The 64,941-nt window shown below is 41.3% G+C and overlaps 1 protein-coding gene across 1 annotated transcript; it reads left to right on the plus strand.

Moving 5' to 3' along the window:
* Window positions 1–478: 478 nt before the first annotated feature.
* On the plus strand, window positions 479–53,575 carry kiaa1549lb (KIAA1549-like b; the record flags this gene model as incomplete). The annotated part of the gene is made up of 22 exons (XM_079172342.1): window positions 479–698; window positions 21,199–21,567; window positions 24,922–25,419; window positions 25,533–25,648; window positions 29,025–29,244; window positions 29,594–29,727; window positions 30,521–30,689; window positions 35,934–35,993; window positions 37,219–37,370; window positions 37,880–38,051; window positions 38,551–38,714; window positions 39,936–39,971; window positions 41,479–41,669; window positions 44,654–44,784; window positions 45,707–45,831; window positions 46,755–46,984; window positions 47,989–48,121; window positions 50,356–50,730; window positions 50,813–50,907; window positions 51,242–51,390; window positions 51,949–52,100; window positions 53,312–53,575. The coding sequence occupies 22 exons, from the start codon at window positions 479–481 to the stop codon at window positions 53,573–53,575; spliced, it is 4,155 nt and encodes a 1,384-aa protein (XP_079028468.1).
* Window positions 53,576–64,941: the final 11,366 nt, after the last annotated feature.

A 64,941-nucleotide genomic window follows, 5' to 3' on the forward strand; every position in this document is an offset into this window, starting at 1 on the left:
GCCTCCACTTTCTCCCGACAATTAACAGCAGAGAGGCTAATTCGCTCCGTTTGACCGGATGGGGGGTGTTTGACTGTAAATCAAAGACCCAGCAGCTTCCATAGCCTTAAATCTGCGGCTAGTCGTCGCCCGAGCAAAACCCCAAATGCCTGTCATCCATCTTGAGCAGGTCTGTACGAGGCGGGTTACCGCCAGCAGCTAAATGTCAAACCTTTGGCAAAGTGTGCGCGCCTCCCTGCGCCACTCGGTGATGATGGGTGGACCGAGCGGAGCGGAGCGATAGGGCGGATTTCTAAATTTCCCTTCAACGCCGCTTTCCCCCCCACCCACCCCCACCACCACCACCACCCCGCCTCCTCCAGCCCTGGACACCACGACGAGACCGCGGGAACCGCTGTGTGTTTTCCCCCCGTTCACGCACGAGGATTGATCCAATGTATTATTTACGACCGAAACTTCAGCAACTTATCCACTGGATATGGCTCCCGGTTTGAAGGGTGGGCGGGCAGGTCACCCCGTAGTGGCCGGAGCCGGACGAGCGGACCCCGGCGGGCGCTCGGCGCGGAGGACGGATGCCGGAGGAGAAGTGAGGTGTGCGAGGACCAGGCGGCGAGCCGGAGCAGCGGGGATGCTCGCGAACTGTCTGCTGTCCGCGGGGATGCTTTCACTTCTTGTCCGGTGCGCTGTGTCCGCAGAGGGTAAGCACACCGCCGAGGTGTCTGCCGCAACGAGACACATGCTGATGTGTTGCATTAGCCTCTGTCACAACTACGTTGCGAGTGATATGAGTTAGGAACATGCATATCATATCGGGGGGGGGGGGGGGGGGGGAATGGGTCTTTTGTTTCAAACAGACAGCGTTTTGTAATCCGCACATTTCGTGCTGCTGGGTGCAGGATTCACGTACAGGCTTTTATTGATGGCTCAATAGGTTGCTTCATCTTAGGAAGAACAGAAAAAAAAACGTGGTCCATGCATCTTTAAGCTCTGTGCATACGCTGTGACATGCAGAGAGAAGGCTGTTATTGCATTGGAATTTGCGCAGTCGGGGAGAATGTCCAAACGTCTATTATTCAGGATCCCCTTTACTGACCGCGCTGGATGATCTGTGGTGTTGATGCTGGACGGGGCAGGTTTTTGCTTGTATGTGATGTGACTCTGTTACCCACTAATCTTTCCACCTGAGCCTGACGCTAGTCAACTCTTTTGTCTCTCTGGTCACATTGCACTGCACATACCTTGCACCTCTGCTTCTCCTCCGCAGCTGGACTCACGACGAGCTGTCTCGACCCTCAACTTTGTCTCTCATCTAAACTTCACTTCCCATTTGTTCTGCAATGGGCTTTTTTTTTTTTGATTTTGTTTGCATTTCTATGAGAGAGGTTACTAAACGTTCTCGTTCTGTGTAATAAGCTTAGGGGAGTTTTATTCAGGGACTGTAATGCAGTCACAGGACAGTCAGTGTTTCAGAGCATCTGGGTCAGCACTAATGACACACACACGCACACACACACACACACACACTGGAGCCCACTGGAGGTCCGTGTGTCTCTGGCGGTGTGAGAGGCAGCTGGGGTAAGATTGGCCGACATAGCTGCCCTTCAACCATGAACGCTCGGAGAGAAGGCTTGACTTCAAAAGACAATTAGTCTCTGCCTGTACACTGCTGTGGCCTCCCCCCCCCCCCCACCCACCATGTGACTATTTACACCACCGCAGCATGGATGGCTTTAAAACCACTCTAGCACTGGTAACAACAGAACAAAACAAAAACAAGAGGTTTAGTGCTATAAGTGTTAAGTGTGTGTATCTAACAGTATGCCCCATCACCTCCCTCCCAGTCTGCAAACTGTGATGTAGTGGCTGAAGTCTCACCTCTGCTGATGCACTGCTACAGCAGCAGCGTCTCCTCCTCCCACCTCCCCCCTTCTCACAGTCAGCACATCCATCCTTAAACACATGAGCCCAGCAGCAACGGCAGGGCAGCACCTGTGCTATACATTACATATTTGGCGAGAGAGGCATAGGAGTACTTTTAGTATTCACCCAGGACAGAGGCGAGACACGATGACCCGTGCACTTAGTATGTTGTCTTTTGTGTAGAGATACTGAGAGGGAGATTCTGTGGCCTTTTCAACTGGTTGTCTGGATGTATGTACTATAGTCGAGTACTATATATTGTTCAGTAATGATTTGAATGTAATTTCTAATCTTTGGCTTATGCCAAATCTTCTCCTTCCATGGTTCCTTATGGATCTTTAATGGGGATGCATTATTTATTGAATTATGTATGCAACCAGTCCGATGCACTGGATCGGTATATTGCCGCAGATACTGACCTTATTAAGCGCATAAAGTATTGATTATGATGTGACTGATGCAGATTAAAGACTGTTTCTCTATCCACACTTATGTGCCTCCTCCACACCAGGTACATTCATTCAGTGACGGTGGGCCACTGATTCAGTTTTTAGGGTATTTTGCAGTGAGTTTATACATACAGTGTTTAAAATGTGGGGAAGAAGAGAGTAGGAGTATTGGATTGATACTTAGGGATAACAATAAATATAATGATGACCAGAAGGCCTTCTTCTAATATTGACCATACATCAAAATATGCCTTTGGGTGGGGAAAATCACATTTCAGCGCTGTCCAGTTGATGTCCATCATGTTGGACTTTAGGGTGGCTTCAGGCTTAACCAAATGAATCACGATAGACAATAAATCAGAAATGATGAATAATACATTACAAAGTTGAAGTTTACACTGCTCCTCCATGTCTCTTCACAAAGTTATTAAAATACAGTCAGGCATTGACTTTCAATCTCATGTTGGCCGCTCCTGAACTAAATACTAGTACCGGCCTCAAAACATTCAGTATCATTCGGGCTATACTGCTGTGCGTGTGTGCGTGTGTGTGTGTGCGTGCGTGCGTGTGTAAGGTTTTAGTGAATGAAAAACATCCTCAGTCACTGTGAACTGGTAACATCCTGACTCTCAGCTTCCTCTCCTTAATGTGTGAAGCCCGTACAACATGTGGTTACTATGGGAACGCCAATTTGAGTCCAACAATAACCATTTCCCGCTCTTAAACCCTTCATCGGTCGGCAGAGTCGAGGGCGGTGCAGTGGGAGTGTTTTGAGCAATGTGGCTGCAAAGATGAGGCTTTTTCATGCAGTTAGATTGATCATTAATGCACTTGCAGGATTTCTGGTCTTGTTTATGGCTTTCTTACTAACGGAGCTGATTAAATTATGCTCAGCAGCAGCATGAGGACACACCAGACGAGCGACCCAAGCAAAGGCACCTTTGGTCCTTCCACAACCAAACGAATTTCTTCTGACGTCGGCTGTGTTTACTCCTGCTACCACAGCCCGTCCACTGCTTACGAGTGCCGGCGGGGCTTAACGACACAGACCTCTTGCTGTAAGAGATGCAATCCCTGAGCTGTTGTCAGTCATCACTTTCTGCTCAGAAATTCATTGAAAAAGAGACACAACAGTAAGATTCAAAGCCATTTCCTATTTGCAATGCATTCTGGGGCTTTTAGCCATAAAATGACATGTTAACAATTGAACAAGGAGCTGCACACATCACAACATTCTCTGTGGTTTGCCTCTGTTTCTTGTTTGGGGGGGGGGGTTCAGTATCTTGCCGTTTTTCTGTCCCTCTGCCTAGATTAGCCCTTTTAATGTTAAAAAGACTTCCAGAAATTGGGTTAAAACAACAACAATGACTCACCATTGGTCTGATGACCGGTCTGCGTGAGCTCTGGGTTTCCAGAAGCAAACTGAGGACACGATTTCCCTGTTTATTTCTCCCGCTTCACTTCAGTGCAGTGATTTAATGGACAGCAGGTAATTTATGTTGTGGTTGAAGCACGTCAGGAGGGCTTAAGATGTATGGGCATGTGCGTGTGGTGTGTGTGCGTGGCACAGTCGAGATAGACGGTGTGTCCTCAGGTGAAGCTTCAGCTGAGTCTTCCAGTTGATTTGCATTCAGGTGTGATGCAAACATTTGTCTTTGTAAACAAACAGACTGAGATATCAAATTGAGAAGTACATTTACAAATGAGAATTGTTTATATTCCACTCGCTGACAGCCATCTGTTTTCTTTTGAATGTTACGCTGACGTTTTGACAGGGAAACCGCGTGAGTTCCGTTCAACATTATATTATAGTGTCATATATAGATATATATGTGTTTGTATTGGCAGAGGAAAAGAACATTAATTGTTATCCGTCTCAACTATAATTTTCTCGCAGGGCTCTTTTGTTTCTGCTCCTGTCAGATCTTGAAGAAGTCAAAAGGTTTGCAGTCTTTTCTCCTTCACTGCTGTAAACAAAGCAGGAAGCACTAATAAAACACATAGATGTAATGAAATGACAGCACTGAACTATGCAAGGGATACTGCTAGGCAGATGGTCCAAGATGCTAATTAGAAGCCTGTTTGGCAATCAGGGAATATTGTGTGTGTGTGTTTGTGTGTGTGTGTCCCTCCAGTATCTCTCTGTACCTTTGCGCCTCTCTGTTTTCTTTCGTCTGTCTCTGTCTCTCTGTGTGTGTTTTGGCTGTTTGGTGCAGGTTGATGGTAGACAAAGGCTTGGCTCTGCTGCTGCTTGAGAAGGGACAGCAGGCGATTTATGGGGACACACTGTATAATACACCACGCTGCTCCTCACAAGGCCGCCGTTCATCACGCCACAGCACGCGGTACCACGGCAGAAGACAGCATTGAAGGCCCGATTCTCTGCGGAATTTAGGAATGTACAATACGAATGACCCAATCTTTTAGAATTAATACATTTTTTAATGCTTTTTTTGCATCTAATCAATCCCTCAAAAAGGCTGATCGAAATAACCGATATGTAAAGGCAGTAATTGGCAGAAGTTGTAAGATTGTTATCTGTCGGTTTGAAAGTGTAAATCCACTGAAATAAAACTATCAAAATGGAGACCCGATAACCAACCTTAGAATAAATTGTGAAATGCTCGAACAGGGATGTGTAGCGCATTTAAAAGTTCTTTAACATTGTATTTAAAGTGTAATTCATAGGACATGGCTTTATAAGCTTTAAGGGCCTTGACTCTGGTGGTTTTTGTCATGTTTGATCTAGTGTCATTCTCTGTAACTTTGAGTGATTTCATGGGAAAAGCGAAAGATGTGGATGTTAAAAATTGAAGAACATTTTAATGAAAAGTGGATGAGTTAGGATCAGACCAGGAATTAGGTCTATGGTGTGCATAGATGAGCGTGACAGAAGAATGGCGCGAGAGAGAGAGAGCGATATTCGCCTCTTCACAAACAGTGTTATCAATAACATTTAATGGTGGACTGTCATTGTATCATATTTAGTTTTTGTTTACTATTGTTATAGACAGAAATGCTAAGTGTAATGTAGCTGTAGGCTTTGCATTTTCATACAGCTGCCTCTGTGGACTGTGGCATTTCAGCTAATCCCTTTGAACCGCTGGAGGAGGGAATTTGAGATCACTGACACATACAAACTCATTTATTACTAACTTATTATTTATAACTGAGCCTGCAAAATGTGACATGCGTAGCAGCAATATGTGCACGCGAGCACTCACACAACACAACACATACAAGCAATAAACACTAGCTCCTCTGTAAATTTTGTTGATTTTGACTGCAATACATTTCTGACCACTAGAGGGCAGAAAAACGCCACAACAAGCTGATCGCGGTTTCCTGAGAGAGTATTACTTTACTAAAGCGCAATGGCTGACGTGCTAGCAAACAGTTGCCTACTTACAAATGTAACGTTAGCTGACACGAAACAACACAATTTTCACAGTGGAGTCATGTTTCTGTCCTTCTGAGAAACGTAACTCAAACAGTCACTCTTCTTTTTTCCCTGTTATGGGCTGCACCTACTTAGCGCTAAAGGAAAAGTAGCCCGCTCTGTCGTTGCTAGCGCTTCATCTTTCTTCACTAGCTAACGCTAAACTATGTCTGCCATTTGGGTCTGAGCAAGTGGTGTAACTTTACAGTGCAGGAACATGGTTTTCTTGAGTGGAGCATTCTAGAGACTTTTTTAACACATACCAATGAATGGTACATTGTTAGTCTGTGACCTCTTTTTTCAGTGTGAGAATTCTCATGACCACAACTATCGGAGCATTTTTATATTGTCATGCAAATGTGAGTATGACCCTCTTTTGTGGGCTCTAATTGGATTGTATAGAAATAGGGACTTGTCGGCAAAATTAATTATCTATCGACCTACAATAGAATCGCAACGTGATGATATGTTGAGTTTGTGTGTAACATGCAAGAAGTTGTTTTCTTCTGATTTAATGCATCTGTTGCATTGCACCGACCATCCACTTTATCATTACAGTTTGTATGCAATATTACATGCAATTTCCTGCCATATAGTTATACCAAATTCTCAATACCAGATAAATGTTCAACATTGTAAATTTAGTTTCAGAAAGTATTCATAACAACCAACAGCATCAGTCTTAGACACAACTTATTCAGCAGATAAAGTGACCCCATGTAGTGTCCCCCAGCTCCAGGCAGAGAGAGGTAGTATGTCGTATCTTATGTCTCTGAAACATCAGCGTTCCACCCACAGTCTAGAGAGAAGCCTCTGATTCTAAATCCCAGGGACATCACAGATTCAGGGACTCGCTCTGTGATTTCTAGCTTTAGTGAAGCAAGTTTAGAGTCGAGGCAAAGATGACAGCGTCAGTGAAGCATCAAGAGTAGTGGGGAGGGCTCAGCTGAACTCGGAGAGCATTAAAGGAAATGATCAACCGTTTTAGAAGCCTATCTTATTAATCAGTAATCGAGCTGTCTTAAGAATTTAAAGATGGTCTACTGTACTGACAGAGGATAGAAGTGGTTTTAGTGCTTATACTTACTTTTATTACATTTAGAGGTAATTTGAATGACTTGCACAAACTAATTAAGGTTATGTTGTCAAACTGATATTTTAATACAGATAATTCCTTATAATGTGTCATATACTTTCAATCATGCACAGTACGCACACACACACACGCACACACACACACACACACACACACACACAAAAACACTCAATAATGCACTCACCTTTCTGCACATTTCTAAATCTATATGAAGCATTTGGTTGATTTATGTCCTGTAGTGCGCTGAAGTCACCCCTCTTGAAATAAGACTGGCTGTTCCCCACAGGCTAATTCATTACTGGGATAATCCAAGTTTGTGGTTCCACTACCGCTGGAGAGCCAACCCTTTGCATTCACAAAAACAAGTCCTTTACACATGCTCCTGCTCGTAGCCATTTGTAGCAAATGTCTATAAAAGCCTTTGAGTTTGGATACCTTATCTGTCCTCAGAGACTGTCCCCGCAAGTGCAAATTCATGTGTTTGTAGGATTTGTGTCACACTTTGTCACTTTATAAACTGCTGCAGAGAGGGAGCCTAACGTTTGTTGTAATATTAAACAGTTTTAAATGATTGCGCTACAATTCGTCTCTTTCCCATGTTCTTGTGTCTAAGTGAGTATTGGAGACAACAATTTTTGAAATTGGTCCAGTATTGAGGGAGTACAATGCAGAAGGCAGCCGCTCTCCCTCAATACCGTCCAATTTTAAAAATAGTTGTCCCGATTACTCACATAGACACTTGGGAAAATAGGGTCCAGGTTGAAAAATACCAAAGTTACCCTTTAACATGAAGTGTATTGCGTCAATATATTTGAAGTTGAAACACAGTACGGCACAAGACCTGATATATTGCACAGGAGCCCTAAAAATCAATAGTTAAATTATAACAATGAATGTTTCTCATCTAGCAAGCAAACCAAATTAACAATTTGTTCTGTACAATATCAGTGAAATGCAATTTAGAGACTGTGTGTGTCTCTAAATCAGTGTCACTATGTGCACCGGGAAAGTCAACAGCTTGTCCGTAGGATTGGATCACGGCACCTCATGGTCGTATGTTCATCTCATTCATGAATTGATTATTCATTTGGGAGACGGGCCTCTGCTTAACAGTGGTCATCATTCCGAGTCATGGATGGCACCCATTAATAAGTTGTGTGTGCTAAACATTGTCGTAGCAGGGGTAGGGAGATGCAGATGTTTGAATTGCAAGAATGACAGAATATCCAATTAAAGAAGTAAATCTGTAAGGACAGAGGACAACGTATGGAGCTGAGGGTGGATACAAACAGACAGACACTCTTTGGAGTAAGAGGCAGACTTCCACTCACTAGTAAAACATTTAGAAGAGTTTTAATATCTAAAACTGTGCATCTAAAATCTAAAAATCAAGGCATTGTTTCTTGTTTTCTTGTTTTTTATCTTATAAATATTAATCACACAAGACAAAAAATAGATTGAGAGCACAGGGAAAATGTTCAATTCTTTATAGTTATTTCCATTTTCTATGTCAGTTTCCAGAAAAGGAACACTGAAAAATGCATCTTACCTTTTTATGCATCCACTTTAATTCATATGAGACATGAGAAACATGTCCCCATTTTGATATGTACTGATCTGTCCTATTTCTCATTCTGAAAGAAGCCCGCTCAAAGGAGGCTTTCTTGCCTTGCCGGGTAAACCATTGCTGAAAAGGTGGCTCCCGTGTGGGCGTCCATCCTCTTAATAGTGTCTTTCTGCTGGCCATTAAACTTGTCTGGCATAAATCTGCAGCACTACAGCCAGCTATAGTGAGTGGATATTTAATCAAATCAAAAGTCTAGATGAGGTAATCGTATTTCATTTTGAATTTTCTGCCAAAGAAAGAAAGAATTTGAAGGCATTCTCAGAGCAGATGGCATAATCTGAACTCTTGACTCTTCCAACTGTTTGCGTTATTTGTTTGTTCGCCCACATCTTGACTGGTGTCCAGGAGAATCACTTCAGTACCTTGAAGTAGACACGTTTTTTTGTATTTTGAAAAAGAAAATGTCCTCTGCAATAAGCACTTTCAGTAATAGTCTCTGAGAGCTACACTTTCTGAGAAAGTTAGGAAAAAAAAATCATTAAATAATATATTGAATTCATTATAGGTACTTGTGAACTTTGAGACTCAGCCCAAGTGTGTGACATGGAGTTCTGCTTAACCTCACACAACCTGCGGAGCACAGAGACGGTGTCTTAGCTATAGGGAAGTTATCTCTTTACCTATTACAAGATTTACCTTTTCCACTTGCAACAAAGGTTTTCAGTCCATATAAATCCTCGTACAAAAAGGGAGGACTCCCTTTTCAACCCCAGACTTCAAAGGAAGTGGAGCTTTGACTGTATTTTTGTGGGGAGGCCTCCTTCTGATAAGCACTAGTCTGAATCAAGATATGTATTCCTACCTTCTAAAGAGTCCACGCAGCCCAATGAAGCTCTTGTGCTTTGTCTGTTTGACCAGTTTGACCGGCTGCATAGTGTTATGTCACTTGACGCTCGCTACATACACAGGATGTGTCATATGGACAGAAGAAGTGCAGTAGTTGGAATGTGATTATTATTTGCCTTTACCCACTTAGTCATTATATCCACATAAAAGATGATAATTTATATAAAAATTTATTGTTTGAATATTTAGTAAACGTAGATAACCCTACAATAACGTTGCAATATCGATGTTGCAGTATTTGGTAAAAAGATATTGTGACCTCGGGTGCTACTTTCTAAAGAAACCTCCTCTCTCTTATCTAAATCCTTAATTCTCTTATATAAGCCATGCCTTTGCAAAGCCAGGTTTTATGGTTTTAAATCCTACATATCTGGTAACTTTGAATATGCCCTCTAAGTACTCTTTGTTTTCTCAACTGTCATAATTAACTTGCTTAATGAGATGTTTGTCTTTTTACTCCGCTGAAGGAGGGTTGCATAATTGCAGAGTTCCCACGCGACCAGAAAACCTGGAAAACAATTTGTCAAGTTTCCTGTCATGGAAAATGAGAGAAAAAGTCAAATGCCTGAGTATAAACTTCTATCTATCAGAGCTCCCCAGATGGATAACAAAGCCATATGAAAGGGCTAATATGTTCAGGATAATGTTAATGTTCCAATGATAGTTTATGGACAAGAGCGTTATGACTAGGCTGCTATATTTTGGACACACCCCTAAGTCACGACAAAGGGTAGCACATGTTGGATGACATTACAACTTCAGTGACTGAAACTCTGAATAATGAAAGTTAGATTATCATTAAAATGCAAATATTAGTCACTGCTGGTTGTGTGGTAGTTATTATTGTTATGTTATTTCCTGATCAATTTGTCATCATTTCTAAGCATGTAAGAGATGATATTATAGATACTCACATATCACTGCCCCGCTGTAAACACATGCAAATGAGCACAGACTCAATAAAAACACGGCCGTAGGATCTTATGTGGAAACCGTCAGAGCTGTAGCTGCAGTGTGACACAGCCGTCTGCCCGGTGCTGTTGTGGTGTGCTGAGGATATAGGCGAGGCCTTTGTTTGAGAGCTCATCAATCATCTCGGAGTCGGTGGTGATCTCTGTGTTTGCTTTGACGCTGTGGAGTGTCAAGGTCAGAGGTATGATTGCTGTGATGTGAAGCATGAACAACAGTGTTGTAGCTGCTCAAAAAATGTTCCTGCAGCTCTATCTGTACGACTTCTCCCTCTGTGTCTCCAAATGTGTTGCGTAAACTTGTTATATGGCGTTTATTTATTGTTCACAAGAGAAGCAGCTGTATTCTCTAAGTCCTGGATATAATTCAGTGATATGTCTTTGGTTATTGACAATATAATATTTCTCTCTGACTCACTGATACAAAAAATAACCAGTGGCCATATTATTGGATAGTGGCTTAGTGTGGACAGAGCTGTATGAGCTAGGGCTGCACCGTACGATTATTTTCATGATCGGACAATTGTTTTCTAGAATCATTGATTCGTTGTTTGGTCTATAAAATATCATACAACTGTGTGGAATGCCGATCACTATTTCCGAGTGCCCAAGTAGACTAATAGTTTATTTTGTCAAAGACATTCAGTTTACAACAGAAAGAAAATCAGCAAATCTACACATTTTATTCTGCCGATTAGCCCTATTATTGGTTTGTTTATGCTATAGGAGTAGCTGTCTAAAGAAACTTATCACATTGCTTATTTATGATACAGTACAAAGTAATAGTCCTTCTAAAAATCCTTTTCAAAAAGTGTCACCTGTTAGAACGCGAGCAACTTAATTTGTGGCCTGCTGCTTGTTGTGACCCAGATTATAGGGCGTTGTGATTGTATTACATACATTTTGACATTCTTGTGCTTGACTCAAGTGTGGATTTCAGAGGGGATCCTGGAAGCGTAACGGGCTTATCCCACCTTGTTATCCCTCATTGTCCTCCTCTCTCTGCCCTGCTCATGCCTCTGCTAACCTCTGCTGCACTGGAGCCAGTGTACGGTCAGACTTAGTGCATCTGCTCAGTATCACATCGGTTTCCATGTGGTTTCTGGTTGGTTGAGCTCCTCGCCCCTATGCATGTACGATCAAGTGATGGTTTCATTGCAACTGCAGCAATATGTCTTTGTTAGGTCACTTAAGAGCCTTTTTTTTTTTTTGCATCATGTTTATGTTAATACACTCGAATAGCAATTTGGTTTGACATGGAAGGCATGAATTATGTATCGCTGTGACAGAATCAGAGTCACTTTATAGTAAATGCAGAGATTTGTTGCCTTGATAGCATTGCTATCAAAAACTAAAGGTGCAGGAAGTTAAACATGAATGACCAAAGAGTAGAATATGTTTGGTTAGTTAGTAATATTACTATAAAGAAATGAGACTATTAGGAGGTTTGTGGCTGCCTTCATTTTTAAAGATGTTCTTTAAGATTAGACTTTTGCAAGAAATCTGAGCAAAACAGGAAGCAAACTATTATGCCTTCAGGCTCATAAGCTGTTGATGTTATTCTTACTGTTTGTGTGTTGTTAGTATGTTTATTGTTTATTAGGGCCCGAGCACCGACGTAGTCGGAGCGGAAGACATATTGTTATTCTAATGTTCATTATTATTATTATCGTACGTGTTTCGTCGCAAAAAGGAGGTGCTTGGGATACTGGTAAGATTTCGAAATTTGGCACGCATGCCAGTCGTGGTGAAAATTGCAGTCTGATTGGGGTGATTGGGGTGATTGGGGTGTACAGGAAAATATGATTGAATTTTGATGAATAGCAGTTGAATTATATTAAAATACAACAAATATTTTGACAATAATATAGAAAATTGAAAAATGCTACATTTAAGTATATTGCTTTGGGAAAAGTAAGACCTCACTTTTGTGCTGGAGGTTAGCAATGGACATATAATACATAGCAGACCCATTCAACGCTCTGTCAACGAGCTTTGGCATCCTTTAAAGTCTCTCTGAGGGCTCAATTTAGAAAGTCAGAGGCAAAGCCATGTGATTTTAAGTGCTTTTGTGGAGTCTATTTTTTTCACAGGTGACCAAACCGTTCCTTCACCTGACCTACCTGTGATGCACAGTATTGGTCTTTGACCCTCCGAGGTTCACTCTACAGGAAAAACACATTTCTATTCTTGACTCGTGATCTTTAGTTTGTAGTATTATATTATGTGAGGCTTGCATGTAGTTAAATCTGGACATCCCATCTTGTCCATATCCTTTTTCAGCATTTCTCCAATTATTTTCCACACTGACTATTCCAGTCAAGTAAAGACCCAGAATAAATCTAAACAAGATCAGCAATGCTTGTTCATGAAACAAGCTGGCTACTGATCAGGCCCCAATTTGTGAAAATAGGCCCTCGACTTTCTATTCCTATACTTTTCTAATTTAGGTTGAGTATAATCATACATCATGAGCCCATACTGAAACAGCTGCAGCATATAACATTCATATTAGGCTTGGTCACTGAGCAAACAGCATTAAACCTCATTGTGGTAAATGCACAGATACTATTTTCTTTCTTACAGAACTAGAGGAGATGTGTTGTCTCTAGATGTCAACATTTGTCACTTTTAAAGTTGCCCTTTTGAGTTTTCTGTTAGTCACCAAATTTCATTGTGGGTATCCTTGAGATCTAAAGAAAATGTGTCGAATGAATTTTATTTCTCATCAAACATTTGCAAAGCGTTTTAAATCCTGTAATGTTTACATCCATGTTTAGGTTACAGTCTTTCCCTTTGCTGCTTGGAGTATTACTGCCACCTGTATATCAGTTGAATAGTGTGAAACCCATGGCAGGGCTGTGTATAATGTCACATGCGTGCACGTGCATGTGTGTCCTTGTGACACGCAACAGGGACCCACTCATGGAAAAACACCTCCATTATGCTATACTAGAGGTCAAAAACTCCACAGGGAACCGTTGCTTCCGTTTGTCATTCAACCTTTATGTGGACAAATGCCCTCTTCATTTGAGCTTCATGTTTAAGCAGAGCAAATACATAACTCAGGATGAGACCTTCATGTTAACCCAGTACACAGCTGCCACGTCACTATCTGATTCCCACCGTTGACCACTACCTGTCATTTCACACCCACAGCCTGCCATGTCAAATGGCCTTTGTAGTCCCCCAAGCCCACCAGAGCTCCAGCATGCAGCTAAACTCCTACAGTCGTCCCCTGCCTGCTCTCATATGCACGACCCCAGGAGACAACCAGGAGCTCTGGTTTGATGCAGTCTCTCTTCTCTCTGTGCATGTGTATGAGGTCATACCAGGACAAGAGGGCCATACTTGAAGAGGAAGTGATTAAATGTGTGAGTCACTGAAATATGTGTTGTGCAACAAAATCAGGAATCGCATGTTTTTTTTTACACCGTACTGTAATTGTACAACCTGAGTGATAAAACATTTTCGTAAAGAAACATAAATCTAATCATTGTATTTTGCTTATATGATCCCTCCATGGCAAGACAGTACATGTATTTACCGTTGCATTTGTCTCTGCCACGGGCACATGCTCTTTGTGCTTTCAACCTGACAGTTGACAGTCCACTGTTTTGCCTCTGGGCTCGATGCTGCAGTGAAAGATGACTTACTTTTTGGACTTTTTAATGGGACTGCGATTGCCTGCAGAGCCCTAACTGAGCTCTCTGACTTTCAGTCACCCGGTCTGACCCATACAAGTTATCCACGCATCAAAGGAATATTTCACCTTAAAAATATTCTTACATTTGTATGTACCATTAATCTGTAACGATGAGTGCATTCGGAATGCTATTTTGTGATGAAATGTATCCACTTTCCCTTTATCCTGTTTACTTCTAATCCAGGAAACAATTCGTCACAGTTTATAGAGTAACTCTATCGTGATCCATTTTTAAATGATGCTACTGGGTCATTTAATGGAGTTGAGCCATCGTTAATGTTATTAATTCCACCTGTGCTTTTCTTTGTATGACAAGTCACAAAATCTACTGTGTAGAAAGTAATTAAAGTATTTAAAGGTGTTTAAATCAGAATTCCACAGCAACAGGAACATTTTTGTGCGATCCTTGTCTGTCATACCAGCTAGATCATCGCTGAAAATGTCTCGGAAAAGTCCTGGAAATTATTGAAAATAGTACCTTTAATAATTACTGACTGATCTTTGAAGTTATTATAACGCATTCTAACTAACATTACTGAGAAATCTCGGACTGGCTTTTCAACTGAATCTTGTGTTGAATGTTTTCTGTAAAGTTATAAGATGTCGGAGTTTTTTCCTCTTGCAATTTACTCTCAACACTATAGTACATTGCAATGCAAAGGGTTAAGTGTATTGAACTTCTTTTCGGCCCACAGCACAGTAACTATTGGTAATTCATCATCCTCTGCTGGAAGTGTAAAACAGCACCATATTTTATTTCACCGCTCTGCTGATGATGCTATCTAACATTAATATTAAATAGGCCACCCAGCCATTACATTCTCTAAAAGTCTAAGCTTCTTCAGAATTTCTTTCATCAAAGCTACGAATACATGCTGAATTTATTTGGTCTGTTCACTTCTAGAGATATTATTTGAAACTGCCTAAAGAGTCTTTCTTTTGACTTTTTAGTATAAGAGGATGAGTGCCCCCTTGTTTCTGTCAGATGAATCAAATAAATAAAAAAACCAATGCATTTGACTGACTAAAGGTCATTCATGCTTTTACATTGTCTATTTTCAACCATAGATGCTTTACTGCTGATACAGTAGTTGTTGATTTGATAGTTTATTTTAGGGACCTCGCTGTCACAAAAGAAAACACAGACTGAAATGCTTCTGAATCATCCTAGTGTTAAAGTGTTAAAAAATCCACATAAATGTTTATAAGTTGCTAGTAGGCCTCGTCTCAGTATACGTTTCATTGTGAAACCACAATAGATAATAGTTCATTAAGACCGTTTTTGAGTGTATTTTCTAGTGGGACATGCAGTATAACATAGTCAGCACTTTAAAAGTAATTAAGTAAAAAAGTTTGAAGAAACTCAGTCAGTTCGGGCCAGTTAGAGGACAACAATTAACAAATGTGGCTTAACGATAAGCATATTTCTGAATGATATTTGAAACACATTGTCATTTATTTAGTAGCATAATTGTTATTCTTTTCTTATTTAGACAGTCAGGGCCCAGAGCTATTAGTTCAGCACATTTGGTTCCACATTTAGGAACTTCATCACTTGACGTCTGCTCATATCAAATATACTTGTTAGTATATTTTGGAACCCTTTTGTACTGATCATTTACATAACTCAGCAACATTACAGTGTTAAATATGTTCACATCGTATCAAAAGATGTCAGCAGCACTGTGCCTATATCATTTATTCACTGAATTGTTGCTCAAAAATCAGTTCAGTTTGTCCGCTGTTTGTCCATTTTCGGCAAAAAGGGTTTGAGTCAGCAGATATATGAGCCGTCATGTGAGAGCGGGGGAATGTGTCCCCTGTCACCTTCGAAAAAGCTTGATAAAAGCCTTAAATAATGTCTCTCTGATACGTCTAACGGAGCCAGTGCCTCGATAGGAACATTATCACTATTGCTTTATATAGGAAGATACAGAACAAATGGCTATAATGTAACTGCATAATATCATCATATCACCAAATCTTGAATGAGGCTAGCTCAAACACAGGGGCAAGGACAGTAGAGAACAGCCTTGGTGAGCAGTAATACGAGTGGACAGAGTGCAACAACATAAGCCATGACTACAGTGTCCTGGGCTGCATCAGGACAGAAGTCAGTGTGTTGACACGTCCAGCTGAAAAAGACCAAGAGCCTTAGCGTCAGTGGATAGGCTGACTTTTATTTGGAGCGAGAGAGAGAGAGAGAGAGAGAGATAGAAGGACAGAACATTTGGCGGCGAAAGAAAACTCTCATTTCCCTGTGTCAGTGGATTGTCCACGGTTGTTTTTTTCCTTCAGTGTTTGTTTCCTGTCATTTTGTCAAGGAAAAGGGTGATAACACTGGTGTCAATCCGAGGGCAGTCTTAACATTGTTTTTGACAGAAATGTTCGAAACAAAAACAAGCTTTGACATGAGAGTTTGTTAGATGTGCGCTTTCGATGATAGTGCACAACACCCAGATTTAAGCACTGCATTCCTCGACCAAGGCTACACAATCTGTAGAATTTGTTATTTTAGGCAATAAAACGTCTTTAAAAATCTGCTAATATATATAGTTAAAGACAATCAACTCAATTTGGTACATGCACCCAAAATATTGCAATCTTAAGAAATACTTAAAAGTGAGTCCGTGTAACATTTGTAGAACAGCGCCCCATGTGCAAGCAAGTGACATTTACCAGATAATAGTACATTCTGAAATGTAGTGTATACGTATAGCAAAGTCACAGTTAGCAGACTGCCTCAGTATTATCAATAACACAACAATATCTATCTAAAGTTACCTAGTATTAGCTAATATTAGCCACCATGAGCTACTGGTCGTACCAGACCAAGTGTGGCTCTTGAATAGAGCAAGGATGTTTTATTTGCTCAGAAGTAAATTCATTTTTCTTTTTTTAATTTGTAAGGAGAAAAGTTTGTTGTTTCTTCTTTCAAAAGTTACAGTCTGGCTTCAAACTACTCTTGGAGTCACACCACAAACCGATTACATGGTGTCCTTGGCCACAGACAAACAGTCACGCTGGACCAAAAACATACTGTGCTTCTTGTCAGCAGTAACAAATGAATGAATGAATGAACCTCTTATAATACCATGTACACTTCTCTGCATGGTTGCAGGGTTAAGTGTTTGCTGGGCTGTGGTCCAGACAGCTGATGCGTGTCTCAGCCTGCTGAGCTGTTTGCAACCTCTGAAAAAAGAAAAAGAAAGAAGCATGGTGCTGGGTGTGTGTGACATCCTCCCTCCCATCCAAACTGTCACCTCAGCAGTGCTTGGCATCGCTACCACCACCACCACCACCCTCCTCCAGCCCCACGCAGACACAATTCCTCCACACACAGACAAAAGACACAGAAGGTATGTGCAACACATATGTTAGGATACTTTCAATTAAAATTCTCTCCTCCCAGACTTTCCTCCACCTCAACACTGACATTCTTAATTCTAATTGCGATAGAACAACAACAGCTCAAAGCAGTCGTAAATATGTGCTGCCGACTTCCATAAACAGCCGGAACATAGGAGGGACTTCTGAGGCACTTCCTCAGAGGCAGTTGAAATGGCTTCCTAAATTTGTTTCTCTGCTCCTAGGGTTCCATCCACCTCACTATTGAATTATGCCCTCTTGTTTACCATTTTCCTCACACAAGAGAACAAAAAACAGCTCAAAGCAAAAGGAGAAGCAGCGTATAATAAGAGTGGAGCAGCGGGAGCCCCGGCAGTGTCATGTCTGTGTCCTGGTAGCTCAGAGATTGTGCTGGCTGCAGAGGGGAAAGAATGAGTGTGGAAATGAGGTCTGTGGTTTGTGTGTGCTGGTTGCAGAAGGTTTTTTAGAGACAAGTCAGGAAGAAGCAGTAATAGTAATCATAGATGCTTGAAATATCAATTTCTTACAGGAGGTTATCGTCACATGGTTATTTAATTCCATCAGCAATCAGTTTCCCCCTTTCATTTCTCAAGAATTGGCTTTAAAGTTGGAAATAATCATCTGATTCCATACCGCCTGATATCATATAGGCCTAAAGCGTTCCTGTATCAGCACAATCCAACTCTTTGTTCACACTGTATGATGTGTACACTGAGAGAAATGTTCTAACTCAACACTCAATGTTTTTTTATGGTTGCCACCATCAACTGGGAAATGGAAATATTAATATATGTCTTGTGCATCATTTTATACACATTTCCCAAATTTCAGCCTGACATTTTTGGCATCTTTGGAAACATTGAGATTGAGACTAAAATGGCAGATGAAGTTCTAGGTGTGAAGAATCAATGTTTGGCTGCACAGTTTGTAATAAAGACTGACCCACCGGTGACTCAGTGGGGTTTAAGACGTTTTAAAGAATATATTGGTTTGTAAAGCTTGTGTGGCTTGCATGGCAGTAACTGTTCTTTATTTTCATGATCCATTAACCTTCGTAAAATCAGAAATCTTAACCAGCCGATGACATATTTGCTTCACGAATGACTAAAACAATGAATTGATTACAAAACATGTTGTTCGTGCCGCTCCTATTGAAATGTCATCCCCGTACTTTTAGTAAGTAATAAATAAATAATACAACGTATCATAAAACCTAGTAACACTTGTAACAGATGATGTGACATCTTCTGTTGCTTTGCTTTCAAGGCTGAAGCTTGACAGAATGAGGAATCACAAAGGTAAATGACTTTAGTAAAGAACCTGCTTGGAGATTTACGACACTTCAATGCAAATTCAATAATTTTCTCATTCTTTGACGCATTCCCTTTTAACCAACTGCTGCATTTATTTCTGGTGTTGGTGGGACTTTATTTTTCCACTGCCCACTATTTTCTCATCCCTCTCAGCCTCTCTCACTATCTCCTTTTATCTGCATATCTTCCCCTCTCTCGTCCATTGTTAAAATCCTCCCATATGCTAAGCTCTGTCAGAGCAGGTGGCAAACCACAGGTGGATCCCACACCTCCGCTCGGACTGGCCTCCATTCGCGCACCCAAAGTTATGTTGCCACTGGGCCCTATAGGCAGGGCAGGGAGGGTGGCCAGGAAGTTCTCATTCAGGTCGATGACCAAGTGGTTTGACATTTTAGTGGCCTTGAAGGACACATATCCTTTTGTTCTGTAGTCTTTTATGAATAGAAAAATACATGTCCCCTCTTCGCACTCTTTGTTTTATGTCAGTGGTTTTTTTTTTAAGAATGGATTAAAAATTGTGGTATAGCAATTTCACTAATCACATTTGAGCACATTAGTGATTTATTGAATAAAAGGAATTAAGTGGGATCCCAAATACAGCATGAAAGGGCTGTCTTTAAGAAGTGAATGGTGTCGGTTAATGAAATTCAGAGATTTATTCCTCTGAAAACAAATTATGAAAAGCATTGTGCCAGTTCTCTGGGATATTGGTGACATTTAACAATACATTCCGAGTTAGTGACCTGGGACATTTACAGCATTTGCAAGTATTACATCCTATTATAGTTTACATTTAATGGTTAGGAAATAAAAAAAAATGTTTTTCAGATAGCTTTACAGTGCCGGCGTGTGAGCACACACTGCCTTAGGCTAATCATTGTGTGCCATTCAGAAAACATGGACTCAATGGCCTCAGTCATTTCCACAGAATGTGTTGGACAGTTCTCAGAAATGTACAGTTTATGTTCAGAGAGTTTTCATTCTATATTCAATCAAACCTGAACAACAGTATGAGTATAAATGACTGAGATGTGAGTATCTTTTATCCTTTTGCAATCCAGGTACATGTTTGTCATCAAAAGGTTCCCTCCAACACTGAAGCACTTGTACGGATTGCTAGCTGGGTGCACTTCAACAGGAGAAACATGCTGAGGGGGTGGAAGGTGTGACAGGACTGCAAAGCTTTACAAATGGATAAAAGAACCCCTCTGTGGATGTGTCGAGGATGTGCTGAGAATAAAAGGAGAGAAGACAGGGTCAGATGAGACAACTCCATGTCTGTCGTCTTGGCGAATTAATCACCTCCAGCATCTTCGTGATAGTTACTTTAATATACACCTCTCATCTCTCTTTCTTCCTTTTATCGAGGCATAATTTCTGCAAAGGCACAAAACACTGTAACACGAGTCTGTGTGTTATCTTAGTTATACTTGAGGACACAGCTGCCATCTCTCTTGAATAGGCTTATTCTATTTGTTCCACTGTATCTCTTTTTCTCTCTTTTGGGAATAAATGTCTGCCCTTGGGCGTGCAGAACTCTTTGTGGCTATTAGAAAGATGCGTGTGTACCTCCATACCTGGCGAGTGATTTTCTTTCACCGTGTCACATTAAAATTACGACTCAACCGTCAATTAAAATATTCTACTCAAAGGTCAATATATTTATCTGACACCATCAACACCATCAGAATGGATCCCTACAACTCCAGCAATCTGGTAAATGTGTACTGTTTGAATGTGGTGTCTTACATGGTGGTGTGAAATACGTGGCTATTCGTCCTGGCTTCATCTGTCATGTTTAGAGAAGGTAATTCTGTGCTGACAGGGAATAGGCAAATGGGCTGTCCGATTTTACAAGCTGCCAGTTAATAGAGCAGAGCATCACTGTCATTTTATACAGTTTTTGGCTTATGGTAGGCAGGAATGTGGTACCACTTTCTAACAAAGCAAACTGTGTAATGGGTTTATGAAATGTAAGTAATGGCTTTAATAAATCATTCACTAATGCTTTCTAGATCCATTCTGAGCCATTGATAAGAATAGCTTTTGGCTTGTCGGGTTGTAGATAAATCCTTTGGCTGGTGTTTATCCTTCTCTAGAATAACATCTGCTTTTTGTTTATGAATAGCTATTAGGAAGAACCTCCAATGGCTCTTTGACTACTTATCTGAACCAAAATTCATTTATTAACATTCACAGCTGCAGACTGGATGGATTATATACCATCCGTTATTGATGACTTATTAATAAGAAATAATAATAATGGCTTTCTAGCGCCTTTCAAGGGACCCAAGGACGCTTTACATACTGTATATGAAGGCGGATAACAGATAACACACAAACATAAAATGCATGTAAAGAGGAGGGGTCTGAGCACAGAGCATGGGGGATGCCTTTAAAAGTAGGCCTTTGTTGGTATAATTATAAGTATTAACCTGTCTTTTCACTTTATTTTCTGTTAACAGAAAAATCCACCTATGATGCTTCCGGCTCCTCGTCTTTATCAAGTGACCCCGCTGTCACAGCTGCTCCTGCTCATCCATTGGCTGACCTGTCGGTGGCGGAGGAGGTGCCTTTCTCAGTCGTCCATTCAGATGGTGACTCAGAGTCTGAGGGGGGAGGTTTATCAGGGCAGCCTGCCTTTTCTTCTGTCTTAACCGTCATGGCAGGTACTGTCAAACATCCAGTGAGCCTTGATCAAAGTAGAACCTCGCCAACCATCACCAGGGACGAGACCCACACCACCCAATGGCCTTCACATAGTTCCAGCCACGGCTCAGAGATATCCTCCTCATCTTTGTCGGCGGAGGACAGGATCAGCCTCGCCAGCTCAGGTCTGACTTCCAGCATGTCTCACCATCACACCACACCCCCTCCAGTTGTTACCATGGCATCGACTGTCTCTGTGCCATCACATGTGTCCTTTATGGATGGAAACAGGAATGGCTCGTCATTGACAGTATTATCTTCTTCATTGTCATCCTCAACGTCTTCATCAGCTCCATCCACTTCCTCTGTGTTGTCATACGGAGTGTCTCTATTTTCTCTATCGTCTTCTGTTGGGTGGATAAACAAAGGTGCTTCATCTCATGGTCAAAGGATTGTGTCCAGCCCTGCCCCTCAGACACCATCACCAGCAGACTCTCTGGGTTGGACACACAGTCTAGCAACCACACACTCCACTACTCATTCAGGTGTTGACCCGCTAACTGTTACACAGGGACAACAAAGCACGAGAACCAAACCATCGCAGTTCCCAAGTGAAACTAGCATTAAAAAGAGAACTGAAGTGACAAAACAGTCATTATACTCATCAGAAGATAAAATCTATGGAGTGAGTGAAGCTTACATAAGGAGTGCAAGCACAAAAGGGATCAAGACACCAGCAACCAGCACATACACATCATACTCTACTCATAACCGTGGAGAAAATCTTTTAAAGATTTTACGCAAAACTACTCAGACCCAGAACCCAGGATTAAACTCTGTATCAGCCAGTAATATTGAAATTAGCACCTCATTTCCCTCCAATCAAGAGAAACAAGCTGTTCAAAGGCAGCAGGGAGCTTTACAAAATCCCACATCAGCACTGCTGTCTGCCCATCCTAAAGGCTATTCAGTTTCTAATCATGTCACACAGCAGATGTTAAATCCAACAGCATATGAGGAAAAGGAAAACAAGACAGCGGAAGATATTCAGACTTTTGTTTACAGAAGCGTTGGAGATACAGTCATGTCACGTCTGAGTTCACATGTTGTAAATCCAACCGTATCACCAGCAATGACACTCAGACCCACTGAGACTCCAGCAGGTAAAACGTCTCCCTCTGAAACTGCAATCACTGATTTAACACCAATCCACGCTATCATGGTTTCCTCAGAGCATGTATCTAATCCTGGTGATTTACTGATGGCAGCGGGTCACGGCAGCCCCAGAGTTCCTGCCATCAATATATATTTCAACCAGGGAGAGATAGCAGCAGCGGAGCTCAAATCCATGTCCACTCAAGCTTACCCAAATAACTCACTTTCACTCATAAGGTCGAGGCCGGAGTCCAAAACTGGTTCCATCCACAGTTCAATCACCAGAACGGGAACAACTTCTTTCCCATCAGAGTCAGATTCGCTTCCGTTGCCAAGTAATATAGTCATAAACGTTCAAGAATTTTCAACACAAACAGAATCTCCCAAGTTCACAACTCAGGACCCGAGAGGACGGACAACGGCAAGAATTATATTTGCCTCCAGCAGTAGGACAGTGCCTCTTTCTGGTTCAGCGTTGCCAGTTAGTTTCGCAAAAGATATGACCCATAAAACCATGTACGAAAGTCTCTCACTCCCCACCCGGCTTACGTACTTACTGCCCTTGTTTCTCAGCGGCAGCCCGAACAACACTGACGATAACACTGGTCTGTCTGCCAATAGTGACGTTCATTTTGCAGACCAACCCAAAGCCTCATTATCATCCCAAATTACCCCTTCACAAAGACCTTTTCAGACAAGGTCTTTACTTACGTTTTTCCACAAGTTTTATACAACTCAACCTCCCAATATATCTCATCAGACAGTGTTTTCGGCTGAAATCTTTGCTCATCTTATAAAATCCGAGAGAGCTAGTCGTGGTACATCTTCGACTTATGAGGTGGAAAACAGTAAAACGTCCCCAGCCGTCGATGTTCACATGACACATGGAGAGAGCTTCCACAGAAATACTGTAAAGAGTTCAGTTTCTCCTTTATTTAATGGAAATGAACAGTCTGCTGTAATCAGAGACACTTTTTTTTACAAGAAGGGTATTTCATCAAGGCCGTTTACAACAAAGGTTCCATCTTTCATAACTTCAAAAGATATTGTCATGTTGAATAAAAGCTCTGAGGGTTTTGGCAAAGGATCTCCCACTGAAATAGCTATTTTTCGGGTAACATCTGATGCTGCATTAGAACCTCTTAAAAGTCTTTCTCGTAAAGACGAATTGACACGCGCAAGCAGTTTTGAGCGGCCTTCTCTTTCCTCGTGGTCTGAAATTACCCTGACACCGAGGACAAAATCCGCTTATCGCTCTCAGGGACCAATCCCCACTGTGAGAAGTGATGGATCAAATTTTTATTCAGGCAGACAAAGAACCATTCCCTCCACTGCTTCCTCTGTTTCAACTACTTCCTTCAGTGATGGACAAAACAGCAGTGGATCTTTTGGTGCTATTTTCAGCTTTGGCACAAAACTAATGGCACCATATAGAAAGTGGAAAACCACCAAGACGGTGTCTTTTCAAAGCACAGCCTTTGAATTAGAAAATACATCTATTGGCTTTGATAGGGCAAGTTCTAATTTCCAAGCAGATGGCCCGTTGTATGAACATCCAAAGCTGGAAGACGGACAAGAGGGTAATGTGCATATATTGAATTCAACTGATCAAACTGTGGTTGCCAGTGATCCAAGTTCATTCAATCCTACAGTTCATTCATCTGTCACACATGTTAAAGGCACATTAGAATATAAAAAAGAGAAACTGAATTTGTCCCCAGCTGATCTCAGATCTGCGGTGACTGTCAATGTACAACAAGGAGCCACTGTAAACACTGCATGGGGTTCAGATGGTTTTCTGCCCCTCTCTCATACAACTACTGACTCCGTAAGATCTTCAAAAGCGTCTTCTCTTGCATCGGTGTATACGAGCAAGCACAGCCCCCCTCTGGCAGATGTTGACTCTCTTGAATATGCTGCTGTCACACTTTCAAACAACCCTGCGCTCAATTTCTCTGGCACCGACAATATCAATAACCCAACTGATTCAATACTGAAGGGGTTAACCCTTCCAACAGAGCTGCGGCCACCATCCTTTTCATTTCACTCATCATCATCAGAGACTTCATCATCATCATCAGAGACTTCATCATCATTGTCAGAGACTTCACCACTATCATACAGTAGTAGTTACAAAGCTTCTCAGTCGTCCTTACATACGAATCCTCACACCTCAGTGTCTTACAAAGCTTCATTGACATCATTGTCATCATCAATATTGTCAATAAAACCAACCATGCACCCAGGCACTGCATCATCATCATCATCATCATCATCATCCGTGTCTGTAAAAGCTACATTTCCATCCTCTTCACCAAGTCTGACCTTATCAATAGATCCTGATCATTCAGAGGAAGTGACTGAGATGTTTGTTGTCCACACAGAGGCGGGGACAGATGAGTTAACCGCTGGAACATCCAGAGATGTTGCGCACACTTTCCCCAAAGAGAAAGCAACCAGTTTAGCCCCCTCTCAATCAGTCAGAATCACCATTTCTGCTGGGCCCACCGAGAGGACATCTCAGGTATCACCTCTGCACCCTCGACAGGACACCCCGACAGACTCTGTCCAGCTTAACACCACAACTGTAGCTTCAACTACCAAAACTAAACACCCCACCACTACCACGCCTTCCCCAAGAGTCACCACTGGAACCACACAGTCTATCACCACTACCACACCACAGCCTGCACCTGTGACCAGGAGAACGACGACCACCACAACCACTCGGACTCAAACCAGCAGGAGAACGTTCACGCCACCATTTCCCAGAACGAACCCTCCCAGGGACACCAGCGGCATCTTTATATCCCCTTTTACCACCACCACAGAGGCTCCACCACAGCAGTGTAACATCACAGAGAGATTGTGGGTGAAAACAGGTAAACAATTCTTCTGACACAGTCCTAGCAAAATGATTTGAATTATAAAATCGTATTACTGCTGTATGTCTTGGTTTCTCCCGTTATTGTCTCTGTCTCTATATCCCTCTTAGTTGTTTCCATTTATGTGAGAAGAAACAGGCTGGACAGCATTCAGAGGCAGAACCTGCGAAGGGGACTAAGTCAGGGCCTCCGGAAAGCTCTGAATGATACTTCTGCTCAAGCACAGGTCAGACTGTTGTCAGTTACTGTTGATCACTCAAGAAAAATACAGCTTCTGCAAGCAATAGATATACCCTTAACATCCATATATCTATAGACTCAAATTGTTGATCAGTGGAATATTGTGAAACCATGTGCTCATGCTTGTGCATCCCTTTGCGCATGCACGAGACACCAACAAAACTGGCACTGTTAAAACCTCTACAAAAACTCCACAAGGTGCCTTTAATATATGTTAACTTCACAATATATATAAATGAGCATAGCTGTGAAACGGTAACAACTCATGTAAGAAGTGCTCACAAATGCTCTGATGCTGATGTAGCATGCTTAGTTTACATACAAATATTGTAATCTTATCATACTTGTCATCATTTCTTTATTATCTCTACAGCATCAATACACAAAAACAGATTGAACAGTTTGACCAGTTGCCTACGATCTAAAAAACTTTTTATAGCTGCTAATCTGAATAAAATGAACAAAACAAACTGTTGCTGGATCCTGGCTGAATAAGCAAGCTGTTTTCTAACACTGGTGAACAGTAAATGGTTCCTAATTGTGCCCTCACCAGAAATCTGGTTTATTAGCGTGGTGTGAATTAGACACTTGTAGCAAGGACCCTCATGTAGGCTATGTGAGTAGAGATGAGGACTAATATAGAAATTAGGTTGACTGAATGTGTCCCTGAAGGTTTTGGGTGATGTCACATATTTGAGTAACTGTACCAACACTAAAACAAGATGTAGATTAGGACTGTAGCAGAGCTTTAGATGAGAACTGTTGCTCCAATTTCCTCACATTCATTTATTTACAATCAGAGTCATCAGAATCAAGTCACATTTCACCAAAAGGCAATCTTACCACAGCAGTGGACATACTAGATTTTGGTTTAACAAAAAAATCAGGAAGTAACCAACCAAAGCATTTTGCAGCGCCTTCTGAGTGTTGTTTTGAGCAAGTGTTGAGTACATCTGTGTGTGCATGTTTCTGTGTGTGTGCGTGTTGTATATCCGCAACCTGGTGAAATGGCTCGGCGTGTTGTATTTCTCAAAGTGGAAGTATCAAATAATTGAGAGTGAGGCCTGTGTATTCGTCCTGCCCATGTGAAGGTCAATGCTCTCATATGTTCTCTCTCTCTCTCTCTCTCTCTCTCTCTCTCTCTCTCTCTCTCTCTCTCTCTCCCCCCCTCTCTTTTTGTAGTCTCTGAAGGTGTCTTGCTTCAATGCACTCCTGTCACCCATTTCAACATTGCTTGGGTTCCTTTTAGTAGCACTGCTCTCTCATCCAATGGGAAGCAAGCTGTCGGCGAGGGAAATTGCTTCTGTGTTTAATTATAGGTTATAAATGGTTGGGATGAGAGCGATGTGCTGTGCTGATGCTAAAAAGATGATGAGAAATAGACTAAATGAATTGAACCTCAAGGCTAAAACCACTTTGAACCTTCAATAAGTATATAAAAGTAAACTACTTTTGTGTCTTGCACGTAAGGCTCTCCAGTGACTTGAAACTTTTCGAAAACTGACTAGATCTGTCGGGTTAATCTGTTGGCAGTCTTTCGCACTCTTTGAGATAGAGTAAGTGGGAGTGTTACCAATCTCTGGCTTTGCTGGAAATGCAATCTCTTAATAACACCTTCACATGGGTGAAGCCTGAGAGGATGAAGTGATAATAAAGGGCTCTTTTCACAGAGCTCTTAACAAGGCTGAATTGTGAGGAGGCAGAGTGGTGATTCTCAGCTACAGAGAAGATAGGCCCTCAGTGTTTTAGCCAGTGGATCTCCTTGTCAGCGCAGGCTTTCAGATGGGTTCAGATAACAGACCTGCATGGTTTCACTTCACCTCACCTACACACACACACAGTTTCGCTGCATCTGTCATCATCCCTTTTCCGGTTTCCTTATAGTTCACCAAAAAAAAACCTCTTACTGACAAACACGTGCATTTGTTTTGCATTACACACACAGTTACAAAACACACATGTTTCACTTGTGTTTTGCAGTGATACCTGGCCTTGGTTAGAAGTGAAGGAACATAAGCTTCTTTGTCCCAAACTCCCTATTTAACAGTCCCTCCTATGTCTCGCTCATCTTTAGTCTCCTCTCTCTCTCTCTCTCTCTCCAGAAGCCCTTCAGCCCCTCCTGGTTATCTCTCCACATATCTGTATTCCATAATCACTCTCTCTCTCCCTCCTGTTGCTTTCATTAGCGAGTGGTTAGAATACACTTTAAGTGCTCCATCAATCTAAAACAGTTCAATATCCTGTCATGCAGCTCATTTGCTAGTATGACTGATTAACACTACCTTCTGATCCTGCTTAAAGGACCATCACAGGAATGTGTTTTTGGCGATTAACTTTAAATATTTTACATCACGGTCGGCCATTCTTCCAAAGAATGCGTACAATTTTGGATTGATTTTCTAGCTTGTATGCATTGGATGGTTTCCTTTCATACATTTCATCAGTATGGTATGAAATTAAACTTTCAGCTTGCATCAGATAGGCCTTTTTCACAGCAGGTATTTTCACTTGTCACAGTAAAAAAAGCACAGGTATTACTAATGACATTAATATTGGTAAGTTTCTCTCTGTTTACTGTTATGGAATAGCTGTATATTTGGAAAATGGTTGGCAGTCGGATAGATACTACGAGACAGGATTTGTCAACCGTCAGAGAATTGATCATGTTATAACCACAATTAATTAAACAATATAACCCAACAAATCATCTGATCCCTCCGTGAAGCTGGCTGTGATAGGAGGTGAAACAGGCTTGAAACTTTCAACCAGTGGGGGTGTTATGACCATATGCGTCATAAGGTATATTGTTGCTCAAATTATGAGTGTGACTGATGTTTGTGCTGTTTTACGTCCCTGCCTGAGGGTGGTGCAGTTAGCCTTGTATTCTGTGTTTTCAGTGTGTTGCATTGTAGGTGATTGGACTGGAGATTGTTAGTGCTTGCTTTGAAATGGGACCTGCCGAGTCCGGCACTCACTCATTTCTTCTCCCTGGCTCCCAACCAGTCTGTGCTGCACTGCTGAGTGGGTCCTTGATCCTAGGGTATACTGATCTGGTGTAAAAATGTAAAATGTAGCCTAAAAAGCAGTCCTGGTAACTTTTTAATTTTCTTTAATTTTGGTATGCTAGGTAAGATAGCTGTATTCATAAAGATTGTTTTGTTGATTGTCCTGGGCCATGCTCACCCTGACGCTTGTTCTACCATAACTTGATAAATCAATACTGTGGACTGTAGCAGCCGAGTTACTCTTTAATATTACCCACTCAGGTATAAGCATTGTGCAATTAATGGGCTAAGATCGTACAAACTACCAATATGGTTCTTTAAAGACATCTAATTCCCTTCTCTACTTTACCCTCTCAGGTGGAGACAGTATTTGGTTCTCCCAACATGACGGTGGCTTATCACGTGACTGGAGGGGACATGGTTTACCCTCCCTCTGTAGTGCTTGAAGGCTTGGACTCTTATGGCCGTGATAAGCTGATTTCAGACCTGCGACAGTACCTCCCGATGGTAACAGCCCTGCCCCTCCCAGTTGCATTATGGAGATCCAGCCCAGCCACTGGCTTCCAGCTGAAAACAGGTCAGCTAGTGTTCAGTCAGGATGAAAGAAAGAAATAAGTCCGAGATGAGCTTGAGACATGCTGTTATTTGTGCCTGCTGTGATTGTGCACTGGGGCAATTTCAGTGGAAACTAGGTTTGAGAAGTAGTACAATAAAATACATCTTGTGATACTACATAAGGTACATAAGCCCTACAATTATATATGTCATATTCCCAGTCTTCACCATAAATACACACCACCAAAGGCAGCAAAAAAACACAATGCTTTAGCATCCTGAAGAATTCTTTAAATATATATTATATATTTCATCATTAATAGTTTTGCCAGTGTACATTTTTTTGTGCTCATTTTATTTTTATGCTCTAGTGCTACAGTTTGTGGGAGCAGGCGATGATCCTCGGTCCTGTCGGTTCTCTCAAATGATGGAACAGAGGCTTGAGAGGGTGTTTTCTGAAGCACAGGCCAAAGTGCTCAACACCAACAACAGACTCTCTGTTCAGGTACTGTGATGTAATAGCCGTGTAGCACTGTGTTTACGTTTGCTTACTGTTACAGTGGTAAAGCTGTGATTTGTAACATAAGGCCAGTGTTGACATGTGTGTAGTGTTATGGTGTTCATTGTACCTAAATGGATGAAAACAATCCGAATCTGACTTTGATATAGATCTGTTACCTCTTTTTTGGGCAATGACGTGTATACAGACACATCCAGCAACACAATGAGAAGTTAAGCTAGATGGTGAATACTAGAGTTTGCTAAATAGTGTTTATAATATTAGAATGTAAGTTCAACAGTTTTGTCCTCTATTACACATCAATATTACCACGTGGTTAGGTGATTTGGCAGCTACAAACACATGCAAATTGTGTGCAATTTATGCAAAGTTGTCCCCCTCAGGCTTTGCCTTTTAAACAAGAGCAGCTTCTGAGATGCAAATTAATTATGTTTAAGGAGTCAATGTTTGTATTCATTTTAATGAGCTGCAACATTAAAGTGCACCCTATTTTAAAGCTTATTTGACGATTATGCATGGTTGAAAAAATTAACACTCCAATATTTTAGCACTCTTTAATGCCTTTGCCAATTTCTCAGCCATTGTGTTTCTTGATGATTTTCATATTTGTTGAGCCAAGACAACAACCGTTTTTTGTCATCTCTACTATTTCATTTTGTTTTACAGGATTTGCGCTAATCCCAATGTAAAATAATGTAATCCCAAGCATTTTATATGTTTATACCTATGTTTTTCTGTCTCCTCTTCTGACTCTGAGCCTGTATCTGTTCCCTCCCAGATGCTGAGTGTCTCCCAGGCAGCTGGTTCTCCTGCTGTGTCATTGGTCTACACTGTGAGGAATGGGACTGTCTTTCTTAATGGCACCACTGCCTCAAATCTCCTTGGTCAGCTGTCAGCTGAGCTGGTGGGCTACTTCCTCTTCTATCCACCACTTATGATTGCTGAGCGTAAGTTACAATTTGTATTCAAAAACCCGTCTGTTAGTCAGGAGTAATTCAACAACCATACAAGAAGAGACACCAGAAGTAGTTCTTGTGTTCTCTTGGGAAAGATTTGTTCTCCAAATACAAACTAGATTTAACACCAAAAAAAACAAGTGCTGTGCTTTTACTTGTTTTTCTTTATGTTGAAACCTTCAAGAGGTCTAAACTTTTCAGCCTGTGTCTTACAAAGTATGCTGGTTTCATATAGTTTTAGACCTTTGGGCAAGGGAACTGATACTATATATTGATTGACTACACTAGTAGAAATCAAGACTGAACCTTAGGAACTGCAGTTGATATAATGTAGTGAAAGTAGTTGTTTTCTGAGCATTGTTTTGTATTTACATGGACCGGTTTATCGCAGAAGGTCTATCTAGACCAGTGATTCTCAACTGGTGAGTCGCGGCCCACTGAAATGGGTCGCGACCCACCAGTTTGCCTGAAAGAAGAAAAAAAAAAGTCCTGTGCTTTTATTTTGAAGGGGATTTTTATGCAGCGGAGTGCCGTCTATTTACACTCCTTAACAGTATTTGGCGTTGATGCCTTGTAATGCTAATAGACACCCACTATTTCACAGCATAGAAGAGCACCCTTAAAGTTTGTTTTCATGTGCTAATTGAGCAAAACGCAAGTACGACACCGACTACATGAGATATGGATTCTCTTACATTAAGGACAAAAGAGGGCACGATCCTCAGTGTGTTTTGTGCAGCGAGATTCTGGCACAAGAAAGCATAAAGCCGTCAAAACTGAAGCGGCATTTGGAAACAAAACACCCTTCTCTCAAAGATAAACCTGTTGAGTACTTTCAAATACAACTTCAAGACCTGAGGACATCACAAATTTGTCTTACTTACCTGCAGCCTTGGACATGGTGAGAGAGGTGTTGGCTCAATCAGCAGCGGATAAACTGAAAACTATACCTCTGTCATTTTCCTCGATTTGGGTCGCGGCTTGTCATTAAGGGGTAATGGTGGGTCCCGCAGCCAGACCAGTTGAGAACCACTGATCTAGACAATGGTAGAACTCAGGAATCCAATCGCTAAGCCTGACTGACATCCAGCTCCTCAGTAATTGGATGTTAGGGATTGTTCTTCCGCTTTTACGATCACTGTTGTTTTTTAATGATTGAGTCACTTAAAGATAGTTAGATGCAAGGACACAACTAAGCCCATGCCTTTCATCTTAGCCTCCTTTGAGGGCATACTCAGCCACGCCCTCCGTCTTTGTTAGAGTTGTGCTCAGAGAAAACCAAATGAAGAGTGACAGTGAAACAGCGGGAGTCTAAACAGCAACCTTAGTAGAGTCCCAATGTGTCGCTTGTTTCTAATGTAAACTGCTCAACAGAGAGAGATATGGCAGATGTAGAACTCTGAGATATAATTGAGACATCACTTTTATGGTACTTCATTGATCTCTGAAGCAGAGATTCAATGTGTGCTTGACTTCGTTTACAGTAAATTCAGAAATATAGGTTCAGCAAAAGAACAAGGCACCGACAGCTGATATAGGCATTTAAGCTCCTTTAACACACACAATTTCACACATGGGTTTACAGCAACCCAGCAACGCAGTTTTTATCTTCAAGTCTATTTTCTTCAGATTTACACTTCTAACTACAGTGATTTTATTTTGGACTGCCAAAACTCAGATGACCTACACTCTGCACTGTGCCTTAACGTATACTGTGTAGACACTGACAGAGGACCGAACTGCTTCTCTTCTAATGTGCTGCTCACTCTTCGCCTCCTGTCTAGACACGGTGTTACAGGTTATCAGAGTTCGAGGATCATTTATTGTTAATCTGCAACACAGGTTTGTCCAACATCAACAACAACAGCAGCAACAGCAGCATCTTAACATTAAACATTTGACATCTGGGAAACATTGTCCATCAAATTTGACTACTTGAACACCAAGCGTCATTGATGTAAACACAGAGTCTGCCTCCTCTCGTCCCACCAGAGTCCAGCACACTGACTTGCCCGTCAAGTGCAGCCTGACCTGGTATGCAATGATGGCGTCAGGTCTCTGTAAAGATGCGGGCACAGCGGTTTCTCGTTGCTGGTTTTGGCCTGAAGTCGTATTTCATCCATCGTATTTTCCTGCGACCAGACATCAGCCAAAAGTAGGCTGGGTAGTAGAATAGCCTTAGGTCCAAGGGTTAGCTTAGCTCCCATCCCGGCTCTACTCCCTTTACTCCTTGGACGACTCCTTTTTAGGTGGCGTTTGGTCCGGCTGGTCTGGCTGGGTGGTTGAAAGATGCCGTAGGCGATTGGCTCAAGGTCCGCTGCACTAAATCCAATCCCCATGCTTCCTTTTCCGATGTTCAGGGTATCTCTGTAATATAATATCTGTAAGTTCAGGTTACTGCTGCTGAGGCTGATGGGAATGTCATTAGTTCTCCAGACAAACATCTCAGCTAAATCCATAACCATCACAGACTCATATATAAGTGCAAAAGGAGCCTCAGTGTCTTACGTTATGTAATCTCTGCCTTACCAAGCTTAAGGAGGTGTGGTGAAAATCTATATAAAGACATATTGGTTCAAGCAGACTTTGGAAATCCAGGTGCAGGCTCTGGAATGGCCCATGCCTAGAAATTACACCTCTGGTTATGCCTCTGTTCAAGCCGGAATAAGTCTCACTTGCTTAATTTTAATGGTTTCTAACCAGATGCAGTGCTTACATTTCTCCAGACTTTGGTCGGTTTAACAAGACAGAGCTTTCGCTATGCAAGATCATGCTCAGGATCATAGCAGAGCTGATGCTTGAGTCAGGAATTAAGTCAGGGGCTTCCCTGTATCACCATCTAGCTGTGCCCGATCAATCTTTCTTGTTCAACTTGGCTGGGGTCAGTGGGTAAATGGGCTACAGATCTTCTCTGACTTCCAAGAGTGTACCTGGCCGGGCCATATTTTGCACAATTTAGAACCAAAATGTAATGTTCAGTCATGTGCTGTTAGTATTGGAGTATGTTAGATAATGTCTGTATCAGGAAAGACACACATTGTTTACCAATCCAGGAGCTGGACTGTGCTTCCCTCCTCAATTAGACGTCTAACCACACAGAGACCAACATTAATGGTGTGTTAGTGTGCTCCTATACCCTGTGAACTGGTTCGTTTGTCCAAATGGGATCTATTTAAATGGGACCGATGACCAGCTGAACCAAATACCTGGTAGATAAAACACGGTCACCTAATATTTCACCACTTCACGAGATTATGTGGGCAGCATCAATACCCTATCACACAATCAACCAGCTTGCAATGGATTATGGGATACTGAGGGCCACAGAAGATGCAGATATAAGATTTACAATTTGAAGGCTGTTTCCTCTTAAACAAAACTTTCCGGGCTTGTATCCCTTAAATCCAGTCTTCGAAGGACGCAGCCCCTGAATTTACCCGTCTCTAAGTCCCGCCCCTCAAACACAGACTGGCCAATCATAGCCTAGAATCGACTATACAGTTCTGCTCCATAGACTGTTACAGATTTCCTTTATTTTCAGGCTGCTTTTGGGGCAGGCGGTGCAGCATCAGTGTCACTGAGGGCAGTTTAGATGTACACACTGTTTAAAACAAGATGAATAGGTTATCTGCTAGTGAGCATTCAATTAAAACACCCTTTGTGTTGTGATTGAATTTAGTTAGAAAGTGAAGTTACCCACGGGCAGGATGATTCAGTTAAGGAACAGAGAAAGAGCGGTAGCCAACCCAAGACCAAGAAGGGATTCTAAGAAAGCATAAACTGACACAGATACAAATACAGGAAGACAGTAGAGTAAATGAATAAGAGTGTGTGAGAGTGCTTTTTTTTTGTTTGTTTAGTAGGCTCGCCATTAGTGATATTACACTGTTCGCAGGAGGTGTGAGCATATGCTGGCAGCGGCTGCCGCCTTACTTCAAAGGCGATTACCGCAGTAAATAATTAATAGTAGGGGATTCTCATACCACCTTGGGCTTTGCGCTGACAGAAAAGGCCAGGGATCTCACACCACTCCGCAGTGTCTGTTTGTAGCACCGAGTATTCTGTCGTTCCTGTGGTGCTTGTGTAGGCTGGACGGCTGCACTCGGCTGCTCTCCTCCCCCTCTGCTTTTTAACAATTTCTCTCTGGTGGAATATAAGCGGAGCTGTTTGCAAAATGTTTCTCATTAGACCATAATGATGATTTTTGCTGATGTAAAATATGCAATAATAGCTTTCTGTCTTTGAATTGTAAGCTTTTTTTTTTTTTACATTTTTGGAATGACTTATAAACGCTGGACAAATGTATCTCCCAGGTTCTCATCACACAACAGCACAGGCTCATGTGAAACCTCCTGACCGACTAATATTCCACTTATGTGCAGACAATGTTGGACTGATTTTGCTGACAGCCCTGCAGCCCTCTCCACAGGCAATGCCAAAGCCCTTACTGTTCCTCTCACCCTGCTCGCCCAGCACCCCTCTCTCCTGTCACGCCCGAGTGTACATCTATGTAGCAAGCCTGCTTTCACAGGCCAGCGATACAGCATTGCCCCAAACACTGCACCAGCCTCCAGCACAAGAGCTTAATCAAGCAGGAAATAGATGTAAAAGAAGACTGAGACAACCAGAGTTCAGACAGCTGAAATCTCTCCTTGTTTATTTGTCTGACAAGTAGTGGTAATGAGGATTTAAACTGAGAATTCAACCACACAACAATTGTTCCCCCTCTCCACAATACGTTTAGGAGGCTTTTATACATTTAGCCCAGGTTTATAAGCACTAACACATTTCTGGCTAGTAATACCACCTCTTGTGGCATTGATAACAGTTTCAGCAGTGGAAATAAAATGATTGTTGTCGTTGTTTTTTTGCATTTTGTGAGACTGAAGACTGATAGAAAGGCTGCCGCTATTTGTTGACATGCTTCTTAAAATTTGAAAAGGCATATGTAAACAAAACTGCAGCGTGAGAAGAGGATCCTGGATTTGGAATTAACTGCTTTCAGTTTGCAGTTTCACCTTGTGTCTTTTTTTGTCCAATTTCACTTTGTTACTTTTTTATGATATGCTCTTGCTGCAATAAAAATCAAACAATTGAATATTGAATGAAAATGTCCCCATACAATATAATTCAAGGAAATAAAACAGTCTTGTGAAGATTGGAGAGTAAATTGAAAATGTTATTTCATGGAGACTAATAATCAGTGCAAAATGATTATGTTTCATGTCCTTGCAGCACTGGAGTATCACAATCTGAACACCTCCATTGCTACGAGAGACTTCTGGGTTATTACTGGTAGGTACATCATTGTTTCTTCTTTGTTTTTTTACTAACTAATAATAAACACAACATCTTCTGGGGCAACTTACAATATGTGTGTTATGTTGTATGATGCACACATTGCAATGCTGCTGTGAATTGTCTGTCGACTCATGAATCTCCAAAAGTACATATTATTTTCTTTCTTTCTTTACTACTTCATGACACAAAAAAACAGCGGAACAGGATGTACGTATGTGAAAGAAATGTACTTTTACATTTGTGATTTCAGGGCACTATTTATGGAAAGTTAAACACATCTGTGGGGCGACTGTGGCTAAGTGGAGAGCAGGGCCGTCCTTCAATCAGAGGATCGGCGGTCTGATCCCCGGCTCCGCTAGTCGCATGTCGATGTGTCCTTGAGCAAGACACTTAACCCCAAAATTGCTCCCGTAGCTGTGCCTATGGTGTAGAAATGTGATAGAATCTGAATTGTAAGTCGCTTTGGATAAAAGCATCTGCTAAATGACTGTAATGTAATCTGCTTATGTTTATAATGTAAACTGTCTCCTTTCACTGGAGCAATGAGATGCTCTGGATTGTTTATTATTCAGTATTTCCATATATTCCCAGCAACATGAATACATTTCACAGTTTTCAAGGGCGCACACACTGCTATACTGTATAATGGATGGGCTTTTGAGATCAGGCTGTGTGGCTCTTAACCCTGCACTTACTGCAGTGAGAGGCAGCGTCAGTTCAAGGTCATCCCCTATATAATGGGATTTACTCACACTGAACAAGATGTACAACCAGGATTATAGCTTTTCAACTGTTGATAATGCCGAACAGGTGAAAGTTGCAGTAAGGGATGTTTGACTAATAGGGGACAGGAAGACTCCAAAACAAGCTTTCAGGAAGCACAGGCCGGATTTGTCGTTAGTTTATTAAGTTGTTCTGGCGTATAACAGCTTGCCATCAGACACAGAACAACATGAGCCTCCCATAAGGCTGTTTTAGTGCTGCTGCTCGGTTGGATGGCATAATTATTGTCCACAGTAACTATTCGTTTACATTAAATGGGACATATACTGGAATATGAAAACGAAGGATGCTCAAACGTGTTTCCAGCTCACACACGTACATTTCTAATCTTGCCTCCAGCTCTTCTTTCGCTGTGTGACTCTCTTTGCTCCCCAACAATTTAATTTCACTCTTAACAACCATATGGTCATCCTCTTTCTTTTGTATACATTTGCAGTGATCCAGGATGTGGATAACGCCAGTTTAGAGGGACAGTACCAAAGCTTTGCCAATCTAATGGAGCAGCGGCTGGCAGAGCTGTTTGTGCTGGCAGGTCAGCAGGGCACTCGTTTCAGACGAGCCACGGCTGTAGGCAGCTACACTGTCCAGGTAAGAAACTGTCACGGCAGCCCATGAGGAATGCCAAGTCTAACTTTCTCTGGAAGACCAAACAGTCTGCGATGCTAAGGGATAAAGAGTGAAAACAGTAAATCATTCTTATTCTGATGTTTTACCGGAGCACCCTGGCTTGTTAGTCAGAAGTCTCATGAACGCATTAATCCAATAGTTTTGTTGGCTTATTTCTTACAGTGTGAATATTGCATGAGATGTACACTTTGATGTGCCCTCATCTGCACACGCTTGCATGATTACTTTTGGTCAGCCCTTGTTAATTAGGGAGCTTCTCAGCTCATCATCTGCTAATTGCTCATCAAAACAAGCTGGAGGGTGAATGTTTTACTAAACAAGTACTCTCCTCTGTCCATGTAGTTTTTCCTCTCATGAGACTCTGCGCCTAAATGCCTGTTTTTTGCTTTTGTTTTCTGAAATGTAAGCCTCTTCATAACAATGAAGCCAGTCATTCAATAACAGCTGATATTGACTTCTTATCTTATCAGATGGTGAGTATCCGTAGGTTGTCAGTGTTGAAGAATCCAGCAGAGATGACCTACTATGTCCAGCACAATGGCGATCCTTTATCGGGCACGTCAGCTGCCAAGGTCCTGAACACAGTGGATTCTCAGACCATGGCGCTCACCCTTGGCTACTTTGTCCAGCTGCAAGCAGAACGTAAGCACTGCATCTTTCCAGCATTTGACAAGTAGACAGAAACAATGACTGACGGGACATGCAAACCAAAACACATGACTGGGGTGAGGGGAGAAGAAGAAAAGGTTTGAGAAAGCTCTTTGCTCTCTAATCTCTCTGAAATGCTCCAGGCAGGAGCCTGTCTGTTTGGGCTGCAGTCTGCTCACTGCTAAGAGAAAGGGAGAAAGGGGCCGAGGGGGAGACAGAGCTGGTCAGGAGAGAGGGGAAGAAGGAAAGAGGGTGTGCTGCATTCTCTTATAGATTGTTGCCTACAATAGCTGAAGCAGGCACACTGTATATCAGGTTGAGCTGTACGCAGTGTCACGTAGCGTGTGTGTAACGGATGCTTCTGCATGTATTAGCAGGAAAAGTGTGCTGTGTATTATACTTCCAGATGGGTTAACTGTTAGCATGTAGTGTGTAGAGTTCACTGGATGCCATGTAATGAAGTGATGATGATGAAAAAGTATTATTTTTTCAGCTGTGGTCAAGAACCCTCCTAACAACCTTTGGATAATCGCTGCAGTGTTGGCCCCCATCGCAGTAGTAACACTCATTATCATCATCATCACAGCTGTGCTGTGCAGGAAGAATAAAAATGACTTTAAAGCTGATGCCATCGGCAACCTAAATCCCCGAGCTAAGGTATCTATCTTTCTTTCTATGTATACTGTGTAAACATCTGTCTGTATCGAATGACGTTGTAATTGGAACAGATTTGATGATCAATCATTTTTCAAGCTTCTCAGTTGTGATAATTAAAGCTTTTCCTGGTTTTAAATCAGTGTAAACATATTTCACTAGTAATTGTATAATTAAGAGGATTAATGGCAATACTTTATATTCAGGTCCTTGTAATAAGCGTTAATTGATCGGTAGTAAGGCCCTTATAAGTCAGTATAAGCTTGTTATTAACATTATTATGTATTATGTGTTAATACACAGCACAATGGCGTTCCTTTATCGGGCACGTCAGCTGGCGAGGTCCTGAACACAGTGGTTTCTCAGACCATGGCGCTCACTCTTGGCTACTTTGTCCAGCTGCAGGCAGAACGTAGAACGGCTATGAAGGCGCTACCCAGTTAAATACAATATTTTAACAGTGAAGCCCAAAACACACTTTGAGATAGCTCTTCAAGTTTACATATTTTGTTGATGTGATTAGTGATGTTTTATATCACATGTTCAGAATGTGAAAAGAGCAGTTAACTGATAATAAGTGCATAGATAACTGCTGATAAATGCATAATAAAGTATGTATTAATCTTACTAAATCAACCAAAGAGCTTAGTAAAGATTTAAAAATAACAAAATTGGTAAGTGGTAGTTAAACTCAATTAATGAGTTTATAACGGTATTTTAAACTTTTATAAGAACGTCATAATGCTTTTAATAACCATCCTAAGCAGTCTATAAACTGTTAACAAGTATCTTAAAAGTGCTTAAAAATGTCTTATAATCCAACAATAAACGTGTTAATGAGGCTATTATTAACATGTATACAGTCTTATTAACACATATGTTGTTAATAAGAATGTTGTAAGGACTTATAAGGGTCTTATTACCTATTAACTTATGCTTAACACTTATTACAAGGACCTTAATGTATTTACCGTGAGGGTATAGCTCCAGTGTGCAAACTGTGGTTCAGTATGTCAGTGAGTGATGAGGATCCGCAATGATGAATGTGCAAATTACCTTTGTATACAGAATTGTTGTTGTATGGTTTTGTTGTGTTGTATTCTGTATCATCTGCATAATGCCGTCTGTACGTACCAACGCATCGGTAGAATCCTGGTTAATCGTGAGACTTCAAGATTAACCACACAATCACACACTGTTCAAAACATTTCCTCTTGTTTTCAGATGACATATCGGAGAGATGTGGGCTATTATCACCAGGTACCTCCCTTTCTGTATTTCCTCTCATTACCGACCTGTGTTTTCATCTTCAGGGTTTAACTGTGCCAACAGTGGGATTTGAACGGGATTCTGGGCAGACATCACCTACCTGATACATTTAAATAGACCCTGCGGTGCTGATGAAAACTAAGGAGTAACAAACCTTTCACAATGAGATTTTCTTGGATGTAAGGCCTATTCTTCTTATAGTAGTCTCCAGTTGACTAAGCCTTACAGAGAATGGCTATAATGCAGATTGTTTTTTCAAGCAGAATGAGTTTGTGTGTACCGACACTTGTCTGTTATGTGTTGAAGATTGAAAACAGTTTCCACCATTGTTGCATCAAGGATTTAATCACAATGTCCTAATCAAAGTTCTCTCTACCTTCATGTCTGTTATATTTTTCTGCCCAGCAGTTCTCTGCACTTACACATCAATGCAGATAAGGGCAAATGCAACACTCAGCACATCCTTTCTTTATGGAATTTAATTTGAGAGAAAGTAATCAAATCCTCTATATTAAGCTGTGTAAGCAACTTCAGCGCTACTTTCAGAGCAGTTATTACTACACAACAATTAATGTCATGCAAAGTCTCATCATATGAAAAACAGCAAAAAGCCTAATTTAAACAGATATGAAATATGGTTGGGTTGCTTCAGCCAGACCTTCACATTCTAGGTGAATATCTAGCCACTTCCTTCTAAGTAATGTAATGTAAAAGCTCAAAGATAGAGTGAAAAATGTAAATGAGGCTCTTGCATTGCCTCGTCTATATTACATTCACTGGCTGTAAGCCAAACACTTTCATCACACACCCTTGTTAGAGTTTCCACTTTTGAGACACAGCTACAATAATACTTAGTGAGCAAACTGTATCCAAAGGAAATCTTTACTCTCTATATGTGTGTGTGCTATAGAGAGAGAGAGGATGCATGTTCTTCAGTCGGGGGAGTATCACATATTGATTTTGCACCACAGCTTTGCTGCATTGAGGACGTGGTGTGTGTCTGACAATTTATGACACTGCAATGAGGGTAGTCTTAAATATTTCATTGTTGGTGTGTGTATTGGTTTGGGGGTTTGAACTCTTTTGGTTCTTTCGGTACACCCGCTATAAAACACTTTGACATCCAGTGTTTGGTAGAACACCATCAATCCTCTTCCACCTTCTTCCTCCTCCCTCTTATCCTCAAACGTTTAACTTCGCTACAATATTTCTGTGACAGTCTGCAGATGTCATCTTGTCACCGCCCACTGCGAGTCATTTATTTGACAAGAATTTGGATGAAAATGAAAAACAGCCGTCGCTGATTCTGTGCTTATCTGTTTGAAGGCACAGTAGAGCAGTAATCCCAGTTCAGGTCCTCTGGACATCTCCTAATTTGAGGTGTCTGTTTACGTGGTTGGCTAATGCATATATCTTTGTTTCTCCTCTCAACTTTATGTCACTGCAGGTATGTGAACAGAAATTAATCTTACTTAAAACTGTCTCTTTTGTCCATCAGCCGGTCCAGGGTTTTGACTATGCCAAGCAGCACCTGGGCCAACAGGGAGGAGATGAGGAGACCCTGCCTGCCAGTCAGGATACCTTAGTAATGTCCCTACAAATTCGGGACACACCGCTTTTACTAGAAAAGGCCCTGCAGCAAGACGGCACTGCCAATAAGAAAAGCCTCACCTCTGACAAACACAAGAGGTATCATTATATCTACACATATTGACCTCATGTTGTAATTTGTATCACCAAAACTTAAAAATGTTTGAACATAATTAACCACAACAAACAGACAATTTTCATATGTTCTGGTACAAAAGACAATACTACAATAGTGGTATTATAAGTAAAACAATATCGTAACATTATTTAGATGATGTTGGCCTCAGAATAAAGTTTAAATATGAGTATCTGGATGTACTGTAGGTGAAGCAATAACATATTGATATTCAGTCAAACAGAGAATGTGATTCATTTTATTTTGGTGGTAAGATTCAACACTGTGCATGAATATAACTTGACAGCTAGCACTGTCGCCTCATGTCAACATGGACCCGAGTTTGATTCTGGGGCTGAAGTTTGCATGTTCTCCCCATGTCAGCAAGGATTCTCTTTCCAAAGACAGATCAATTGATGACTCTAAATTGCTGGTGGATGTGAGTGTGAATGGTGGTCCGTCTCTGTATGCCAGCCCTGTACATGGTGTACCCTGCCTTCCCCCAATGTCAGCTGAGATTGTCTCCGGCCCCCCAGAGACCCTAAACAGGCTAAGTGGTTACGGATAATGCTATCAAGGACACAAAACACAAGGAGACAGTTTGAATAGATATGTGCATTTGTGTGTTTACTTGTGCACATGGACATCGGGATAGATGTAAAATAGCATGGGAGATAACACCCAAAAGTAGATTTGTGTTCAAAGTTAGCATACTGAAGTGCATTTAAGGGTCTAAATGAATAACATTAGCTATCGTCTACTAGCTATTTAAGACAACATTTAACAACTGGGGGGACCTGTTGTGCTATCAAGTTTGTCAAAGTCTTGCTAATATTCATAATGATAAAGAGCACAAAGCGGCTAACTGGGACGCTGCGAACATCTGAATATAAATAATCCCAATATTCAATTTTAACCTGGTATCATCGTTCTCTTTCATAACGTTATTTTCTGCAATGCTTGAGATTTTAATGGATTCATGAATGAAAAAAGGAAAAGCCATGTTTTTACCTCAATCAAAAGTATTTATCCTCTGTACAGCAGCGGTTAGGATATCTCAATCTCAGTTTACTTGGCTCAGCTAAGATTTAGATTTTCATGCTGAGTTTTCATTAGTCTGAGCTGTATTTGTCTTACTTAACACGTTAGCGTGTTTGAAGGAAACGTGTTTCTTCCGATCGGCTGAATGATCTCAATTCATTCAAACATATTTCAAGGTTTATCCTTCAGGCAAGCATCATCCCAAATGGTAGTACATGCTTACAGTATACAATATATGTATGTGTGTTATTCTTAACAATTGCACCACTGCTCTGTCAGAAAGCTCCTGGGTCGCATAGAGAGAGGCAGGGCGATAAAACACAAAGATCCCTCCAGCCCTATTATTTGTCCTCATTCTACCCTGATGCTGAGTGATAGGCGGTAATTAACAGAGTTCTCTAGGTGGGCAGGTGAAATGGACCACTTTCCTTATCTGACAGTCAGAAGGGCTGTTTCGGAAATTAATTGCCATGTTAAATCATGCTAAATTATTTAATCGAGGAACGAAAAAGGGCGTAATTTTTCAAAGCCATGTCGGATAATGAGATCAAATGAAATGTATGTGACAGAATAGGAAATCTATAGACTGGAGGTCCTGCGGTAATGATTTTGCAGACTCCTGAGGCAGCACAAGTTTTTAATTTGTTATTTATCAAACTGTTGGTCCTAAAGGTTCTCTTCTTGTTATGAGACCGAGTCTCAAGTAATCATTCAATAGTTCATCCGGTTTTCAACCAGCCATGTGCTATTATCCCAGGACAGGTTTGTTCTGATTTTTCAGGCACACAGAGATAGTAACATCATAAATGAAGTTAGATATTCTGTGACATAGGATGTAATACATTATTCAAAAATGTTTAACTAGCTGCACAAAAGTAGCCTCCATCTCAAAACCTCAGATCTCATTATGAGATGATGAAATCTGGAACAAATAGCTGGTGGAAAAACTGATTTTACTGTAGCACTTTACTTGAATCGAAGAACATTGGCAGACGAGCAAATCATTTAATCACAGTACTTGTTGACATTAGAGTGACGGTGTAACGTCATTCACCTGTCGTACAGCCGGTTTGAAGTGACATCTGTCCCAGAATGCCTGTTGAGTCCTGCCAGATGATGCTGTGAGGTTACATCTTCATAGGTTACTGTTTTATTTACCTTCAAAAAGATTTAGATAAGATGACTTGTGAATTCAGGGCCAGAATGCTGTTTTGTATGTTGGATACAAACAAATTTAAAAACATGCATGCTGTACACAATCTAGTCCTCCCCTTCATCGATCCCTTCAGTTTTACACACAGGTCACACATCTGTTAGACTCGAAACACCGTCGCTGGATCAAACATGCTATCCTCTCAAAGAGCCAATGTAAATGTAGCATTCTGTACACCTCAATTAATTATTACACATAACACGTCTTTGACTGGAGTATGGAGCTAGCGCTCTGCAGCACTGCCTCGACGAGGGCAGCCGCTGTTCCTCTGTCTCTTTTTGCTGTTATCATTTTTGCCAGACAATTAGGGGATAGACCACGGTGCTTTGATGTCACTGTCAGCCTCGTGGTCCTCTGAGCCGCCGCTTGATCAGCTCTAATTCCAACTACGGTACAGCTTTTGAAGCTAGTGAAACAAGAATTGGATAAAGCAATGGTTTGTCCAGTTAATGCAAGAACTAGTCTTGCTTCACGCGAGACGTGAACGCACACTGGTTCTGAAACATGCATGGCACATAAGTAAGAATACAGTAATGTAATAAAGACATAATGGTCTATTAATGAAAAACATGGAGGCAAATGTACAAAAAAAGGGAGGGAGAGTGAAAAGTGAGGAAAAGGTGAGGTTGTTTAAGGGAGGGATGACATAACCTGGCTGAGAGCCCAGCTTCCGGAGAGCTCACCGCCTTTTCTTGTTGCTATGGTTACTTGCAGCAAGTTGCCGAGTGAGGACGGTTCCGTCATCAGCAACGAATCAGAGAAGCTGAATTCCAGCAGGAGCTTGACAGTGCTGAAAGTCACAGCACAGCAGAAACCGACAAAGGAGGAGACGCGCAAAAGGGACGGTAAGAGTCGCACACTGATGAAAAATACAAATCATTTGTTCTAGAAGCTCCTTTACAGACAAGGTCAGGCGTGTCACAAATGCCCCCCAAAAAATCTTCTCCCATTCTCTTTGTGTGAAGCCCTTTCCCAGTCTTTGTCTCTCATGCACACAGGTACCCTAAGAGAGATGCACTGCAGCTATTTTTTTTTTTTTACAGCCAGAAAGGTAGCCAGTCAGCAGTAAGCGGAGCTGGACCCGATGAATATGCATGAGAGAGACACTCTGCTGGCATGATACAGTGTGTCAGATTATTTGATGCTGTGACACTCACTCACACATTCGCTAATGCAAAAATGCAGAAAGGCCATATGAAGTCAAACATCTTGTGCTCTTCTGAGATGCAAAAGAAGTTTAAGTAAAAGCCGTTCGGACATTGAACAATTAACTGTTCTACTCTTGTTCACTGTCACTAACTATCCCACATGTGGTGGGTGTGAGTTATCAATTTATATGTGCTTGTCGATTAGATTGAGTTTGCCAGATTATGATTTTCGTAATGGATGGATTTGAATAATTCATCAGCTGAGTTAAGGGAAACTAGAATTGAATCGAGTTTGTCTGATGTCAGATAAGAATGAAAGTGCAAAGTCTGTTCCTTTCATCTATCACAGAGATGCATTGCCACAACCTTTTGAAGCCAACTCTATCTTTGTGATCTATCCTCTCCGTCCACTACTTCATTTGCTGACACAGACGACGGATGTTTGACATAACCCCACATTGTCAGCCACAGAGAGACAAGGTGATAAGAGGGTAGGGGGGGGGGGGCAGACAGAGAGACAAAGAGGGAGTGAGACAGTTTGTTCCCCTTTTGACTGACAGCGCAGTGATTAGAGGTATTTGTAGTCTCTTTGTCAGTGAACTCCCTCTCTGTTCTTCAGATCCATATGACACCTCCTCTGGCTCCCTGCAGCTCATCTCCATAAAGCCCATGGCGTCTCAGCCCCACTACACACACCCCGCATCCTCTGACCGCAGCCAGGACTCAGCCATCGTCAATGGAGAGGTGATGCACATGCACAATCCATTTAGAGAGATACACAGGCTTGCTTGACCATTCATTTGTGTTAAAGACCCTAAATGTTCTGTACCAACTTCTCATAATGAGCGACAAAGATGAGATCACTATTTTGTGCAAAAGTTAGAGTAGTTTTGATCATTTCACGTGCAAAACTTCTTCGTTTTTTGTTTTTCTCACTGGTTTGACGTTTTGGAAAAAGGTTCTATTTCTGTGCACCAATCACATTTAAGCAACATTTGAATCAAAATGTAATGACAGGTTTTCTTTGCTTACAGTATGTTGCCAGAACTATCAATCAGATCGGATTAAACCACAACCACACAGACACTTTTAATGTGAACCTCTTAATATGAATAACTAAAGAGGTTTCCAGGGCTTTAATCAAACATATAAAATACAATATCATTTTCTTTCCGCCCTTTTAATTTAGTTACATGGCTTGTGGCATTGTATGATTTCATCTGATGGCGCTCTAACGACCACATAAGAATCCAATCAGGTGTTTAAAAAGTACAATGTTCAAGTCTCGAAAGGGGCATTTCCTTGCGGTACTGTAATTATAAACATATTCCTACCATTTCATTATTTAAAATATATTTCTTTCTATATATTATAAGCTCATCCAAGTGTTATTCTCCAGAAAATATATGAAACAATCTGTACAGTAAAGGTACTGTTATCACTTGATCAATGCACAACTATAAACAATTAGTTCAATAAACAATGTAATAAACGTGAAAAATAACAATAGTTCTGCCTGATAACTGTGAACAGTTTCATTTTCAGAGCTTATTTTTCACGTGAACCCTCTGATCTTTTTAAGACAAAGCAGAATAAAACCACATGCGCCTGTTTGTGTTCTGATCTCCTCATGTTTCAATGCGTCCTGCGGTTTTTTCTCTCTCCAGGTGAACTTGGCTCTGAAGCAGAAGTCAGACATTGAGCACTACAGAAACAAGCTGAGACTGAAGGCTAAGAGGAAGGGCTATTATGACTTCCCCTCCACGGACGGCAGCAGCAGTGGTCGAGCTGTGGTGCAGAGACAGCGGCACGGCCATGAGAGGGCAGCCGGTGAGCATGGCAGACCACTGGAGCCTGATGATGAGCGAGGTTCCACTTATGTCAAGTCTCACAGGAGGTGAGGGGAGAGGGGAAAAAAGCAAGTGGAACCTGGGTTTGGCTGAGGGTAAACGCAAGAGTGTGAGGATACAATTTGAGCAATCACAAAGAGATGCAAGTGACATGACAGTTCATATTGGTGGGTTGGGTTTCTAACCATGGCCAGTTATCCATCCCTGCTGCCCCCTTGCTGTGCCTAATTAGCTTATAGATATGTAAATCTGTCTCCTCTAATGTTTTCATTATCCTGTCTTAGTCGGCAGTGAGAGACCCATCAGGCCATCCTGATTAATTTGATCCAAGTTCTGAGCTTCCATAATGGAGATAAGAGGATTGGCATGGTGTTCCTAAATTCTGGTTCTGTCCTGCTTCTGCTTCACAGATGCACATCAAAAATGGAAGCAGTCTTTGATTATTACAGACGCATGCGATTAACATGTATTTGAATTTCGGCTCGTGTGTTGACTCAGAGTAGCAAAGGGTTGAGTGGTGATTCTTATATCCCAACATGGTGAGCACGATAAAGATGTTAGCAACTATTTGCTGTTGAGTAGTGTGTGGCTGATCACTTACACCAACATGCTTTGCCCAACTAAGTGATCATTTCAAAGCAGGTTTGCTGAAATGCACCTTGTCCTTTGTCATTGATTGTACATTGTAGTTTTGTTTTACTTATCAGTATTGAATGTGCTTTGCAACACCTCAAGGATATCCTCATACCTGGCATATTATTATTTAAACTGTTAATTCAGCTCTCTTACTTGATGTCCTTATGAGATATCCTAACATATTGTATGTATTTGGTCTGCAAAGCAATTTGATGTACCTTTTTTGGTAACAGGGAATCAAATATACATTCCCCCACTCTGTTCTCTACCCCTCCTCTCCCACTTGCCCTTCACTGGCAGGCACCCTGAAACTATGGCTGAAAAGTAAGAAAGCTGAATTGAAATTATTTGAATTTGTAATAACTGTACCCCAGGTCTGATTTGTGTTAAATCTGCCCTTTACTCCAATTGACAGGCACTCCCAAATAGGGCAGCCGGCCTATCGCAGCAGACAGAGTCTGAGCAGTCCCAGTCCTGGAGGAACAGAGATGGACCTGCTTGTTATGAGGGAGAGACCCAGAAGAGGCATCCGCAACAGCGGCTATGATGTGAGTCACATGTTGTCACCGACTGACCCTGTCTCCCAACAAGATGCAGTTAAACTGGCCAAAATAACTCGTGTTTACCATTTTACAAACGTAGCACCTACTCTAGCAAAGTGATTGACAGAACACCTTGTTGCTACTTTTTAAATAATATCAGGGACTATTAGATTGGTTTTGAACTTATTATCAAGTATTAATGATGTGCTGGGGATGAACTATTCTGTACTGGGAAGTTAGTTATGTGTGTTTTTGTTGTTACTGTTATGTCATCTATTTTGTTTACATTGTAATTGCTTTTATTGTTTCTGTTTTCACCTTTTAAAGCGCTGTACAAATACAATTTATTATTATTATTCTTCAAATACATCTGTATTTATATGCTTGGTACCAAATTCAGATGATAATAAAAAAACAACCTAATGCCACTGTTTTAAATCTAGCATGATGGAATGTAAAAATAGAAAAGATCATTATCAATCAGAGCTTGTCAGTTGAAATATGTGCCTTATTGCCCAATTTAAGTCACTGTGCAGACACTGAGCTGGAAATCAAACACAGTCTACTGAGGTGTGGTAAAATTTATGCCACAGCAAGAAGCGAAGTGGTTCATTCATAATTAAGAGTTAAGATTTATGAGGTCCTGTCGTTTTGATATGTAATGCGTCTCAGGATGGCTGCTTTATACCTCCACACTGTCATTGTTCCATTAGGGCTCTGTCTATGGCTCTTTCTGTCATGAAGCTACAATACTATTATGTGAGCTCCCGAGAGTAATCGAGCAGACCGTTCCTAAAAAGTGTTACTTTTGTAAAAAAAATATGAGCAGAGGTAGAAATATTTCACTGACCTGCCACTGACCTGCCGGCCATTTTGACCAGTCACAGCAGGAAAAACACTGGTCTAACTGGCTCAGGTATTGTTGTGCCGGCTCATTGGCATGGCTTCCTGGGACACTTACATGGTAAATAGATAAGTTATTATATGGACCTGTGCTTTTCCTACTATTGCAAGTCAAATGTCTGCTGAGAAAATATTGTGCATTTGATACCGATGTTTCAGACTATTGGGACACCAGGGTGGTGCCATGAGCAAAATGCCACATGTTTAAGCATAACAAACTTCAGCAGACTCTTGACAAGCACTACAAATCGACATCATCCAGACGAATAGTAGCTCCTTGATTGTGACCACCCATTGTCATGATTCTTGGTCCGTTTGTATTTGCTGTGGTCAGACTCTGTTAAGCCAACTGTTCAGCTCAGTTTGAAATGTGGCACAATAGCCAGTACAAGCTACAAAGTCCTTTTTCAGAATTCCTGGCCCTGTTGATTAGAATGGGACTAGTGTGGCTGCAGGCCCCGTCACTGCAGATGCAAGCCTCTGCCGTTCCGTGTTGCAGGGCGGGCTGATTTATGAGGTGCACTACACTAGGTCTCCTGTGGCTACCCTCTATTCGCACAGGAAGTAGGACAGCCTCAACTTGTATTCATTTATCACTGAATATAAGGACTGAATAGATGGAAACAGAAGCTGGGAGATGGAGAAAGAGTACAGGTTATGGAAAGATGGAGACTTTCAAAAAATGTGAGAAAGAGGATGGAAAAATGGAGTGAGATAGCAGGCAAATAATGAGGGAACTTCAATGACTATACATGGGAGACAGAATGACATTTGTACCGTATATACTGTAGTGTAGATAAGAAAAGAGAAACAAAAAGGGAATACATAAAATAGCATTAGCACACATATAATATACCTCCAGCAACTACTTGGATTGCTTATAAGTAAAGTACAGGTTAGCACTCACTGAAATGAACCTACCGTGACCAAGCTGGATCAAACTCCTCCAGCTGACGTGTCTCAGAAACAACATGAAACAGCCTCTTCTTCTTCGCTCAGTCAGCACCTGATCGACAACCTACTGAGAGAATGACAGGAGACATAATAGAACTTGTTACTTTCCAGGATTCTCTAGGTGCATCTGTTGATATATCTTGTTAATCAGTGAGGAGAGGTTTGATTTTCTAATATAGGTCCAGGTGTAAATCATAACATGCCGCCCCATGCGGCTGCTGCTACGGACTTACACACACAAGCCATCACCATTTACTTTGGGCGCTTTACTTAAAAATGTTGTCCGAGTTTCATGTCCTTTTTTTCTTGTGTACTAAAAAATGGCTTATACTGTTTCTATGTATTGTGTGTGTTGAGTCTCAATGTCTTTGTATATGTTTTAGACTGAGCCTGAGTTGATTGAGGAGACGAATGTTGACCGTCTAATGGGGCCACGAGGATTTATGTACGGTCAGGGCTTGAAAGGCCACTCGGAGACGTCCACTCTGAGCTCACAGCCGTCCATTGATGAAGTGCGACAGCAGATGCACCTGCTGCTGGAGGAGGCATTCAGCCTGGCTTCAGGGGGGCAGTCCACATCCGGAAGGCACTCCCATCACCACCACCCACCTCCTGACCACTACAGTCCCGCACAGCCTCCCCTCCCCTACACCGACGTGGTGACCAGCGCCCCGGGTACGATGAACTGTGGAAGGGGAGGCTTGCAGTGGGTGCCATCCTATGGTGCAGAAATGTATCAATGCAGCCTGCCCAAACCGGTAGGGATGAGATTATTTCCCCTCTCTTACCAACTGTGTTAGAGTCTTTGTAACCTTAAATGCCTTCCACTATCTGTTTAAGGCCTTTCGCTTCACCCAGCTTCCTGAGATGGCCGTGGGCTCTCCTCCTCCTTTACCGCCTCGTAATGGACCCCCTCCTGGGACCTCCTTAAGACGGTATGTCTGAGTCGGTCTCACACACACATACATACACACACACACAGATTCCGGCAGACACAAGCATACACACACCGTCTGTAGCATCTCGAAGCCCATCAAACATTTTCACATTTAAATTCATGTTCAGGGACTAGATATTCACCAGGTGCTGTGCTGTGGCCAGGGTCATTTCAGGCCTTGTTTAAATCTGAATATTGAACTAGTGCATTGAGAGATGGCAAGAATGTTAATGAGGTACTGACTTTTCCACATAGAGTGTGTCTGCCATCTAGTGGTACTGACCAAGTATTTCAGTAACTCTACGCTTACGTCCAATCTTTGTCCAACTTAGTTCCACTTCTGACTTGGGGCCGAAGGCGAGGAGCTCAGCGACATCTGTCACTGAAATGCAGAGTCAACATGACGACAACCCATATGGGCCAACAACTAGAGCAGCACTTCCATCTATCACTGCAGAGCAGCCTGTGTCCAACTACTCAGGTAAGCATATGAGGAGATAACAATAGTAACTTTACTTTATTTTTCACACCTTTCATACAGGAACTGCAGCACAAAGTGATTTACAACAAAGCAAAAAGACAGAATGAACATAAAAGCAGGGATAGAATGCCATAATGAATGGAAAATAAAACACTTGATTAAATAAGAATACATGATATGGAAATTAAAACCCACTGAATAGTTATAATAATATGAAGACTAGTACCCATATGTGCAGCATTCACATACATTAATAAACCCTACAGCAGCATCAAAGGGTCTCTGTTTTTCCTTCATCAGTGGTGGAGAGTTTATTTTGTTGGGACAAAACTCAACTTCACTCCCTACCATTTGGCACTTAGGCCCCTGAAGTTATGAATAAACACAAAAAAACAACTTTTCCCGACGGACTCACTAGAGGTCTTGACTTTGCAATTTAAATGAAACCCACAGTGTGCTTTGCTTCCATGCCAACGTACATTTTTCAAGAATAGTAATAAATACATCCCCTGAAGTACATTCACCAGTGAATGTCAGCCTCTCTTCTTTTCTCTGTAGGAAACCCAATAACAGCCGTCTATGCCATCCCAGCCACCAGGCCCGGCTACTCAGAATACTTTGTCTCCACACCAACCACCTCCTACCACAGTCCCTCCTGGATGTCCTACCCACCTGAACCTGAGGATGTGCCGCCACAGTGGGCAGACTCTGTAAGGAAGCCTATTTTCTTTGCTTAGGAAGCAGCCAATCCTACTAAACAATAAATAGATCAATAACTGAAAGAGGAGAAATGTATAGAGGTAGAGTAACATGACCAGATGTCTTGATTCAACTAGCACGGTTCGTATTTGTCCCGGTGGACCAAAAACTCTTTGTCCTAACAATCAAACCTCAGAAAATAAACTACTCTAAGTCACTGTTGTGAAATGTCTTGCAGAAATAGAAAGCAGAAGAGCATGTACAGGTTAAAAAAAGTGTTCTTAACAGAAAAGATGTTCTCTGTTTCTCTCCCTCGCTTGTCAGTGTAGTAAGATTAGACTCAGTCAGTGAGAATTATTATTGTAGTCTCTCACAGAAAGTCTCGTAGGGTGAAATACCGAACCCTTACCTCCTGGTTGTCAGGATATATTTCTCATAACTTCTGGTCACCCCATGGAGCCAAAAAGTGTGCAACACCACTGCAACAGCCAGGGCTAAAAAGGAATAATCACTCTGAAAAATCAGTAGGGAAATATATCTGTCATGCGTAGGTGAGATTTGCTTTCTGTATTTAAACATCGCAGTAGTTGCAGACCATCTCACCGTGGCACTGACTCAAAGTCTGTTTGTGCTCATGTTCCTATCCACCCTCGAACAGGACTGGCCCTCATTAAATAATAGTCCTCCTACCGTCTCCTCTGTTTTTCATTAAAATAAGACGGGTTCAGGTCAGATCTGTTGTACCCCATGTGTTCCTCCCTCCCCTCCCATGCACAGGAGTCTCCTTGTTTGTCTGTTTTGCTTGTTTCAACCAGATGCCTTCACACAGTGTCATTTAGAAACCCTTTGCTGATCTGAATTTAAGGCTGGCGTTGAGTGGACACAACAAGATACCCGGGTAGTTGAGCACATTTCCTAAAAAATAAACCTCTTTTGCTTTTTTTTAATTTAAATGTGACACTTGAAGATTTTGTATCAACATTCACAAGTAGTCCATTTTGGAGTTCAAACACTGTTTCAGTATTATACACGCACACAGTAGATCTCCACGCTCATTACTTTACTGTAATTTTTCTCATTCATAAGGATTTTTCCCAGATACAATGGTTTATATTTTCATTTATCATTTATTCTAATTATCTACTTGGCAGCCTTCATTTTGGTGGGTAGTATTGTTATGAAGTGGCTTTATGACTGACTTCACGTCTTCCCTGTCTTCCAGGTTCCCCTGCCTGGGTATGTAGAGGCTTTTCCTCATCCTCGCTACCCACAGGGGAGCCCCACCAGGTTGCCCCTGCAGTACAGCCAGGCACTGGAGCAGCCACCCACTTCCCCGAGCCCAGTATCCCAGCAAAGGCTGCCTCAGGTGGTGAAGGACATGGACAGCATGCCCCTGAGCAGCCTCTCCACCTCTGCACTCGTGCAGGCTATCCGGCTGGAGGTGGCAAAGCTGGCGAAGAAGCAGAACGACGTGTTTGAGTTTTAATTTTGGTTTTAATTCTCCCCTCTTGTATGCAGGAGACGGTTAACTGTGCATTGGTCTTCAACAGAGGTACACAAAGGCGGTGCTCCTTCAGTTTTTTGATGTTTGTACTGTAAAATTAACCACTGATTGATTTTTGTCCACACATTTGTTTTTTATTTTTAGAAAAAAATGCCATCCTCTATTGATGATGTCCCAAGTAACTACATGCATCTCTTCTTTGTAGATATGTCAATAGGATACACTTAATATGGAGAATATAATTATTTCCAGGTTCAGACATTTCTTTGTGAATCAGAATCAATTGAAAAGAGGGAAAAAGTAGCATCATTGTCTGTACTGAGAAGACCAAATACTTCCTGTCAGATGGTATAAGTACAAACCACAGTGTATATGAGCATGTACAGTATTCGGACATCATCTATCTTATCTCCTTTTATAGACCGTTCTGCGTCAACAAGACGGGCTACATCAAAATCACTTCATTCAGGCAAATCTGAAATCTGAAATCTTAAGTTGCATCTGTGATGATGCAATAAAAAGATGGAGATTTTTGCATTTATATATCTTTATCTCTCATGTATTAGTTTGGGTGTGCACAAGGTACATTGACTTGATTGACATTGCGTGAACTTTCAGAAACCCAAATGAAGCAGTTGAGTTATTTCATATTTGCACAGAGTAGCAGTTTTATAAGTAGCCCAGTGGTGTGAGGATGCACATTTTACTCCAAAACCTTTGTCACAGAACAATTGTCTTTGCTCTTGTTAAGTTAAACTATGAACAAGGTTAGCATTGCTTGTTTACTGGCCTTAAGACATCTTAATGGTCTCAACGGGTGCATTTCATGAATGAAGACAAAGTTCATGTAAACTACTGACCTAATGAGAGGTCTTACATCAGTACTCCTGTTCTAAGAAGTTTTAAGTGCACAAACCATCGTGTAACATAGTGAATGTCTGCCTAAGCGTCGACTCATTGTACAGTACAGTACTTGTCATTGTTCAGTGTGAACACAGTGTGGAGCACTAATGCACCCTGGAATCATCCAGTTTGTAAGGTGCAAAGTTTGACTATGCTGAGGTAGACATTTGCCTTAAAAAGCTAATTGATTATTGCAAATTTTTTTCGAAACTGCTTCTTCAAATTAGGCATCAACATCAATTATGTTTTAAATCATCTACATAGGACATGAGAGCATCAAAATGCAAGAAGTGGTCAAATTAGATGAAACAAGCCAATGAGCCTTCCGAAAGCTACTGAAATGAAGGAAACTCGTGCCTGCTAGTATTATTCCAGCAGCGACAAAAGTGAGGGAGGTCAACTCTTTAGTTAGTGGAAGATCGGGATCCATGATCCAATTAAGCTTTTTTTGATGACATGATTCAATTAATATCTTGGAAGCTGCACATTTTTTAAAATCTAAATCACTTAATTGGCCATCTTAATCAGCTTCGTCACCCTATTTTATTTGGTCTGTTTTTAAAGTCAGACTAAAGTCGCCATACCAGGGCAGTGCACAAAACATATATAAACTATTCAATGAAACGAAACGTCGTTGAGTCATTGAGGACTCGTATTTCACCGTGGCATAAAATCCTTCAATCGTTTAAGATGAATACTTAATGCAGGGTTGCTGGCTTGGGAATGGAAAGTCGGACCGACTGCAGATGAGTACCTGTAAGCCTATAGCAAGGGTGCTGTAATGTGTTTGCATAAACATTGAGATGCTATAGATTGCCTACTTTTACTATATTATTGAAAACCACATGGAATGCTTTGCTGATTAGTAAAGTCCATGCTGTCATAAGATAGATGGCAGTTGTGACATAAGAAAGACAACTATGAGTGAAAATGCCTTTTATATCATTTCCTTTCATAGGACAGTATTGTTATTGCAGCAATCCTGGATGAATTTAGCCATTTTGCATTATGTTTTTTGAACAAACCCTCGCCCTCTTCTAAGAAATGTTATTTTATACTCATGCCTGTTGGTGTCTATGTAGGTATAAGGAAATACTGTTTGTCTTAAACTCAACAAGAACCTTGTTGTTGCTTGTTTTCCCAATATTCCTTTTACCCATTATTCAGAGGAGCACTTAATGTCTTAAGAACTGTACTTAATACAGTGAAACCATTTTTGTGTATACCAGAAGTGAACACCTTTCCACATTCTCATGCTGGATAACTGAGAATACTTGGCGATATTAAATAAAAGGGTTTTATTTGGTTTATTGGTTTATAAAAATGTATTCTATAAAATGATACATAAAGTGAGCTAAGCCTATACAAATCTATGTCTTTTTGTCTTCCTGGCAGGTTTCTCATTTCCTTTTTTCATGTGCTTGATCTTGTCATATTTGATGTTACCCTGAGATTGATTTGAAAGTGAGACAAATGGGGAATGAAAGAAATATTAGCCTACATGATTGAAATGAAATAAAAGATTTTATTAGAAGAATCAATCATTAATCTGTGTCTTCAATACCTCTTTTACTTTCTGCGTGACATTTTTCCTGATGAGCAATAGCAATAGAATTGAAACGATTGCTGTACTGATGCTCCCCCTCCATAGTCTTCTCTGGTATTTCAGTTAGCCACTTTTATCATGTTGGACCTAATTAGTAGTAAAGGTGATTATTATTGCCTCAGAGCCTATTGAGGCAGAGTAATGGTTGAAGGTGAAGGGATTCAGAGGTTGGAAGTTGTGTCCTGTTAAATGACCTGCTGTCAGCCATGGTGCCAGAGCTTTAATTGAACGCTATGCCTCTATCTGGCTCTGAGTATCTCTGCAGTTACACGGTGTACGTGAACAATCTTGGTATCATCATTAAGGTAACACTCGTTAGACGCCTGTAGAGGCGTAAGCATCGGTATATATGTTACCGGGTCACAGTAAATGGAAGGAAAGGAAAATGCAGAATGCAGAGACCGACATACTCAGTGATGGTATTTCAATAGCACAAAGAACAAAGGAACTGCGCTGGTAGAAGTCACTGACTAACAAGGGAAGTGAGAGCAGGTGGTAAGGTTAATGCAACTAATGAGGGACATGTGAAACTGGTCAGGGTGGTATGGAAGCCCATGAAAGAAATGGGGCAGAAAATCAAAAGGTAGTAAAACTCACAAAGACAAGAAATAAAACCAAACACGACCTCTAAATGTTAAAAGAAAATAACCAAATTGGTCATTGCAGTAGTGTTTTGCCACCAAATGGCGACGTAGACCATGTCTTCACATGGAAGGCAGAGGGTAGGCTGTTTGAGGCTGGAGGTAGGCCTGCATGGCATGGGGGAGCCACTGCAGTCTGCTCCATGCCATGAACATGAAAAGAGGCCTCTTGAATTAACTCAAAAGGATCCAGAGACATCAGCCTTTTGCAGAGTTGTCCTGCCCTGGAACACAACTTTTCATAGCAAAATAGCAAACGTAAGACATCATTTATGGTTATGGTTGTACATTGCCAAGTTAATCTTTTTCTGTTCTTTCTGTTGTGGTTGTAAGTTAGAGTAATAAGACTAAATGCTATACCGTCAGAATCTGTGAAGTCTGTTTTCATAATGATATATTGTGCTGTTAGCATGAAGTAGCAAAATTGCTAGCAGCACCTGTGTGAATGCACTGTTAGCATGTTTTTGTTGTGTGCTCATTGTGTGCTCATGCTTCTCACGTTGTAATCAACGTGAGAAGCATCTGTTTCTGTGAATGTACGTTCCCCCCCTCCCCTACTTACAAACCCTTGTCTAATTTTTAATAGGACCTGCCCAAGAGGACCTGTTTGTCCTTTATCTGTATCTGTGTATAAATCTGCAGTTCATCATTTTCCCACCAGGGCTCAGCCTAAAGCCATGCAAACAAACGTTCTCCCTGAGTGAGAGAAGCATATTGTTATCTAAATGTTAAATTAGCCAAGTCAGAACTCTTTATAGAGAGAGAGAGAGAGAGAGAGAGAGAGAGAGAGAGAGAGAGAGAGAGAGAGAGGGGGGGGGGGGGGGGGGGGGGGGGGGGGGGGGGGAGCTGTGCATTCACGGTTTGACGGCATTCTTTCAGAGAGTTGTTCATTCTGTTGTGTGTATTTGTTAAGCTTAAGTTTGGCGTGGTGCTGTATCAAAATGCATTATATTGAATGGTGTTTGGAGACTGGTGCACACAAATATTGCAACCTCCTGTTCACCAGAGCCAGACAGTGAGGGATGAGGGAAGTAATAATTAGCCATGTTTGGTTGTTCTACTGTGAACACTGTAAACAACCTGGCATTGCTGCTGTCATGATCTCTAAACGCACACAGTTTGCTGTTATCTAATCAAAAGGAAAGTTGTTTGACATTGTTACACTCATGAAATATGGCTTCATCTTTTAATTATCTTGTTGCCATTTCTAATCATAATTATTATTCACTCTCAAATCAGGTCTCTGTTGAAACACATCAGGAGTTTATCAATGTCTGTGCAATGTCGCCAAGGCAATAATACATTAGTATTACAGCATTTCTTTCTATAGTTTACACTGCTCCACTTGTTGACGCTTTTATCTTTGTGCTCCATTAATCTCTGTGTACAACACTTGTAAAATGACTCGTACTTGTACTCTTGTACAAAGCTACAGCCTCATTTGGCAGTTATTAGATGTGATCTAACTCTTGAGTGCCTATAATCTCTAATAAAGGATAATTAAGTATACAGCCTTCTCTTGTGCAGCACAGGCATTAGATAATTACCACAATGGTCAGTGCAAGGACAGGTCAAGGAAAACACACTTGAAAGCAAATGAGTGAACAGAAACTGACACTGAAAGTGATGTTTCCACACGCTGCACTTTCACATCACACCCTTGAATGATCTAATAACAATGGATATGCCACATGATAACATTTTCCCTCTTCTATACAATTAATTTGATATGGATGAAAATGGCACATTGTTTTCCACCGACTGAACCCTTCGCCAGTGGTGCAATTTTAATATATGAACTCAGTGGGTGGTGTATTGAAAGTCAGACTCCAAACCAGACTGACTGAATCTCATTAACTGAGGCGCCTTTGAACTGCACAGTGGAATAAAACATGAAGATTATCTTATTGCTTGTTTCAAATGAATCATGCGTGTAGACTAAATAAAGCTTTGCAACTTGTTCTGTGTCAGGGCAGTTGAGCTCTAAATAGACAAACCTTTTCATAAGGGCGGTCTTGTGTGGTTCAGCCTGCTATTTCATGTAATTCTATTGATTATTTCTCTGCCTACTGCGGTCGGTGCATCTCAGCAAATTCCAGTCCACATAACTTGTCCACCTCCTCAAAAAATGATCAGGCCACTGCTATGACCTGGTTACTGTGAGTGTAAAACAAGAGGAAGATGACTGTGTGTCTCCCTCATACGCTGCTTCCGCTCCTAACATTTGTTGCACTGGCTGTTTGAAGACACTAGGGGTTGTCCAAGATACATTTTCATTATTTTTTTGAGATTTTCTGCATGCATGCAAAAACCTACTTAACTCAAAGTTTATTGGATCATAAACTGGTCCTTCACCTAGTCACAATAGCTTTTTATCTCCAGTATGAAATCCTCTTTTGATTTGACTTTTACTGTCCATACACAGACTCTGCAGCACGTCATTTAACGGCTTTCAGTAACAAATGGGTGCTCTCTACCCGAGACGCAATTAACTCACTTTGTGTTTGCTGACTGGAAAGTAAAAATGTAACTCCTCATTTCTCTCAGCATATTTGCCTCTGAACTTACTCTTCGCTGTGGTTTGAAGTCGTAATATTTGTCATTTTTGCTGAATAACACTGATGGAATATTATTGGACCAGGTTGCTGAGGAAAGTTTTCACTGTTTAACTTCTGGTAGAGAATGATTGATGATAATTGTCCGCATTTGATGATATTTAAGCATGGTCAGGTATAGCTAATGTAAAACTAAATCAGAGGTTTAAATGAATACATGTGTAGCATTATGGCTGGATAGGGAGAAGAGACTGAGTGTTTAAGGAAAGCTGGCATGGTTATGTGTGGCTTTGGCATCTGAAAAGAATACTGAAAACCTTAAACCTTATGATCACATTTCTGCACACACAGAAATGTGATCATAGTATGACTTAATTGACAGCTTTCTTTTCTCTTACGCTGTAAGATGTGATGCTGTATGCCTCCCTGCTCGTGCAAGTACATAGGGAATAGGTTTAATATTTGTCTCCCGACAACAATTAACATTTGTATTTTTCTCCCAGTCCATTGTGTGCGTCCTCCAGTAAAATGAATACAGTAAGTCAGGAATCCACACAGTATGGCATCATTTATTTACTTTCACATTTTTTATGGCCGTTGTACTGGAACCGGGTTCCAGTTAACTCACAGAAAATGAAATCTAAATTTCCTTTCATTTTGTCGGCAAGTGGCTTAAGTGGCTGTGACAACCAGGGATTGCGTCCAGTCTAAGAAAAATGTCAAATTGTCAGCTCACTGCGACTTAAGCAAATGGCTGAGAAAAAGCTGATTAACTGTTCATTATGCACAGGTGTGCACACATACACACTCCCACACGGACTAGCTCTCCACCACTTTACACAAGACAAAGACAATGAACCAAACCAGTAGTGCTTCCGTCTGCCCTGAAGGCCACTGAATTTATAATTCCTATTGAGTGCAAAACTCTATAAAACTAGGTAAGCCCGTTCTCCCATGCTGTCTGCCTCAAGTGTCTGATTTGGCTCAACAGACAGTGAGCCAGCTGTGTATGGGCTCAAGTATTAAAAAGCTCCTGCTGGTGAAGCTATCATGTAATGGCCCTTTAATCCACATCCCTGCTCTATACTCTTCTCCATCATTTACTTACTGTTTTTACGACTTATCCCTGCTCTGGGATTTTAACTATTTGGCCAAACTGCAAACAACACAGATCCATAGTTCAATAGATCATAGGCCAGTGAGGTTACATTTTGGATTAATTTTAGAACTCGGTTGGAAACTATTTGGTGGCGAATAGCAGGCTGTTTTTCTCCTTTGCAGCTTGGACATGAAATTACAACTCTGCCTCGGTTTTTAATTGAAAGCATCTTTGGCTGTGTGGGATATGCAGAGCTTTGGCTAGAGCAGGAGCAGAAAATCTGGCAAAGCTTCGCTCTCTTATTTGGATAAATATCTCCAACACCTGTCTTTGGGGAAATTAATGGGTGTTACCGTAAGCAGCTTTCTTTCTTCCTCAAACCTTTTCTGCTGATTTCTTACTTTCTTGACCCCTTCTGCTAGCTCCTTCTCCCTCTCTCTGTTGTCCCTCCCATGCTCGCCCTCTGTAGATTAATTGCTCAGTGATACCGTATGTTAAGGACTGCTGTGAGTTTCCCTACCCAGCTGTTTGAAAGTGCAGGAGTCAGCAGGATTTGGCTGCTTGGTCCTCACTTGCCACTTCTTACGCACTCCCTCCTCTCTGTTAGAATTCTCCTTCAAGGCTCCTCCTTTTGTCCTTTACCCTTCTCACTCATCGGCCTGCTTTCAGTGCAATTATCCCTGCTGGTCCTGTCATGATGTGGGGAAAAAAAACTAAAAAAGCCATCCAATTCGACTTTAATATTGCCACACGGATGTTTCAGGGCAGACGCCCTTCTTCAGCATGTATTCTGGCAATTTCACAATCAATATACATATAACAAGAATAACATACATACATCAAAACAAGGGCAGCCCCAACCTCTCCAGGAGCAGATTCTCATGATGTAGGACACAAACAAGAAAACAACACAAATTAGATTCACTTCACAAGAAACAGTTTAGAACTGGGGATGAAAATGAGCTTTCAGCTATATTTCTATATAATGCATTAGTTTTTAAGTATTGAAATGTATGTTCATTATATGTGGTCCCCGGTAAATAAACAAATAAATAAATGAACTATAGTTTGTTTATGCTGGTGAGAAGGCTGTCGATAGAACCTTGATGCGGAAAAAAACAACCATTTCCTTGATACATCGGAAAATGAAAACATTAGATTACTTGCCTTTTTTTCCTACTCTGTCTAATTTGGCAGTTCCTCATTAAAACATTTTTTCATATGCAAACAAAATGTGATCTACAACTGCAGGTACAATTATTTCTAAAAATGCTTTCACAAGATCAAAATACTAATGACCCTTATTTGCCTCCATATTTGTTGACTAAGTGTCCAGAGAGGAGGGCGCTTGCAGGAGTGAGCGCAATTACCTAAATACTGCTTGTTTTGTGGAAACCCAAAATCCCTGAAAGAGAAGGATGGGAGGAAAACTAAATAGAAAGCAACATAATAATGTCTTCTATCATAGCAGTCCTGCCTCCTAGTAGTACTCTGTCTGGCTGTGTGTAGTGTGATTTACGGAGCAGTGGCAGAGATCCATTAACAATAAAACAACATACCCTCTATCCAGGAAGTGATTTATGTATTCAATAAGCCTCTCTGGCTTTCAGTCCCTCCTTCACCTCATTTCACTTCCTTAATCTTGACAGCAGCAGTAACAAAAGTCAGTGTGGGAAGTGGAATCTGCCAAGCAAAGTGTCCTATGTAGGTGAGAATACAATTGCACCATGAACCTGACGTAGTTTGCGTTGGCTGTAACTCAATGTATCCCTGTAAAAAGCTCCAGCAAAGTTGTTCAGCTTTACAGCGGGTAAAGAAAAAAGGCTGCAAGGCAGCAATGACTCAAAGTAACACATTTTAACTTGAAACAGAGAACATCAGGAAGAGATGATTTATTGATCAGGGGTCTCATTTACAACCGTTGCGTACGTACAAAACGGGGCCTGAAAGAGGCAACACTGACCCATGTGTACGAACATTTCAATTATAAAATATAAATCAATTCAAACCTCAGATTTCTTCACCTCGGAGCGCAGAAGAGAGACCGAACTACCAACACTGGTGATTATCTGTGGAGCAGCTGATGAAATTATCACCGGCTGTAAAATACCGTCAACTAGCGTTAAAGAACTGCAGAATAAAGCATCATTAGTTTTCAATATTCTTCTAATAATGTGCATATATCACCAAGCACAATATGAGTTTTCTAGTGTTTGTGAGTAAAATCGCTGTAGTGATTACGACTTTATTTATTCATTCATGGTTTACTCCATAGTGACGGATGCAGCATACTGTACACAGACAAACTAAACACAGCTATCTGATGAGAGTATCTGAGCTCACTGGAGCAAAAGAGTCACCATCTTCATCACCTGCACATAACGATTGTGGAAATAAGCAATGTGTGGAAATAAAGCCAGTGACAGCTCTCCGTTAGAAAACATAAGTCAATTATTAAATTGTATTCACATATCAAATTTCCCTTTTTAAAATGATATCCAGGGTGATGGATGCCACTGATAGTTGCGATCATTTTAAAAGCGATCAGTCTGACTGCTGTAAACACATGTGTTATGTTGCACGATAGATACTCCGGCACTGTCAGGACTGCATAAATGGAAGAATTAGGCGGGAACAAGTGTTCTACCTCTCAGTAGTCTCCATATTTCCCCGTAAAGACCCAATGATCAGCAGCTCATTTCTATGCATCAACAATGATAAAGTGGTTTGCATTGAGCATTTATGGTTGAATGTTGGCGTGAAGAGGGCGGGATGTGAGGCTGAACCAGCTGCGCACATTTACAGGTTGATTTGGGATTTATGAAAAGAAATAGCTCACTGGCAGGCGTACGCAAGGTTTTATAAATCTGAAAATGTTTTTGGCTTACGTGCATTTCCTCCTTTGAACGTACGCAAACAATGAGTGGGGATCCTAGGCACTGTTTTATAAATGACACCCCTGCTCTCTATAGTCTATATACACAACCGAAGGGTGCCAAATCCTTTTTCCTAACGCATACGACAGGTGAGGATTATGAAGAATTAGACTTCCTTACCAACCTATGTGCTATCAGGGGATGTAGGTAACCCTTCGTCTCCTGGTACAGTGGTCTTGGCACTGATGTATATGTGCATTTGACAGTTTAATCAACAGTTTAATCATCATAGTGTGTAATAAAGTTTCCCTGCTGCTGTTCCTTTTCAAGTAACAAGTCCCCGAATATAAATGTGTCAGTGAACAGATATAAAGCAGCAGAGTCTTCACATGAACGGAGCCGGTTAAAAGCATTTAATGGTGAAAGTCATGGCGAGCGGAGGAGCTTGAGAAGCCACCAGCGTCATTTAAGTTGCAAGTTTGGGAGCATTTTGTCTTCCCTGTAACTTATAATGACGGGATGAGGGTGGTGGACAAAACCGTTACGGTATGTAGGCTTTGTTCAAGACAAAGACATACGACAACGGCAATACATCGGGCATGTCCACCATCTGTCAGCGACGGGGGCCAAGCCACAACAACAACTTATCACCGCGGCATTTAAGAAACCGTGTGTGGCAGAATCAGACCGGGCTAAAGCGATTACATCTATTGGGGTCTTTATTGCTGCAGAAATGAGGCCATACTCCGTTGTGGAAAACAAAGGATTTCAAAATATGGTACTCTGCTTTCTTTCTTTCTTTCTCTTTTTCACTTTTTTGATGCTGTAGACACTGGCTGTTTCTTTTCTTTCAATATTGATCAAAGAAGGAGGGTATCAACATACCTCATGTTGCACTTAAACTTAACAGAATTGAGTATTCTTGAATGTTTTATTTGTTATTTATTTCATTTTGTTTCTTCAATATTTTTGTTTTTATGTAAGACTATAGCCCAAAGTTCTTTGCTTTAAGTGTTCTTGAAGTTCTTCAATTAATAAATGGATATATTTGTCTCCTCCCCTTGTCTTTGCTGATCCAAAAAATGATCCGTTCCGTGACTCAAAAACTGTGATCCGATCCGAACCATGAGTTTTGTGATCCGCTGCACCCCTACTAATTTTACATCCAGCTGGAAAATGTTTTCGACTCCCACAACGGTAGCAGTGCGTGCAACGTTCCTCTGATCCAGTCTGCTGGCAGACAAAAGACCTTCTTGGAACATAAGGAGGGTGGTTAATGTACAGGTGAGGTGCATGCTGGGGGTGAGTTGGAGTGGGTGTTTGGGGCTGGCCGTGGCTACTATGATACTGCTGTTGTGAAATATGTGGCTGGGGGTCCCTATCTGGCCTTCAAGCTAAAGGTGGGGCATGGGGCTGTGACTGTAACATAGGCTGCTGCAATGTCTCTTTAATCTGAGCTATTTCTGCTCTGCATTTAATTTTGTTCAACTAAACTTAGTTGGCTTTTGTCATGAGGAGTTTACACAGGTCCAAAAAGCTAGCTAAGACCACCAATATCCCTGACACAGACAAACAAATGACTGGGTCTTATACACGTTATACAAGCCTCCTCGTGATAAAAATGGGAATTTGTCTAACGTTACCATAACATGCAGATTGAGATGATTT

This window comes from Pholis gunnellus (genome assembly GCF_910591455.1).
Source record: "Pholis gunnellus genome assembly, chromosome: 1".
NCBI lineage: Eukaryota > Metazoa > Chordata > Actinopteri > Perciformes > Pholidae > Pholis > Pholis gunnellus.